At 37.8% G+C, this 72089-nt stretch overlaps 1 protein-coding gene across 1 annotated transcript; it reads left to right on the top strand.

The window, feature by feature from the left end:
- The first annotated feature begins 14799 nt into the window (after nucleotides 1-14799).
- Nucleotides 14800-48502, top strand: LOC149797117 (placenta-specific gene 8 protein-like). The gene is made up of 6 exons (XM_089961791.1): nucleotides 14800-14913; nucleotides 34525-34550; nucleotides 38571-38701; nucleotides 39787-39898; nucleotides 43174-43349; nucleotides 46095-48502. Exons 2-6 carry the CDS (start codon nucleotides 34532-34534, stop codon nucleotides 46194-46196), a joined length of 540 nt encoding a protein of 179 aa, XP_089817917.1. The 5' UTR covers nucleotides 14800-14913; nucleotides 34525-34531; the 3' UTR covers nucleotides 46197-48502.
- Nucleotides 48503-72089: the final 23587 nt, after the last annotated feature.

The following is a 72089-nucleotide window of genomic DNA, read 5'->3' on the forward strand; positions in this document are numbered from 1 at the left end:
TCCTTGGGGATCTGGTCTTGACACCGTGGCTCTTTTTCTTCTTGGAGCTTCGTTTGACTTTTTTCTTGGGGAGAACTTTGGGAGCATTAGGATCCCATCTTAAGAGAGAGCGAATGATGACCCCTCCTAGAGTACCACTCCCTCCAGGTTTCAAAATGATTTGTTTTTTGGTTTGAGTGTCGATGCGGGGATCGGCCACTTGGGTCAAAGCGACTTTGTTTCGATCAAAAAAGCGTTTGGTTTGATGAGGAATCTGAATGATCCCTTGGAGTAACGGACGTGCCGTCACCGTGAACCATCGTAAGACTTCTTTGAGACTAGCTTCTAAGACACGAGCCCGTATCTGTGGATTTTTTTCTCGACTGATGCCATACAAGGCACGAATCAATTTGACGGGAAGATGCGACTGAAGGGACGTCATGTTCAAACTGTGTGTGAGACAGATCAAAAGTGTCTGAGGTTTTTATAGATTTTTTTTGTGGAGTGAAGTTAAGTCAAGGACGGAGGCGTGTACAGGACAGGCCCTCCGTCTTGGCCCCAGTGGTGAAACAAGTGGGTACGAAATCGCAAATCGTCGAGGGTCGTAGGTTTCAAATCGACGAGTAAATAGGCGTGTGGAGTTTGAGTGGCATCGTCGTACGCCTGAGTCAGCCAAGGCGTCCCTAACTGTTTGGCTAAGACTTGCACTTGCGATTTATCTCGAGGGCTTTTAAACAAGACCACGTAATGCGCATTGAGACTGATGGTGCGATGGGCTTTACTTTGTTGAAAAAAATTTTGAGTGATGCAAACGACACTGGCATTACGGTGATGCCCTTTGCGCGTGAACCACAGTTTAATTTCTTCTTCGTCTTCTCCTAACATGTCAAAAATGACCAAATGGGTTTGACGGGAGTCAGAGACGATGCCGTCGTCTTCTTTAGGAATGCCTTCCACAAACACGATGGAATCGCCTTGACTTTCTCGCAAGAGGCTGTACGCCGATTGCCACTCTTTGTAACACCACACGATGCGTTGAGGTGGCCGATCGATCAAATGATGTTTATGTTCGATCAAGCGTTTGACGAATTCGGTTTTGCCTGAACCGCTAGGTCCAGCAATGAGCATGTTAAAGGGATGGCGAAGATACAAAGCCTCCAAACTGGCACTATCTAAGCGTTCGTCGATGACTTTGACAGTAGAGGAAGAGGGAGCAGAGACGGCAGAGGTAGCCATAGTGTTAGGAATGTCACTTGTGACACGAAAACAGACAAGACAAGAGTTTAGATACTTTTTTTTCAGGACACGATTATTGAATGTTTTAGACATGAACACGAAAGACAAAAATACATAAAAGCCAAAGGCTTAAGTACAACGATAAAAGGCAAATGGTAACCATCAACGTGGAATAGAAACAAGTGTCTGTACAACATGTTTTGGGTAATGTTCTGACCAGTTCTATAGGGGGTAAGGTCACACAAGTGTCCTCCCGAAAGGGTCTTTCAGGCATGTCCACGACAGTTCTGTCCTGGGTGACGGGTTCTTCTGGTACCGTCACTAACACTGGTTGAAAAGTGACTTATTTCCTTGAACAACTCTCGTGCATACTGGGCCACTTCTTGGGTCCAAGCCTCAAAACCCCATTATTTCCAAGCACGGACATCTGTCCAATGGGGGTGTAAGTCACAAGCTACACACACATCGTCATACACGTCTTCGGTAGCTAAAAGTTGACGAATCTTTTTTCCCGTAGAGGTCGAGAAGTATCCAGATGAAAACGCAAGGCTTTGAGCAAAAGGAGTCTTTCGTGACCATTTAAGGCCATTGGAGTGGTAAGTACTGTTCGTAAAGAGTCCACAAGGAATCGGCTGGTAAACGAAATTCCAGAAAACAAGTCACTAAGATACACACCACTTGTCGTCCCAAATTGAATGGATACAGTTCTTCTAATATGGTAATGGTAATGATCCACGGTTTGAATATGGTCATTGAGTTCCTTCCACGGAATCTGTTCAATTACATGTGACATAAGCCATGGCATGGATTCCTGATTTTATAGTCTCTTTGTTTCGGAATCAATAAAGGTACTTTCTAACTAGACATCTTCGTTCTCCAGTAGGTAATAAAAATCTTGCATTCTGTAACCTACACTTCAGAGTTTGTCTAGATGTTTCGTCTTCCGCTAAGCAGATTCCACGTAACATATGTTGGTAATCTTTTAAGTCGTCTTCCTCAATACGTTGCTCTAGGTGAATCTCGAAGTAACTAAAATTACGAACGTTTAGTTCATTCACTAACTGAAAGTGATCAACAAGGTCTGACCACTGAAACAATTTCTGACGAATCAGTCCTCTTATACCATTCAGGTACCAGTGGTTAAAGATCTGGTGACGTAACGGATGCAACTGTTCTTTACGTTTGACTTATATTTTGACCAGGTCTTGGTAAATGTGTTTTCTCAACTCCACAAGCAAAGCACGAATGTTCTCTTGTAAAGTATCCATGAATAGGTCAGTCCGTACAATTCACAATCTTCTCCTAGAGCAAAAGTAATCCACATAGTGAGAAATTTCTGACCACTGCCATTCCGGGTAACGTCCAATAATCTCACTGAACTCTTTTGATGGAAACGGTCTAGAGTGATATAATAGGACGAATGCACACTTGACCCAGAGAAATCTAACACAATGGTTGACTTTTTTCACTTTCCTCTTGTGAATTTCTCGGCACAAAAGTTCTACAGTCACCCATTGAGATTTCACTCTGGCAAACCCCTGCCAAACTCCCTTGTAAATCTTCTCTTGCAGTTCCTTAGGTAATGATTCAATATCGTTTTTGAAACGAAGTTTAAATACTGGTCTCGGTGATGTCCAACATTTCACTCCTAGCCAATCTGGTTTCTTCTTCGTCAACGACATGGTAAGTTACTTCAATGTCTCGGTCCCACTAAGGGTAAGTAATGACAATTCGGTGACCATCGAACATGTTCTACGTACGCCGAATCTTGCGGTTCCCAGTGGTGAAGTGACACACCGCAACTGAAGCATTTGACTTTATCCCCTTCCCCCAAGTAGAACAATCCGGCCTTGGCTAATTCTTCGGGGGTCGGGCCTCCCAGATACTTAGGCCATTTTCCTTTGAACGATTGAAGACGATTTTCAAAGTCGCAGTATTCCGACAAACGCACAGGAAACGAATATACGTCTTTCACAGGTTCGTTTCGATGAGGGTTGGGTGACATGGACAGGAGTTTGCTCAGGGCTGGATGACATCCGTAGGGGGGTAGACGTGAAAGTGAACATCCACCTTTAAAACGAAACCCAGTAAAGTGTCCAAGAGGACGAGCGGCATCGCTTTCGCATCCCTTAGGTTTGACACGCACATCATCACTTTCCATGATAGGGGTAGTGAGAACAAAGTTCCCACGATGCTTTACGGCATCGCTAAGGTCACAGCGTACAGCATCGTTCCCATCGCAAGGCTCACAATCGCATTCCACTTCAGAAGCCCCACACTTGAAGTGTGCCTGTCTGAGCTTGTTTTGTGTTTCTCTGAAAGTATTCATCTTGTTCGCTTGGTCTTGGTAGTCACAATGGACTATCGATCTTGCCTAAGGTTCCTTTTTATATACAGACCAATACCGACGTGTCCATACGGTAAGGTGAAATGATTGGGAAGTCGCACTCGCTTCTGGTACACGATTTGATAGACTTTTTCCAGGAATCGACTGACGATGTGGTGAGTGGGTAAACGTACAATCTTGTTGAGTTGATAGGTGGTCACTTTAAAGTGTTCATCCTTTCTAGATTGCAAGGCTTCTTTCAATACCCCAAAGTTGACCACACGACTGGTACGATAATTCAGAGTCAATCCTCTCACTTTACACTTCGTGTGCACTTCTCCTTGTGGGTCCCGGTATTCGTAGCCGTAATTTTTTGGACCGCCACTGACGAAACTTAGAATCTTGTCGTCGGGATTCTCGTCTGTCCAGGCTCCTAAACGGTCTCCTTCGATGTCAGGGTGCTGTTGACTCGGGTGATGGATGTAAATGCAACTGTCCGTGTCAAAGTACAGGACGCGTTCCCCTAACAGTTCTAAAGCTTCGTACAATTTTAAGCGTGCATGAGCTGTCACGTAAGCCGCAATGATGACATTTCCAAAAGGGTCGTCTTGTACAAAGTCCAGATCTTCTTCGTAATTGACCAAGATCAAATCCTCGCGAACGACGTCCACGTGTTTCATGAATTTGGTTTTGTCGTGAATCATCTGAAAGTAGCGGGAAGGTTCTGTCAAATACTCCGTCTTGGGTAAATACGGTCGTTGTGCCATTTTACCCCACAAGCGATTTAACATCACTTTGGCAAACGATCGCCTGCCTTCGTTTTTCTCGATGTGATCTAAAGAGATGCCTTCTTGTTCCCGGTATTTCTCTTTGAATGTCTTTTGGTCTTCGGGAGTGTGACACCAGGAAGGATAGCCACTGGCTTCTTGTTTCAGTTTCAAAAAGGCATCCACGTAGTCTGCGAAAATGCCTTTCTGCGTGGGGTCACCCTTGTGGTATTGTTGTGCCTTGGGAAAGTGACAAATTTCGTACACTTCTAACAGTTGATATCCCATGTACAGAGCTTTGAACAATTCTACGCTGACCCACGTCCCCGTCAAGGCGCGTTCTTACTGGGTGTGCTGGCAAGGTTGGTCTTGGTTGCACGTTTCGGCACAAGTACGGCACAAAGGAAACATCAGTTTGCCTTCACAATGGTGAGGTAACACGGGATGGTACAAGTCCGTGGGAGGCAAAACTTTGCACTTGATCAAGCCTTCGTATTGTCAAATGTTTTTCAGGTCGATGTGTTCCGTCAACAATTGTGGGTGTCCTGCAGGAAAGCGACAATATTTGCACACGTAGGGATACAGCGAACACACGTCCAAGTATTTGATTTCTTCTCCTTTCTCTTCGTCGGCTTGGTACAGCAAACAGGTGGCATTGGTCCTTCCTCCGTACAAACTATCCCTCGGGTTCAGGGGGTCAATGAACTGGTAACTTTCCACGAGGCGTTTAAACTCGGTATCGGTTTTCAACGGTGACCGTACTCGTGTTCCCACATTTCCACCACTTGGTATCCTTCCTGTTCTAACTTTAGGCGCCGCTGACAAGTGTCCTGGTACAAGTCTTCCATGGTTCGTTGTAAAAACTGATTTTTAGTGCCACGGTCAGGATAACAGACGGGACATCCGTGAAATAATCAACCGTTAAACTCGTACACGATCTTGGGGTTTTCTAAGTCCCAGCCATCGACCGAATGCGTTCCGATGGTCTTTTCGCCCCCTCCGTTGCGGGCATGCTGAATCCACTTGTCTTCCTTGTCGCACAAGTAATGTAACCAGCGTAGGACTTTGCCCGAGTATTGACGTTTGACATAGTTGTTTGTTTGAGGACTGATGACAGCTACGGTGTTTTCAGGCATGAATCTTTGCCGGTACACTAAGGAACACGCTTTGGCAATGGTGCAGGCTTCTTTCAAAGGATCGACCCCTCCGTGTTCCATGAACAGTTCTCGAAATTTTCCACAGCAACGTCGTTAAATTTCCACGTCGGAACGACAATACTTTAACATTTCTTCCTGAAAGTCGAAAGGGTCGGAGGCGTGAGCCTGGTACCAAGCGTTGAAAGCTTCTCGTTGTTCGGTACGCATGTTGTCGGGGTCGTAATAGTGAGCCTCAGGCAAATGGGGTAGAACAGCATGTTGATTGGCTTCCGTATTGAAAAAGTGAGGAAAATAACCTTTAGCCATTTCTGTCATTCCAAACGTTTTAGGCATTCGACTCAAAGGCATGGCCAAGTAACTCATCGAATCTTTAAACTGCACTTGTCCCACTTGCATGAAAATGATTTTGGCTCCTTTCAAAGTGACTTTAGGACGTTCGGTGCCTTGTTCCGTATATATCTCAAAAGAAACTGTCCATCGTAACCGGAGAAATTGTGAGCCATCAATGTCGCATGACGATGACAATCTCCGTAACGTCTGATATCCTCTTGGCTCCACGTCTTGTCGATGGGGTCTAAGACCCACTGGGCGAGATCGACTAACATGTTCGGCCCTCGAAAGATTTTTTCACGCCCTCCAGGAATCTTGCTGCAGTAAGGGCAATGACTGAAGATAGGTTCCTGAATGCACTTCTCGCACGCTCTATGAGCCACGCAGAAATTAGGAATGTGAATACCGGTCTCTTGCATGCATTCGAAATCGAAAAAGATGAAATTGCCTTTCTTCTTGTGACCGTCCTCTTTCTCTGGTGTGGGTTGGTATTTTTGCACGTAGCATTCGTGTTCCAAGTCCACGATGTGGTGACAAATGTGACATTTTTTCTTTCCTGAACATACGTGTGCCTTGGCATTATTGGTACGTATGCCTTGTCCACACGTAGGTCACAATCTCAGGAGTTGACAAGCACATTTCTGCTGTGAACCTTGCGTCTTCAGATGTTGCTGGTAACAGGCAGGGCTGACAAACGTGCGCAGGCAAGCAGGACAATGCACTGGTTTTTGCCCTTCGCTCAGACAGGGTGGAGAGGCCAAACATCCTGAGCATTTCGATCCACAATGCTTGTGTTGCTCTCGATTGTTATAGCCATGGTCACATTTCTAACAGTAATAACTGTATCCCAGGAATGCAGTGATACTGGTAATGTTATCGAAATGGTCATCGTGATAATAGACATGAATGTATTTTCCATCCTTAAAGTCTTTCCCTCGAAACAACAGAGGTCCGCGCACTTCTTGAGGGTGCACTTTCAAGGTGTAGAATGGAGCTAGGACATCTTGCAAGTTTTGCATTTCAGGAATGCCGCAGGGTGTGTCTTTGGACAGGCCGGCTTGTTGCAACAGGAGTTCTGCTTCACTTCGTTGTTTGGCTCGGTTCGATTTTCGAATGTTCTCCCAGTCTCTTTTCCATTCTGCCGTGTCGTTCTTGTCGGCATAGGTTCGTCCCACCACGATGGCTCGGGCTAAATACATCTGGTCTCGAGAATTGTGAATTTGGACGAAACTCTTTTTGGTGCTGCGAAGGTCGTTCACCAATAACACCTTATTGCGTTGTCCGGCCCCTTGAGGAGGAGAGAGTGGGTCATGTCGAGTGTGGCTTTTCCATCGGTGATGTCAAACTGGTCATTGGATTGTTGCATGTGTTGAATCTTGTCCATGACTTTGGAAGCGGTCAATTCTGCAGGGCTGATAAACTCGATCCAAACAGGGGATTTCAAACCGTCGTGTTGTATGGAGAGTTTCAAGCGATCGTCTTCTTTGGGTTGATATTGTCGCTTGAGTGTGGTGAGCAAAGAATCCCACACCTCAGTGATGAACCCTTCTGCTTTCTCTAACGGTACTTCGGACTTGAAATCTTTAAACTTCACCGTGTATTTGTAAGCCGTGGTTCTAAATTTTCTAGAGGAGCGCTTTTCGGTCTCTAAATGGAATAGTATTTTTCAGGGTTGACTAAGGGTGGCGAACTTTGTTTAGAGGGTTTGGATTCTGGTTCACTCATGTCCTCTTCAAAATCACTGGCATGAATTTGTGCCAAGACTTCAGCCCTGGTACGAGGCGATAGATCACGTTTCTGCCTCTTACTTTCTTCTTCTTTCTTCTCAAATGAATTGGATCGTTTCATCTTGAGTGCAAAACGTCAAATGACTCAAGTTTAAACACCACAGACTAATTTATAGTCATGGCAGACAAGCGTATATAAAAGGGTGTGTGTCTTGTCCTTTCACTATTCATTTCACTCTCAAACCGAGCACAATGATGGAAGAGACTAGCCAAATCGAACGTTTCATCAGAGCTTTGGGAGGGGTCATTAGAAAATTCTCTTCAGACCAGCCGACGGACTACTCTCCTTCCTTTCGAGATAAAAGTCAAGATACTTGCTATATCTGTCAAAAGAAAGGGCATTGGTCTGCAGAGTGTCCAGACCGTCAAAAAAGAAAAACAAGGACTAGAAAAGACAAAAGTCAAGATACCTGTTATTATTGTAAAGAAAAAGGACATTGGTCTCCAGATTGCCCAAAAAAGAAACAAGAGGAGTCAGAAGAAGAGAGGGATTCTTCAGATGAAGAAGAAGAGGAAGATAGCAGACAGGTGAAGAAAAAGAAACAGGAGAAGAAAAGAAGAAGGGAAGAAAGTGAGGAGGAAGAGGAGGAGGAAAAGAATGTGACGGTGAAGAAATTTAAAAAACAGAGAGAGTAAACAAAGAAACAGAAGAAGTGAATGTACTTTTTAAAGTGCTCTGTTGTGAATTGTGAATTGGATTGTAACTATTGATAAAAGAATACATTAATTATATAAGGTAAGTGTCTTTGAGTTTTGATTTTAAATAAGAAGCTACACTCACGCACTCATATACACGTACTATAGGGGTAAAATGGTTTGTTTTTTTTTTTTTAATTATTGGCAATTGAAAGTCTATCTCTTTTCGAGAGACGTGGGTGGCCCTGAAAAGGGCCTTTTATCTTGGTGTAGAGGTGAGTTTAAGCAATCAACTTTAAGTATCTTAAGCCTTTGCCACGGCCGAGGCCTACTTCTGATGATGATGATTTGGTTGAAATCACTAAGGGTGGTACGGTAGGCTTAGTCACAGGGTTGGCGTGTTTAGCATGGGAAGGTCGTATTCTCTTCGGTCGTGATAAAGAAGTCTGATACATTTGTTTCAGACTTCTTAACTCCGCTAAAATGTCCAACAGTACCGTGACGATTTGACTTTCACCCTCTTGTTTCTTTGCTGCTTCTTCTTCTTGTTTTTTTTTCTTACCTCTTCTTCTTGTTGCTGTTGCTGTAGGAGAAAAGCTTGTTCTGCTTAATTTTGCCGCTGTATAAATTTCTCCAATTCTTCTTTCTGTCTCTGTCTAAAATTCTCCACGTGCGGTAATGAAGGTGACGAAGGTTCCGGAACAAATTCTTGCGAGGTAAGAAAATCCACAAAATCCCAATTTACCTGTTCTGAAAGTAAGTCCGGGTTCCCTTGGGTGGTCTCCACTGCTGGTGCACTCCAATGGATCGTTTTCTGAGTTTCCGTCATGTTGAATCACTGTCGAATGGATTGACACCGCACAGGCGCTAGCGAATCTATATAGACCACGTGACGTCACAGACTGTTCTCTTCGGATTGGATGCGGACTGCCTGAATTTTGTAACGCGTGTTTGGATTGGTCATTGAACTCAATCCGTTTCAATCCTTCCTCTACCTATAAATAAGCGCAGTTCACTGCATTGATTCACCTGTTCTCGTTGCCTCAAGATGTGGACCACAGTCGAATCATCCACCCTTGTTTCTTCAATGATGTTTTGGATGGACATGCTAATGTATGTCCGATCCAAGTGGACAGTTGTCCACAAGTCAGACACCAGTCTGTGGATACGAAGAGTCTATGTGGAAAGACAAGGATGCCTCAAGAGGACTCTGATTTATGGCCCTGCAGTAAGGCGCAGCTTGAGGACAAGAAGATGCCGCAGATGCCCTTTATGTTAAGGGCATATTAACATAAACCCAAAGGCCCTTTTCAGGGCCACTCATAGGTCTCGAAAAGAGATTGACTTTCAATTGCCTACCCTTTTTTATTTTTTTTATTTTTTAAAACAAAAAAAAATAGAGACCCCTCAGGTCGGGACCGTATTAAAATAGGGTCCCGACCCTGTTCCATTTCCCCTAGTCCCTAGACAGGCCCAAACTCTATTCCCATGTTCAATTCCCCTTGTCCCTAGAATTGCTTTTTTTCTCCCATGTTAAATTTCCTTTGTCCCTAGACTGACCCAAAATAGATTCCCATGTGAATTTCCCTTGTCCCTATACAGGCCCACGAATTTTCTCCATGTTAAATTTACATAGTCCCTATACAGGCCCAGGGGTGTTTTTAATGATAAGTCCCATTGTCCCTATATCGCCCCCCTTCACTACTATACAACTGTAGGACCATTTTTATTGCCCAATTGCCTCGATTATAATTTTATAGTTTTGTGTACGCATATACACGATATTATTTAAGATGTATGAAGACAGTTTGAAACCAGTTACCTAAGCTGATAAACATCAAACTCAGAACTCCTTTTCCAGCGAAATGGTTGTTTCCGAATATGACTGATATATATATAGTTTCCGTCTTTATATATTTTACAAAGTAAATAGAATCTCCGTGGTTTTGAATAAACCGGTAGGAGGTAAGTCAGTATTATATCAGCATTGTGTCCATAGTTTAGGTTTGTAATTGAATCTGACAATATTTCAGCGCCTTCAGGTTTTTGACAATGACTAAGATTTTTTTAAAAATATGTTCATAACATCAACGCAAAACAACTTGCTCCCTGGATTGATGACAATAACTTTCTTTCCGTGCATTTGTAAAAGCGACAGTCCTTCTTGTGGGGTAAAATTATATTTTATATTATGACCGTTTGAGTAGGACTGTCATTTTTGTCCACCGCGGAAAAGAATGTCTCGAGAACTGGTTGGAACATCATAATGTTTTTTGACGGAATAAGTTAGAATAATTGTGTAACTGGCATTTTGTTATTCAGCAGATCTCTCTGTACTACACAAACGGTTGAAAATGAGTTGTGTTGCTGATCCAAAAGTTGCCTTTGTAGGCTCGTTATTCAAGTATTAATGATCTCCATCTAATATACACTGAAATAGATTGAAATCCATTGAAGTACGTACAAACATAGAAGCCGTATCAACACAATATCAGACTACTTGCAACCAAGTTTGCACTATTAAAATATAATGGGTTTTTTTCTAGATTCAATATACTAAAACCCCACGCTTTCATATATCCGAATGGTACAGTCACTTATTATCATAGAAAAGCTATAGTTTTGGATTAGATTATTTTCATTTTATGGAAACTAAACTGAAAATGCCGGTGTAGTTTCTGATTTTTTTTTAAACCGATAAAGTTAATTTCCTTCATCAGGAGAACAACATAAAACCACAAAGCTAGATAGTGAACTTTTGTGTTCTTGCCAGTTTTCCCGAAAACTAAACAAAAACTACCTTAATATCTTCGAAAACCCGCAACTGTTAGAATTTCATCCCTCAAATGCAGTGAAAACTGCACGGAAACAAGAAGGATTCCAGAATATTTAAACTACATGGAAATTATCAACAGCTATTTTCGAATGTAAATTTGGCACAATAAATAATATATCAAAACTTCAAATGGAATTTTTGAGCAGTTTCAAGGAAGAAGAAAGTTAATGGTCTAAACTAATAGTAAGTAAGGTATGCACATTAAGGACCCTCTGGAAGCAGTTCGCAAATTTCAGAGTAGTTACCGTGCATGGATTCTGGAATGGTCCATAGTTTGCAAAGTTTCTGCATAGTTTCCGTTAAGTGTCTATTCTAAGGAAACTTCATTTTCTGGAAAGGGATTTCACGGGAGAGCTTAGCAAGAAATAGATCGATCATCATATATAAATTTCTTCATGGCAGAGACCAGACATGCTATCACATAATAAATGCTTCTACCAGCTATATTTAGATGGTATTTTCTTTGAGAAATGGCTGGATCAATACAAAATATTTATCTCAAATATTGGTTGAATTGCCAAAAAGGAGACCAGTGTGCAATATCTTACTTTTGTAAGATAACGATTCACCACAAATATCAGGTGTAAGGCAAACGCGGAAGCTACCCAAAAGGTACGGCTGGGCACATTTACATTCTTTCAGGAATCTATGGTTTTACAATAAGTAACACTAAAGAGTGAAAACCAAAATGTTTTGTCAAATTCAACAGAAAGTTATTTCCCTATATAAAAAATGAAATTTCAAAAGTACTTACATTATTGGATTTAAATTCTATATAGTCCTGAAGTTTTATCACAAGCCCAAATGTATATAGTTCCAAATGAATTCGAGTGGTGTTCCCCAAAAAAATCCGATAGTGAATTTGTTCATATTCCAGTAGTCTCAAAAGCGCCCAATGTGTCAATGACCTTGAATGTGGTGATGTGTTAAAAAACGTTTAATGCATCAAACTAATGTAACACAAAATGCAATTGTCTGAATTCATTATAATTACAAATTAATATTCCAGTCCAAGAATATTATAAAGCACTTTGCAACTGCAGTGAAGAATTTAATAAATAAGCCCAATTGGACATAGCAATAAGATAGATTTGGCTTTGGAGACGAAGCCAACAATAAATAATTTGTAAAGTAAACACTATTGATATAAAAAGCTAAGACACAATAATAGAAACATGATGTATGTCCATTAATAATTATTTCAATATTCAATATATAGTGATAAAGACATATAAGCTATGCATTATGTTGTTTACAAAATAACAGTCACCGGTCAGGTACCCTATTAACTTGAATTCGGACATATGTCAGCTATCGAATACAGATATACATAATATATAATCATACAAAATCAACAACAAATACAAATTAAGCATACATAATACATTCCAACATAAAATATCTTCATAAGTATATTGGTTTCCCAAACATTCTTGCCAGGCAAACATTTTACTGTTCTCAAGACTTAGGAATAGGTACCCAAAATGCCTTAGCACTAAAAAGTGTAATTGATTTCAGAAACAAAATTATCGTAAAACACGTTTTATATTTTCTAAATTTCATTCTGGACAAAATTAAAGTCGATTCTAAAAATATCTCCACAAATCTGGGATTGTCCAAAAATATATCTTATATATCAAACTGAGGAGCGATTCAAAACCTCTCGTACCACATATATGAACACACACACACACACACACACACACACACACACACACACATATATATATATATATATATATATATATATATATATATATATATATATATATATATATATATATATATATATATATATATATACATAAAGTGTGTGTTAGATCATATTTATATACACCATAAATACTCTACTAATTAGTGTTACAATTACTTATGATCCATCGTAGTCACATGCATGGTACGTTCCCACTTGAACAAGCGGCCCCTTAACAGGAACAGTATAATCATGTGGCTACGTTCATAGAATAACACGCTTCATTAATATATTTATGTTAATGAAACATATATTGTAATCTCTAAATTGCTTATTACGAATCCCGTTGATGGACTCTTGCAAGTACTTGACCTAATGTATAACCTGTTCTGCAAATACATATGTATATTTATGACACGCTTTTGCATGGTGATCATATTACACAAAAAATATAAACACTAATCAATGCGTTCTCAACATTGTTCGGTACTCTCTATAAAATAATGAGTACACAAGAGATGCTATGTTAGTTTGTGTTGGTTTGTTTACTACAATGTATTTCCATTTTAAAAGACTTGAAGGATTTTCTTTCAAACTATAAACTTTGCAGCTATTTTTATAGCATCACGTTTGTTAAACAAATAAAGATTTGTCAAGCAAATGGTTTTTACTGAATCGAAATGTGCATTTGCTAAGAACTTATTGTTCTGATTTTATGGAACAAAATATAAATGAGTCTAGAAATGGTTGAACATAAAATAAAAATATTGGGATTATAATTCCATGATGTTAATAATGGAGATAAAAATTGCAGTATAAATCTTTTGTGGGCGTATAGCGTGTGCAACGTAAACAATAAAGAAAGACACGATTTCAGTATTTTTATGGAAATGACAAAGAACATTCATTATATAAAGTAGCAGCAAAGTCTGAATGTGTTTTTTTAGAATAACCCATTTTTTGGTACACGAAGAAAGAACAAAGTTCAGTGACTCATATTTTTTTTCCAATAAGAAACTTGAAAAAGTAATGGGTATATTACTGTGAGATATATCTTATGTCATGAGGATTTTGAATTTTTGCTGAAATAATAATTTAAATGTGTTTTTCATAGGTTTGCTATTGAATAGAATTAGTACCAGGATTTTGATGTGGGTCTTATATCATGTTTGGACCCTGTTGTTTGTATGATTATTGCATATTTGGGGTGATTTTGGTGCAGTTCTCTAATGAACAACCACAATGTAATTTGTCTGCATAGCTTCCCCATAATTCCGAAGAAAAAAGAAACAGTAATAGAAAAGGTTGCAAGCAACGTACCAGAGGTGTGGGGAATATATGGATCAGGTTGTAGAAGCAAAAGAGAATACTATAGTGATAAGCAAGATATTATTTGTTGGTGACCTCAGATTGGTTTACATGGCTAAAATACATTTAACCTATACAAAGGTACCCAAATAGGACCCATAAAGGAGATAATAACGTCAGGCTGATATGTCACAATTGATTATCTGTCGACACTGATCTTTATGCTCTTAGTACATTATCAAAATATCAAAGAAAAAGCATCGTAGAAACAACGGTATGTGCTCAAAGCATTACATGCCTCAATTAAAGTGATAAAGGAGGTGGCTTATGATACAATAATCACATGTTTTTTTATTATTACGGATTGCAAACGACAATTTACTCTTGTATTCTTATTTTATTTTTAATATTCCCAACAGAATTTGTCAAAATAATTCCATTTCTTCAGATCTTTTTCTTTGCATGTTCTTTAATCTTTAAACAAAACAAAATAAATATGGGTGCATGTTGTATTTTTTAACGGTTGTTGTTGTTGTTGTTACTATTCTTTGGTTTGATGTTTTTGGTAGATTTTTCTTTTTACCAAGTTAAAACCCGAAACAAGGCCGATAATTACACGTTTGATTACAAACATATAATTTAAAGTTATTGACTTGTGAACATAATCGTCAATGAATAGGCATGCAAGAGGACTTGGATTAACATGATACGTCATGTAGAGATCCGCGTATCAGGAAGTTATGTATGTATCTGATGGCAACGTAGAATTTACCTAGGCACGCATGCGCGTATCGCAGGATTGAATTGGTTTCGACATTGCCTACAGACTGCACGTTCAATACAGCTGAAGAGTAATTGGTAAGTACGTCTTAGCTCTTTATACTTTGATATCTCAATCTCCTGCATTACCCATATCTTTTCTTTCTTCAAGATTCACATATCATCCTTTTCACAAAGCAAATAAAGCAAACACTTAAAGGAATGGAACAAACAAAGAAAACTTGAAGAGTGCAAAGTGAATATGTTAATTAATTGGTCGATCGAATGACTCATTAAATATAGTAGTTTTACTGATTATTATCATTTAATATTAATTAATTCTGGGTTAATCTATCCCTCTCATCGTTTAAAAATAAACATTTTTTAAAGTAGCTATTAAGTATTACTTATATTTCAGTTCCACTTTATTATGTTACAAATGTGCTTTTAGTGTGTTTCTGAATTCTTTCACAATCTATACACATTATTCACACAACACAGGAAGTCAACTGTATCCTTTTTCACCATTACACTTCATTCACATCATCTTGGCAAGCGTAGCCATTAGTCAAATGCATCAAACTAAATTTCTAACTTTTATTGTGAACATATTGAGCGAACCCAGTTTAAGTCCACTTTTCATTTAACCACAATGATGTAAGCTTATCGGGTGTAACTGTCAGCGGTCACACATGAGCGACAAAAAAAATAAGTTAAAAAAATTATTGCAATTCATTGCTGAACACATTTCACAGAGCTGACACTAAATCCATGTCATTAAATGAAATTATGAACTTCCGTATATAAAGATGTGTATGACAATGTGACGGTGATTGGAAATTTACTGTGTACTTTACTTGAAGTAGTTCTTTATTATGCGACTATTTGAAGGCTTCACTCCGTCCTTCCGTCCACTAACTTCGCATTAGCCCTCCCCCCCCCCCCACTCCCGCTCCTTTTTTTCCATCAAGCGGAGAAAGACCATTTAGGTTTTTTAAAGAATCACCCGCGTTACCACAGCGTTGGAGAGCAAATGTCACAAGCGGCATCAAGGCAAATTATCATACAAAAGTTTGAGAGAAATTTGAATATTAAAGTCCTATGGTTAAGTTAAAGAAGAAATCTAACTCAATACTGATGTTTTTAGTTTTAAAAATGTCCCAATAATTGATCAAAACTTGAATTTATAAATTAACGCTGTAATTTCATTTTTGATTTGATCCACACAAGTCCGTAAGATGAGTAAAAATAAACCTCATACAATTTTAAGTCACGAGCACCTGCATTTTAAACAAATCGGTTTTGTACCGTTGCGTGTTGTCTATTGACACTCTCTCTTTTATATTCTCAGTTAGAAGTGCTCAGTAGGAGACGATCTCAATATAATTTATTCCGAAATATGATCAAGTGCATTGAGCTTCAGGCTAATAGATTCGGTATGTTGAATACTGATTTTTTACAGCTGTTTCTTATTCTGAAATAAACCTCTTTTGTTTGGCCAAAAAGCCGGATCATATGGAGATATCAGCAAGAGTTGTTTTGTCGTCCAAATACACACGGGCAGTTTGAGCTTAAAATCAGTACGTTGTTTGCACCATAAAACAACACCTGTCATACTACTATAAACTGATATGACATTTCAAAACAATGACAAATAATATATTAACAAATAAATTTCACAAAGAAATACGTATAATTGTTTTCCAAGATATTAGTAAGCACAGGCATACAAAACTGCATTCACATTCCTACTTACCTACCTAAACACATAAGTACATACGCACGCACGCACACACGAACACGTACATACATATATACATGCATGCATGCATGCATACATACATGCATACATACATACATACATACATACATACATACATACATACATACATACATACATACATACATACATACATACATTCAATGAAATGTGTGAGTAGTAAATGGGGATAGATTAGCGTCAATGGGAATTAGCATTACAGAGACCCCTGGGACAGATTAGCGTCAAGGGAAATTTAACATGGAGAAAAATCGTGGGTCAGATTAGCGTCAAGGGAAATTAACATGGAGAAAAATCGTGGGACGGTTTAGCGTCAAAGGAATTTAAACAGGGTGGGACTTTATAGCGTCAAGGGAAATTGAACATGGGATTTTTTTTTTTAAATTTTTTTAAAAAAGGGGTAGGCAATGGAAAGGCTATCTCTTTTCGAGAAATATGGCTGGCCCTGAAAAGGGCCTTTGGGTTTTCTTCTTCTTCTTCTGCTTCTAATTTCTTCTTTTTCTCCACCAAGTTCTTATTTTATCTCCTACACTCTTTCTCTTCTTCTCTTTCTTTTTTTCTCCTGCTCTTCTTTCTTCTTCTCTTCCTCCTCTTCTTTCTTCCTCTTCTCATTTTCTTCTTCTTTTTCAATCTTTTCGTTCCATTTGCTTATTCTTATTCTTTCCTCTTCATCCTCCTTCTCCTCCTTTATCTCTTTCATGACACCACTAATCTTGTCCTTTACCTTTTTTAAGTTATTAATTTCCATCTTTACACGATGGGGACTATAGGAATAATGGTCTTCAACGAGTCTTATTAACATCTGTTCCATCATTCCTAAGTTGGCTAAAACGTCTTGCAATGTTTGTATTTTGTCCATTTGGTTAGAAGCCATCTTCTTTGTAGAATGGTTTGAACGACGAATACTGTGGGTTCTTATAGTGAAAGCGCGGACGTGAAGGAAAACATCCCCTAAAACATAAAATTGATCTTACCTAGATCATGACCAAAGAAACAGCAACGCGCGGACGTGAAGGAAAACATCCCCCTACTTTTCTCATTTCATATAATAAAACCCAAACTATACTCTCCACATACGCTAAGAAACAATAAACAAAATCCATAATCTACTATCCACACAATCGTACGTGAGCGCTTACAAAACCCAAACTATACTCTCCACATACGCTAAGAAACAATAAACAAAATCCATAATCTACTATCCACACAATCGTACGTGAGCGCTTACAAAACCCAAACTATACTCTCCACATAACGCTAAGAAACAATAAACAAAATCCATAATCTACTATTCACACAATCGTACGTGAGCGCTTACAAAACCCAAACTATACTCTCCACATACGCTAAGAAACAATAAACAAAATCCATAATCTACTATCCACACAATCGTACGTGAGCGCTTACAAAACCCTAACTATACTCTTCACATACGCTAACAAACAATAAAGAAACCCATAATCTACTATTCACACAAACATACCTTAGCTCTTACAAGCACCAACACACAAACACATACCCTCACACTATCTTAAAAAAGAGTTAGTGTTTATATTCACACTACTCTACCTACACATTGGCAAATTGATGGTTATTTCTTTTCTAGAGTATTGGGTAGCCCTGAAAAGGGCTGTTTTTTTGGAACTTCATGGACACCTGGTTAATGGTGGCACCTTCCAGGCCTGGCGCCGCATACACATCTTATCCCCCAGTTACTTTTTACCTTTTGGGGGGAGAGAGCAGAGGCAGGATATGTGGTTTCAGAATCCCAATTTTCGGTTTCTGGGATTCTGAAATTTCTTCTTCTTCTCTCCTTATCCTCCTCCTCCTCCTCCTCTTCTTTGTATCTTCTCTCCTCCTCTTTGTATCTTCTTTCTTCTTCTTCTTCATCTTTATATCTCCTCTCCTCCTCTTCTTTGTTTCTTCTTTCCTCCTCCTCTCTTATTCTTCCCTCCTCCACAATGGCTTCCTTGGCCAGTTCATTTAATATGCGCCTGGCATATTCCAGATGCACATGAAATACCAACAGTTTCTCCAGTCTCGTGTTCATTTTTGGAGTTGATCAATCAACAAGGGTAGTTGGACTGCCGAACGAGTTTCAATTTATAGTGAAAGCGCGGACGTGAAGGAAAAAATCCCCCTAAAAACATAAAATTGATCTTACCTACATCATGACCAAAAACAACAACGCGCCGACCTAAAAGAAACACTCACTCACTTTTTTATGCTACCCATCACTATTTTAAAATTTTTTATAAATCACTTCAATAGACTATTTACATACGCAAAGCAATCCAATCTAACTCCTAATCTACACCTCAAACACCAAAAAAAAAGACATCATTTTAATCTACTATCCATACCAACTTACTTAACCACTTACAAACACAAACACACAAACACATTTTTTTAAAAAAGAGTTAGTGTTTATTTTCACACTACTCTACCTACACACATTGGCAAATCGATCGTTATTTCTTTACTAGAGTTTTGGGGTAGCCCTGAAAAGGGCTGTTTTTTTTTTGTTTGCTATAGCATTTTTTTAGTTTCTAAGAATGCGATGTCCTCTGAGGATAGACTTTCTGACGATAGGTCTGCTTCTTCGGAAAGAGAAGAAGAACTCTTTGGTGTCGATACGACAATCGACAAAGCCTCTGTCAGCTTCAATTTGCTGCTGATGTTGTTGTTGTTGCTGTTGTTGCTGCTGTCTCTGAAGTCTGTACTTCTCTGTCCATTCTTCTTTTTCCCTGTTCATTTCTTCTCTGAAGAGCTCGTCTATCAGGTCTTCGGTGATTTTTAACATTCTCACATTCTCTATTTCTTCTGGCTTCGGTATCAGACTGTGTCTGACCCTATGCAAATTCACGTAGGCTTCGTTGAGCTTAGCTAGTTTGGAGCACATCTTCGTAGGAGGATGAGTCGACAATGGATGGTTAGACTGGAAACAACCCCGGTTCTTAAAGTCAAAGCGCGGACGTGAAGGAAAACATCCCCCACACGGTTTTTGAGTCGCAACGTTTAGTGAGTGTCATGAGAGGGATAGTAAGAAATGAAAGAGCATCAATCCAACATTCTTATAGCTAAACAAAAGACAAAGGCATTTTTTTCAAAACACAACATTTTTTATTCAAAAATCACTTAACACTAAACAACAACTCTAAATTTTTAACAATAATCCAACAATATAACATCAAACAATTTTTTCAAAACACAACATTTTTTATTCAAAAATCACTTAACACTAAACAACAACAACTCTAACATTTTTTTAACAATAATCCAACACTAAAAGTTTCTCCACTAGGTAAAGAGGGATAACAGTCTTCCATGGTTTCTAGTAATCTAGGATGACTTCTCTCAAACTGTTGATTTCTATGGTATTATCGAATTCTGCATACAGGATGACGTTCACCGTTTCATCAGGGTCTCGGTCTTTAAACTGAATTTCCACACGAATCTGGCCGGATTTTATAGGGTGGAAATGTCCCTCGTCGCTGCCTTGGTCTGGAGTGAAATCGAAAGCCCACAAAGCGTAGCCTCCTGCATAATCCTCGTACGTAATACTGTGACTGGTATTGGTTCCTAACTGTCCGGTGGCTTCGTACAGGGACAAGTACGATCTCAAGTAATTCTTCTTGGTAAAGTCAGGTTCGAAAGGTCGGGTACACAAGGTCTTGCCATCGCGACTGACTTCGATTTTGGACACGCCAAAGTGTTGAAAGTAGAAAGGATTTTTTTCGGCAGCTCCGTTGAAGGCTGTATTCTCGACGATACCAACGATCAAACGTTTGGGTAACTGTCCTTGGAACAGATGATCTTCGATCATGGATCGCTGTCCCTTGGGAATGGTGAAGGTTTTCACTTCCACGCGTCGTATGGGATACTTGGCGGTCGTTCTGCTCAACGTCTGACTGATGTCGTTTCCCACTTTAGGTAACACTTCCACACGGCGTACGTAGAGTCTGGCTTCTAGGATTTTGGTTTTGTAACCGTCACTATCAGCCATCAAATGGAAAGCGGCACTGCTACGATTCAGTCTCAGGCGGACATCCACCCCGTTCAGCAAATACTTTTCTTGCAACCACATGTCCAAATGCAAACGATCCATCAGTTCTAAACTTGTGTCGGCTCCCGTGATTCTCTTTCTTCGTTCTACAAATCCATCATTGTTGTCTTTCTTTTCATCAGTTTCCAATATTTCAAACTTGGTAGGTTCGTCAGCTTCCCATACCACACAGGCATTGAGATGAGTGTTCTTGGCATCTATTCCGTACGTCAAGAGATTTTCCAGGTAGGCACGATAAGGGTAAGTATCCATGCTGCTACTGACCAGTTTGTTATTCAAGTACAAGTCCACTCCACTGAACAAGGAATGCATGAAATTGTTGACGGGAGCTACTGCTTCATCGTCTATAGGACCTCCAGTCTAATCTAGAATTTTGACTTTCAGGTACAAGTAACTGCTATTCAGATCGATGTAATCTTCGGGCTGTCCTTTGATTTCAAACTCGATGGGAGCGGAATCGGTCAGTGAGGAGACGGGGTGAAATTCCACCCATTGGGATTCTTGCATCGTCATCATCGTGGGGGGCATGGCAAATAGATCCAGTTCCGTCTTGGAACAAGCGCAAGATTCTCGGTGCATCATTTTTTTTTGGTCTCTTTTCTCAGTAATCGAAAACGTCTAAGTCTCGAACGGTTCTTCTTTTCTTGGCCTTTCTCGCTTGAAGTCTGGTGAAAGGGTGTTTTCTTCGTCGTCTCTTTCTGCCTTGTCCTTGCTGAATGCCTGACTCGGTAGCGTGCAGGGCATTTATAGGTGTCTCTCGGTGACCCAAAATGTCTTTGCCCGTTTGCAGCAAGACATTTTTGCCTGCCCTCATGAAGGCTTCTTTAGGGTTTTGTTTGTCGATGATGACATTTTGGAGAAATTCTTTGCCTTGCGTCAGTGCCGCATCTTTCAAGGCGTGCAATCCGCGTGTCACCATCGGTTTCAACACTGGGGCCACCGAACGAAAGGCCGATTTTAACATGTCTCCTAAGCCGTGTCCTCGCTGTCGAGCAACCCCTCGGTACACTGGATACATGACTTACGAGTCGTGAGAGAACCGTTTTCGAAAATGGAGTTTCGCCGTGACTTTTCCTTTGGTGAATGGAATATTTTGTCCCAGATCTCCTTTTATAGCAATGTTGACCGTGTCCAAATACGACTTGCTGACAGGCAAATAGTGAGGATGGACAAATTCGCGGTGGACGTGGTAAGTGTTTCCACCTTCCTCGTCAGCGTTCGTGACAGAATCTACTTTGAAAGGAATGACACGCAGTAACGGTACGGAGGTGTGTCCCACCACGTTGTATTCCACCACATCGGAATACACGAACATCAAATTCAGTCCTTGGTTCAGTTCTACCGGGGCACGAAATAACTTGCTAAAAGACTCGTTGTCGTAAACGATGGGTAATTCGTTTTTCTTGAGCATGGCCTTTCTCATGTCCATGTCTCCGCCCAACATGTCAAACAATTCAGGACAAAATAAAATGGACACGATTTTACTTCGTTCAAATTTCATCAAGAAGCGACGAGCTGCTTTGTGGTACTCCATGGTGACACTTTTGTTGACATGCTCCAAATCTTTCAGAAACACGACATTAAACCTGGAGGCTATGGTGCTGACCAAATGTTGACCATTAAAATAATAGCCTGGGGGAATGAACAAGTGATAGGTGGTGTACTTTTGTGTACGGGTTTTCTTGTCATATTTGACATTGCTATCCATCCACTGTTGCATTTGCTCGTCATGAACTTCCACATCAAAAAAATTTTGATTGGGAAGGACATTGAGGACTTGGGTCGGGTGAATCATTTCTACTAAAGCCACTTCCCAATGGGCTTCGTGATCTAACTGGATGGCTTGAGGTAATTTGGCCGTGTAACAGCACAACGTGTTCTTGGGAAACACCTCCATGGAACTGTCACTGGGTAAAGTTAAGTAAAATTGGTTTTGGTGACTCATAATTCCAGAGTTATGTGGCTATCCGAGGGGATATTACTGGACGTCAGAGGCGTGTCTCCGTCTAAAATGGGGTTCTGATTGTGGTTGAAGTGGTGACTGGCACTGGCACTGGACACAAGGTTCCCGGGGTTCCCGTTCGAGGAGAATTTCAGGGAGGGATTAGGAAGCAGGTAACCGATGCAGCTGCTCAATAAAATGGTCCACAATTGTTTGTCTCCTTGTTGCAAACTCAAATTGGCAATGGCTGCCCCGATGACACAATACACCACGAAGATTTGGCAGAAAAAGACGATTTGCGTTTTAGGCACACGTTCTCCACACCACACCCACAAGGGTTGTTTTTGTAAATCTTGCACAGAAGAACTAGGTGAAGAAGGAGTGGTCGACGTAGCTGCGTCTGCTGTGTGAAAGGGCATGATGGTCACTTCTTTTTATAGTCGATGACTTGCGAAGCGTCGATCCAAGAATCAAAACTGGGTGGATATCCTTTCCAACGTACTTTGACTTCTTTGACACGTCGTTTGCCCACTTTACGGGTTCTGCGTTCGAGAATGCTTTCGATGTCGTACACGTCGTCTTCTTTTTTGGTCACACGTTGTAACTCGGGCGAATAAAACGTTCCTTTGAGCACTTCTCCGTTCATGTCTTCCAATTTATAGACGGCAGGATGACGGCCATGCACTCGTCCAGTGACGCGAAACAATTCGGTCGTCCAGTTAGGTAAGTAACCTTTGTCGAAAGTGCATTTGGTTTTGCCAATGCGTACCCAATCTCCTACGGCCAACATTCCACTTTTCTCGGGAACAGCCCTCGTCGGGGACGTACCAAACAGACGCTCAAACACCAACACTTCGTTGTCGGGAGTCACGTCTTGCGGGGCACGTCCGATGCTTCGATGGTAAGATTGGTTGTACGCTTGCACCAGGTGCGGTAAGATGTCGATGTACTTCAGAGTGTGGTGATGCGTAAAATATTTCCACATGCGTTCTTTCAAAGTGCGTTGAAAACGTTCAACGATGCTGGCTTTGGTTTCGGGATTCTCGGTGGTAAAAAAATGAATGTCACGTTTCTTTAATTCTTGTTGGAAAGCTTGGTTCAGAAATTCGGTGCCTTTGTCCGTTTGCCATCGAAGAGGGTGACGACCGCTTTGTTTCAACACCCGTTGCAGGGCTCGCACTAACTCGCTGCTGGATTTGTAAGTCAAGGGCACGACCCAGGCAAATTTGGAAAAGACGTCGATGACACAAAACAAATATTTGTAGCCTCGATTGTAGCTGGCCAAATGAGAGACATCGGCTAAATCGGCTTGCCATTGATGATCGATGCCTTCCACTCGGGTGCGACTTCTGGCAAACTTGCGTCGAATGGGTTTGTGTAAAGTGTAGGTAGCTTGTTCTTGTAACCATCGTTGCACTTGAGGTAAACGGAGACTTTTCAGTTGCGTTTTGGCAGCACGATACAATTTTTGAACTCCTGCGTAACCTGCAGGATGGGAGGGATCGTAGTAAATGCTGGCTAAGACTTTTTCCATTTTTTTGTGTTGGATGGTGTGTTAATAAGACACCCACTCTTGGAGGATGCTACTCTTTTTCTCTTGGGGTATTTTCTTGGATTGCAATGCTTTGTGTGTGCGGCCAGCAATAGGCGTCGAAGAGGAGAAGGATGTCTGAGCGGGGGATATCGGTTCTTGTTTCACTTCTGTCTTCACTTCTGTCTTCACTTTCTTTTTCTCTTGTGAGGAAGAAGGGGTGGCCATCATCTTTTTAATCCATCCAATTCTGGAGGTAGGTGGTGTTGTTAACTTGCGTACTTTTTCTGGTGGAGTTTGAAACCCTTCCTCTTCTTCTCCTTTTTCTGTCTTGGTCACGGGTACTGGTGGTACTGGTACTGGTACTGGTACTGGTGATGGTGCTGAACTTTTCATCAAGGTCTTAAAATCTTTCAGAGTGGGTAGAGCTGTTTCGTCTAAAGCTTTCTGGTGAAGGAGTTGCAGTCGTTGCAAGAGTTGACCGTACTTTTGCGATTTTTCTGTTTCGGACAAATCTTGGCGATCCATCAAGGACTGCAATTCGTGTTGTAACTGGGACATCTCGCTCAAATTGGGATTGGGAGGTAAATGCGGGGTGTGTTGTTCTTGCCACCGATGGTATTCCATCCATCGTTTGTAAGGCACCAAAGCTAGTTTTCGTCCTTCCATGGGGTTGTCAGGGGTCGATTCTGAGATCTTGGAACTTCCGAGGCCTTTTTATCTTGCTCCCACCAGTCCTCCCAACATGGTTCCCAAGACTCCTTTCAGTATGGGTAAAATACCTCCACGTTGCACTAACATCTTCTTTTTTTGACGAATGGGAATTTTCTTTTGAACCATTTGGCGAAGAACGTGACGATGTTTGCCTAAGCATTGTTTCTGGTGTTTGGACAAAGGGATCGTGCCTTTCAAAACGTTCAAACAACATTCGCACACGGTATCGATGACCTCTTTGGAGGCTGTTTGAATGAGTTTTTTTCGTAGGGGTGGAGAAGCTTTGGACAGGACAGATAACATGTCCCCATGTTTGGCTAAACGTGGTGGCAGTCCTTTCCTTTTCTTTCCTTGGGGTTTTCTGGAGGGTGACATCTTTGAGTCTTCAGGAACACCAAAAAAAAAACACTGATACCCGACTTGGTCACAGGCCTTTTTTATACTGGAACGCGTCGCCACTGATTGTCTTGACGTCGTATCAGTTTGAGGACAGGCATGACACGTCGTGCAGGGGTACGTAACGGGCTAAATCGAGCCAGTTCTTGCTTGGACAAATCCAGTAAACCTTGTACAATGCCCGATTTTTCTTGAACTTTGATTTTGGGAGAAGGTACTTTGTGAGCAGCAGCCACTACCACTAAATTGGAGGGTCCTGCCACTGGGGAAGTTCTTTTGGGGGTCATCAACGGAGAAGTTCTTGGTGTGATCAACGTCTCCAAGTACTCTTCAGTTCCTGGTGTCATCAACGGAGAAGTGGACAAACGTGAGGATGCAGGAGACGCAGTCACTGCCGTGGCAGATCGTGGTTTGCGAGTGTAAGGTTGCGTCCTGGCCGAAGTGCCTCTCTTGCGACTAGTTTTCTTCTGTGGACTTTTCTTTTTCTGGGGACTTTTTCGCTGTTTCTTTCTCTGGGGGCTTCTTTTCTTTTCCCGGGGTGGTGGTGGTGTCTGGTCAGAGGAGGGTCCTGCCAATGGAGAAGTTCTCCTTGGGGACCTAGTCTTTTTCTGCTTGGGGCTTCGTTGGACTTTTGTCTTGGGGATAACTTTGGGGGCATTAGGATCCCATCTTAAGAGTGAGCGAATGATGACCCCTCCTAGAGTACCGCTCCCTCCAGGTTTCAAAATGATTTGTTTTTTGGTTTGAGTGTCGATGCGGGGATCGGCCAGTTGGACCAAAGCGACTTTGTTTCGATCGAAAAAGCGTTTGGTTTGATGAGGAATCTGAATGATCCCTTGGAGTAATTGACGTGCCGTCACCGTGAACCATCGTAAGACTTCTTTGAGACTAGCTTCTAAGACACGAGCTCGTGTTTGTGGATCTTTTTCTCGACTGATGCCATACAAGGCACGAATCAATTTGACGGGAAGATTCGACTGAAGGGACGTCATGTTCGCACTGAGAGTGAGACAGACGAAAAAGGGTCTGAGGTTTTTATAGATTTTTTTATGGGGAGTGAAATGAAGTCGAGGACGGAGACCTGTACAGGACAGGCCCTCCGTCTTGGCACCAGTGGTGAAACAAGTGGGTACGAAATCGCAAATCCTCGGGAGTCGTAGGTTTCAAATCGACGAGTAAATAGGCGTGTGGAGTTTGAGTGGCATCGTCGTACGCCTGAGTCAGCCAAGGCGTTCCTAACTGTTTGGCTAAGACTTGCACTTGCGATTTATCTCGAGGGCTTTTAAACAAGACCACGTAATGCGCATTGAGACTGATGGTGCGATGGGCTTTACTTTGTTGAAACAAATTTTGGGTGATGTAAACGACACTGGCATTACGGTGATGCCCTTTGCGCGTGAACCACAGTTTAATTTCTTCTTCGTCTTCTCCTAACATGTCGTCGAAAATGACCAAATGGGTTTGACGGGAGTCAGAGACGATGCCGTCGTCTTCTTTAGGAATGCCTTCCACAAACACGATGGAATCGCCTTGACCTTCTCGCAAGATGCTGTACGCCGATTGCCACTCTTTGTAACACCACACGATCCGTTGAGGGGGTCGGTCGATCAAATGATGTTTATGTTCGATCAAACGTTTGACGAATTCGGTTTTGCCAGAACCGCTAGGTCCAGCAATGAGCATGTTAAAGGGATGGCGAAGATACAAAGCCTCCCAACTGGCACGATCTAAGTGTTCGTCGATGACTTTGACAGTAGAGGAAGAGGGAGCAGAGACAGTAGAGGTAGCCATGGTGTGAGGAATGTCACTTGTGACACGAAAAACAGACAAGACAAGAGTTTATATACTTTTTTTCAGAACACGTTTATTGAATGTTTTTTTTGCAAACATGAATACGAAAGACAAAAATACATAAAAGCCAAAGGCTTAAGTACAAGAATAAAAGGCACATGATAACCATGAACGTGGAATAAAAAACAAGTGTCTGTACAACAACCACATGTTTTGGGTAAAGTTCTAACCAGTTCTATAGTAGGGGGTAAGGTCACACAAGTGCCCTCCCGAAAGGGTCTTTCAGGCCTGTCCACGACAGTCCTGTCCTGGGTGACGGGTTCTTCTGGCACCGTCACTAACACGGGTTGAAAAGTAACTTTTTTCCTTGAATAACTCTCGTGCATACTGGGTCACCTCTTGTGTCCAAGCCTCAAAACCCTGGTCTCGGTGATGTCCAACATTTGACTCCTAACCAATCTGGTTTCTTCTTCGTCAACGACATGGTAAGTTACTTCAATGAACAATGAACTATCGATCTTGCCTAGGGTTCCTTTTTATATACAGACCAATACCGACGTGACCGTACCGCAACGTAAAGTGATTAGGAAGTCTCACTCGCTTCTGGTACACGACTTGATAGACTTTTTCTAGGGGCCGACTGACGATGTGGTGAGTGAGTAAACGTACAATCTTGTTCGGTTGATAAGTGGTCACTTTAAAGTTTCCATCCTCTCCTGATTGCAAGGCTTCTTTCAATACCCCAAAGTTGACCACTCGACTGGTACGATGATTCAGAGTCAGTCCTTTCACTTTGCACGTCGTGTGCACTTCTCCCGGTATTCGTAGCCGTAATTTTTGGGACCACCACTGACGAAACTTAGAATCTTGTCGTCGGGATGCTCGTCTGTCCAGGCTCCTAAACGGTCTCCTTCGATGTCAGGGTGCTGTTGAATCGGGTGATGGATGTAAATGCAACTGTCCGTGTCAAAGTACAGGACGCGTTCTTCTAACAGTTCTAAAGTTTCGTACAATTTTAAGCCGCAATGATGACATTTCCAAAAGGGTCGTCTTGTACAAAGTCCAGATCTTCTTCGTAATTGACCAAGATCAAATCCTCTCGAACGACGTCCACGTGTTTCATGTATTTGGTTTTGTCGTGAATCATCTCGAAGTAGCGGGAAGGTTCTGTCAAATATTCCGTCTTGGGTAAACACGGTCGTTGTGCCATTTTACCCCACAAGCAATTTAACATCACTTTGGCAAACGATCGCCTGCCTTCGTTTTTTTCGATGTGGTCTAAAGAGATGCCTTCTTGTTCGTAGTATTTCTCTTTGAATTGTATTTGGTCTTCGGGAGTGTGACACCAGGAAGGATAGCCGCTGGCTTCTTGTTTCAGTTTCAAAAAGGCATCCACGTAGTCGGCGAAAATGCCTTTCTGAGTAGGGTCACCCTTGTGGTACTGTTGTGTCTTGGGAAAGTGGCAAATTTCGTACACTTCTAACAGTTGGTATCCCATGTCCAGAGCTTTGAACAATTCCACGCTGACCCAGGTTCCCGTCAAGGCACGTTCTTCCTGGCTGTGATGGCAAGGTTGGTCCTGGTTGCACGTTTCGGCACAAGTACGGCACAATGGAAACATCAGTTTGCCTTGACAATGGTGAGGTAAGACGGGATGGTATAGGTTCGTGGGATGCAAAACTTTACACTTGATCAAGCCTTCGTATTGTAGAATGTTTTTCAGGTCGATGTGTTCCGTCAACAATTGCGGGTGCCCTACAGGAAAGCGACAATATTTGCACACGTAGGGATACAGCGAACACACGTCCAAGTGTTTGATTTCTTCTCCTTTCTCTTCGTCGGCTTGGTACAGCAAACAGGTGGCATTGGTCCTTCCTCCGTACAAACTATCCCTCGGGTTCAGCGGGTCCATGAACTGGTAACTTTCCACGAGGCGTTTAAACTCAGGATCGGTTTTCAAACGGTGATCGTACTCGTGTTCCCACATTTCCACCACTTGGTATCCTTGCTGTTCTAACTTTAGGTGTCGCTGACAAGTGTCCTGGTACAAGTCTTCCATGGTTCGTTGCAAAAACTGATTTTAATGTCACGGTCAGGGTAACAGACGGGACATCCGTGAAATAAGCAACCGTTAAACTCTTACACGATCTTGGGGTTTTCTAAGTCCCAGCCATCTACCGAATACGTTCCGATGGTCTTTTCGCCTCCTCCGTTGCGGGCATGCGGAATCCATTTGTCTTCCTTGTCGCACAGTAATGTAACCAACGTAGGGCTTTGACCGAGCATTGACGCTTGACCTAGTGGGTCGTTTGAGGACTGATGAGAGCCACGGTGTTTTCAGGCATGAATCGTTGGCGGTACACTAAGGAACACGCTTTGGCAATGGTGCAAGCTTCTTTCAAAGGATCGACCCCTCCGTGTTCCATGAACAGTTCTCGAAATTGTCCACAGCAACGTCGTAAAATGTCCACGTTGGAACGACAATACTTTAACATTTCTTCCTGAAAGTCGAAGGGGTCAGAGGCATGAGCCTGGTACCAAGCGTAGAAAGCTTCTCGTTGTTCGGTACGCATGTTATCGGGGTCGTAATAGTGAGCCTCAGGTAAATGGGGTAGAACGGCATGTTGATTGGCTTCCGTACTGAAAAAGTGTGGAAAGTACCCTTTAGCCATTTCTGTCATTCCAAACGTTTTAGGCATTCGACTCAAAGGCATGGCCAAGTAATTCATCGAATCTTTAAACTGCACTTGTCCCACTTGCATGAAAATGATTTTGGCTCCGTTCAAAGTGACTTTAGGACGTTCGGTGCCTTGTTCCGTATAGTATCTGAGAAGAAACTGTCCATCGTATCCGGAGAAATTGTGAGCCATCACTGTGGCATGACGATGACAATCTCCGTAACGTTCGATGTCCTCTTGGCTCCACGTCTTGTCGATGGGGTCTAAGACCCATTGGCAAAATCGGCTAACGTGTTTGGTCCCCGAAAGATTTTTTCACGCCCTCCGGGAATCTTGCTGCAGTGAGGGCAATGACTGAAGATAGGTTCTTGAATGCACTTCTCGCACGCTCGATGAGCCACGCAGAAATTAGGAATGTGAATGCCGGTCTCTTGCATGCATTCGAAATCGAAAAAGATGAAATTGCCTTTCTTCTTGTGACCGTCCTCTTTCTCTGGTGGGGGTTGGTATTTTTGCACGTAGCATTGGTGTTCCAAGTCCACGATGCGGTGACAAATGTGACATTTTTTCTTTCCTGAACATACGTGTGCCTTGGTACTATTGGTACGTATGCCTTGTCTACACGTAGGGCACAATCTCAAGAGTTGACAAGCACATTTCTGCTGTGAACCTTGCGTCTTCAGATGTTGTTGGTAACAGGTAGGACTGACAAACGTGCGCAAACAAGTCGAACAAGGCACTGGTCCTTCGCTCAGACAGGGTGGAGAGGCCAAACATCCTGGGCATTTCATTCCACAATGCTTGTGTTGCTCTCGATTGTTATAACCATAGTCACATTTCTTACAATAATAACCGTATCCCAGGAATCCAGTGATACTGGTAATGGTATCGAAATGGTCATCGTGATGATAGACATGAATGTATTTTCCGTCCTTAAAATCTTGGCCTCGAAACAACAGAGTTCCACGCATTTCTTGAGGGTGCACTTTCAAGGTTTAGCGTGGAGCTAGGGCATCTTGCAATTTTTGCATCTCAGGAATGCCACAGGGTGTGTCTTTGGACAGTCCGGCTTGTTGTAACAGGAGTTCTGCTTCATTTCGTTGTTTGGCTCGGTCGGATTGTTGAATAGTTTTCCAGGTTCTTTTCCATTCTACCGTGTCGTTCTTGTTGGCATAGGTTCGTCCGACCACGATGGCACGGGCTAAACACATCTGGTCTTGAGGGTTGTTAATTCGGACGAGACTCTTTTTGGTGTTGCGAAGGTCGTCCACCAATAACATCTTTTTGCATCCAGTTCCTTGAGGAGGAGACACGTGGGCCATTTTCAGTGTGGCTTTACCATCGGTGATGTCAAACTGGTCATTAGATTGTTGCACCTGTTGTATCTTGTCCATGACTTTGGAAGGGGTCAGTTCTGCGGGTCTGCTAAACTCGATCCAAACAGGGGATTTCAAACCGTCGTGATCTATGGATAGTGTCAAGCGATCGTCTTCTTTGGCTTGACATTGTCGCTTGAGTGCGGTGAGCAAAGAATCCCACATCTCGGTGGTAAACCCTTCTGCTTTCTCCAAGGGTACGTCGGCCTTGAAATCTTTAAACTTCACCGTGTAGGTGTAAGCCGTGGTTCTAAATTTTCTAGAGGAGCGCTTTTCCGTCTCTCGAATGGAATAGTACTTTTCAGGGTTGACTAAGGGTGGTGAACTTGGTTTAGAGGGTTCGGATTCTGGTTCACTCATGTCCTCTTCAAAATCACTGGCATGAATTTGTGCCAAGATTTCAGCCCTGGTACGAGGCGATAGATCACGTTTCTGCCTCTTACTTTCTTCTTCTTCTTCTTTCTTCTCGAATGAATGGGATCGTTTCATCTTGAGTGCAAAACGTCAAATGACTCAAGTTTAAACACCATAGACTAATTTATAGTCATGGCAAACCAGCGTATATAAAAAGGGTGTATGTCTTGTCCTTTCACTATTCATTTCACTCTCAAGCCGAGCACAACGATGGAAGAGACTACCCAGATGGAACGTTTCGTCAGAGCTTTGGGAGGGGTCATTAGAAAATTCTCTTCAGACCAGCCGACGGACTACTCTCCTTCCTTTCGAGATAAAAGGCAAGATACTTGCTATATCTGTCAGAAGAAAGGGCATTGGTCTTCAGAGTGTCCAGACCGTCAAAAAAGAAAAAAAACAGGGGCTAAAAAAGACAAAAGTCAAGATACCTGTTATTATTGTAAAGAAAAAGGACATTGGTCTCCAGATTGCCCAAAAAAGAAACAAGAGGAGTCAGAAGAAAAGAAGGATTCTTCAGAAGAAGAGAGGGATTCTTCGGAAGAAGAGAGGGATTCTTCGAAAGAAGAGAGGGATTCTTCAGAGGAAGAAAGAAGACAATTCTATTTAAAAGAAGCAAAGAAACAGGAGAAGAAAAGAAGAAGGGAAGAAAATGAGGAAAAAACGGTGAAGAAATTCAAAAAACAGAGAGACTAAACAAGGAGAAAGAAGAAGTCAATGAACTTTTAATTAAAGTGTTGTGCTGTGAATTGGATTGTAAAAAATGGATAAAAGAATACATGAATGATATAAGGTAAGTGTCTTTGAGTTTTGATTTTAAAATAAGAAGCTACACTCATGCACTCATACACAGACACGTACTATAAGGGTAAAATGGGTGGGGTTTATTTTTGAGTTATTGGCAAATTGAAATTGTATTTCTTTTCGAGAAATGTGGGTGGCCCTGAAAAGGGCCTTTTTATTATGGTGTAGGGGTGAGTTTAACCAATCAACTTTAACTGCCTTAAGCCTTTGCCACGGCCAAGGCCTACTTCTGATGATTGGGTTGAAATCACTAAGGGTGGTAGGACAGGCTTAGTCACAGGGTTGGCGTGTTTAGCTCGGGAAGGTCGTATTCTCTTCGGTCGTAATAAAGAAGTCTGATACATTTGTTTCAGACTTCTTAACTCCGCTAAAATGTCCAACAGTACCGTAGCCGTTTGATTTTCACCCTCTTGTTTCTTTGCTGCTACTTCTTCTTGCTGTTGTTGCTGTTGTTTTTTTCTTACCTCTTCTTGTTGCTGTTGCTGTTGCTGTAGGAGAAAAGCTTGTTCCGCTTCCATTTGTCGTTGCATAAATTTCTCCAATTCTTCTTTCTGTCTCTGTCTAAAATTCTCCACTTGCGGTAATGAAGAAGGTAACGAAGGTTCCGGAACAAATTCTTGCGAGGTAAGAAAATCCACAAAATCCCAATGTACCTCTTCTGAAAGTAAGTCCGGGTTCCCTTGGGCAGTCTCCCCTGCTGGTGCACCCCAATGGATCGTTTTCTGAGTTTCCGTCATGTTGAATCACTGTCGCATAGATTGACTGCACACAAGCGCTAACGAATCTATATAGACCACGTGACGTCACAGACTGCTCTCTTCGGATTGGATGCGAGCTGACTGAATTTTGTAACGCGTGTTCGGATTGGTGAATGAATTCAATCCGTTTCAATCCTTCCTGTACCTATAAATAAGCGCAGTTCACTGCATTGATTCACCTATTCTCGTCGCTTCAAGATGTGGACCACAGTTGAGTCATCCACCCTTGTGTCTTCCATGATGTTTAGGACGGACATGCTCATGTATGTCAGGTCCAAGTGGACTGTTGTTGATAGGACAGATACTAGTCAATGGATGAGGAGAGTTTACATAGAAAGACAAGGATGTCTCAAGAGGGTACTTGTGTATGGACCGGCAGTTAGAAGGAGTTTAAGAAGAAGAAGAAGAAGATGTGACAGATGCCATCTATGTTAATATTAATATTAACATAAACCCAAAGGCCCTTTTCAGGGCCAGCCATATTTCTCGAAAAGAGATAGCCTTTCTATTGCCTACCCCTTTTTTAAAAAAATTTTTAAAAAAAAAATCCCATGTTCAATTTCCCTTGACGCTATAAAGTCCCACCCTGTTTAAATTCCTTTGACGCTAAACCGTCCCACGATTTTTCTCCATGTTAATTTCCCTTGACGCTAATCTGACCCACGATTTTTCTCCATGTTAAATTTCCCTTGACGCTAATCTGTCCCAGGGGTCTCTGTAATGCTAATTCCCATTGACGCTAATCTATCCCCATTTACTACTTGTGTGGTATTTAAAGACATTTTTGCAAAATAAAAATACATATGTGTGTTAAATCGTTTTCACACTTATATAGATTTTTTAAGGAACCTTTGCGCTTCTTTGAAGATGAATGTGTCACAACGTGAAAATATGTTTGACCTCATTTAAGTTTCGATTACAAATGTGAGAAGCCTTTCATATTATAGGCAAAGTAAATCTTGTTAATATTAATGTACTGTAGGAAGCTTGTGATTTTGATACTTTATTCTCTATCGCATATCCTCAATTGAGCATTTTGAAAGAAAGAATAACGAGCAGATATCATATATGCATATTGGTCGCTTGAAGGAAGAGTTCCATGCATAATACACTGTTCTGCATTATCCTCAACTAACGAATGACAAGGATAAATACCTCTGGGGTTCATTGTCACATATGATATGATAAATTAAGTTATGAACTTGTATTTGTCATTCGTTCACCTACCGTTGTTGCGACCATTTCCCTCACAGCCTGATTCATTCCTTATTAATATCTTATTCTCACTTTACGCCACTGACTTCGTTTCATTACATTTAAATACGTGGTTCTTCTATTGGCAGAAAATTAGAAATCGTGGTAATTTGCCAACGATTATCTTAGAATTTATCTAATGACACGAAATACGCATAACAACTAATGCATTTTGTTAAACTACGTATGGTACACTCTTTAAATTGCAGGGTGAAAATGTCAAAAGTCGAGCCAAGTAAGTATTATTATGCTTGCATTTCATCACGTCATTCCTAGTCTCCGTTATCGTAATTGTGCGGGGTGGGGGGGGTGGGCGGTGTCTTCGTGTGTGTTGCATTTGTCAAACATTTAAATATTGTAAATTTGTTTCACACTTTCAGGTTAAGTTGGCACAGGTACGTTCGTTCTGCGTGCTCTAGCGAGCACTGTTGCCGCATACTGTTGCCTTCAAACTGTTCTCCTATATTATTGTTGCATGTGGTAAATTGCTATAGTCTTCGGTTCTGTACTATGCCCATTGGACAAGAGTGCATAGGAGAACATTTCAATAGGGAGTGTGCGTTAATAGAATGTTAAAAAATTTTATTCAGTCTGAACATAGAAATCTAGGTAATCAATGACTTGTGCCTTAAAATATACTTTATTTCGTGACCACGATAATTCTTTTCAAAGACTTAAATTGTCTGATTGACAGACACTTTTTGTAAGTTCTGCTGTGCAAAAATGCACGCGTGTACGGGGCGTTATCGCGGCTGCCCCTGCGTATATCAGTGCACATTTTGCAAACAGTATCAACTAATTTATACTGATTACTGTAGCACGGTGTTGGCAAATCAGTATGGTTATCCTTTGCATATTTTACTTTGAAACGTTTTATTGTATGTCGAAGAGCATAACGCATATAACCTTTCTGGAACAGATTGAAAGACAACCTTTTTAAATGCGATGCTGAAATTGTGTACTATCATACACTACTTTGTGCCAAACTGTCAGGTTCGATGTTGCGCATCCATATGTAATGATCTGATTTATTAAATTATAGCATTCTATTTTATATCTGTATAATAGTGTCCCTTAGATCTTTTTTCCTTAACCTATTTTCACATCAACAAATAAGCTCGTTACCCAAAGGGCAAAACCCTGCAAAATTTTGTTTTTGCTTAGAATTTTCTCTGGATTTCCGTACGAAATATCAAAATTATCTGTTACCTCTTGAACAGTATTATTGCTGTCTTTCATCACATAAACGTCCACAGAATCAACTATTTCTTTCGAAAGTCGCCTCCAGGGCAAACCAGGGCAAACCTTTCCGTACTGTCGCCCTACGATCGCTAAAACTTTCTATAATTTTCTGGACTCCATGCAAACACCACATACTTTAAGTCCATAAATAGAGTACAGTCCAACGATCATGTGTGTAAAGGATTTTTCAGTTTTGCATCAAACTACTTATCAGCACTGTTCGCATATGAAATTCTGGATACAACAATAATGCAACCGATTCTGGTCAATCTTAAGGCACGAATAAATAATTATATTATATCGTCTTCCACCTGACCTCAGGTCACAATTAGCATTTTTCAAACAAAACTAATACTTAATGAAACATTTCATTCCAGAGACTTCTAAATGTTTGCAAGATAAAATCTTAATTATACTTAGAAGGTATGTTTCTAAAATTATAATATAAAATGTAATAAACAAGTGGTACACCCTGCAATGCATAGGGAATTTCCATAGGTCTGCACTCAGATTGAGACAAACATGTTGTTTGCGAAACCCAAATCAATGGTTCAGGTTTCAGGTCAGGTAGAAATTGAAATTCGTGTTTGAACATTACCAAAATACATCTATCCATATCATATAATGAAAGAAATTAAAAGCAAATGCAGGTACCAAATACACAATGCAAATTATATATATATATATATATATATATATATATATATATATATATATATATATATATATATATATATATATATATTGAGAGAGAGACAGAGAGAGAGTTCCGATATAATAACCCGATCTAAATCTTGGAGAATCGAGTAGATATAATGTTGTTCTGTCCTAGCGACATCTATTGGATTTGATGAGTTATCTCCGTTAATATATAGTGCCAAAATAACCAATTGTGCAATTGACCAAAAAGGAATACTTTTTTAAATTAAACATCGAGGGAAGTGATTACAGGTCTATTGAGTGAAAATTGCTTATTTATCAGTACATTCAAGCTGTGCGCTCCGTTTTCTCGATCATGTAGGAAATGAGTTCAGATTTGAACAAATTAATTTTTGAATGCTTGTGGTGGCTTGCCACGGTGAAATTCACAGACTCGAATCACATAAATATTTGCTCGACACGCGAGGGTGTAGATTGGGTTGTAAAATCGAACCTTGGCTAGCGAAGATGAACTCAACTTTGGGACGTTTTCGAGTACGGACTTGATACTTATAACAAACTTTAATTTGCACGCCCTCATTGTAAAGAAACAGCTAGTTTTTATTCTAACACAAGGTCATGCATTTAGTAACATACATGATTCACGGGTTTTATAACGTGTGTTCTAGTGTAATCAACCATTTATTTTTCAAATATGAAACCTATAGATTTGAGTCTGCCTGGTATTTTGAGTTTAAAATAGACTATGCGAGAAAAACAACACGGAAAACGTTAATCATTCAAAGAAACGACTAACATACACCATACGATCGCGATGATCGTATCATCTGAATCTATTTTGACAACCTCCAGTGTTACATAAAACTTCAACTTCGTGACAAATATGTCTGGTCGTCATGATAAAGAGAAAAGAACCTTTCATAAATGGATCGGGTGCAGGTGGTGTGCAAGTGTGGATTTCACCAAAAGAAAGGAAGTAAATAATAATGATAAATCACTTCCCAAAAAATAAAATGATAAGTCATAGAGTACAAGTCTTCAATTCGTTACTGCGACAAGGCTGTAGAACCTTTCATGAAATAAAAATGACTATCTGAATACCTGGAAAAGCCGTATTTGACGAGCATCGAATAACCAACGTCTTAGCATGGTTTTCTTTCATTATTTCTTACCTTTCCAGAATGGGAAACACAACACAGTTCTGTTTCTATTATATACACGACTTTTGATTTTAATATTGGAATGACATTAATGTGCATATATTTTTTTATATGTCTGTATTTGTTATTTATAATGCTATGGATGAAAGCTATTCTTGAGATACGCTTGTGCAAAAAATGAACAAAACATTCAACATATACCACGAATCCAAATAATGGTATTTATATTGTGAATATTTAAATTGAATGCTTAATAAATATCCCTTTGCTAATATTCACACAACAGTTAGCACTAATCAGCTCAATGAGGTGCATTTTATCAACTATTGATGTGACAAGCTCTAGTCCCCATGCAGTGAACATACTTCAATTTATCTGATAAAAAACGAGCACTATCTTAAAAAGAACTCGATATTTTTTACTAACATTGTACAATCAGTTCATAAAGTTATGATAGTTGATGAAGGGTTCATATGCACGGGCATCAAAATAGGAAATAAATAAATACCAAAATTAGACATATAAATATAATAAATGCTTATAGTCAAACCATGAGGTAAGTTGTTATGTATTATGAATATGATCCTTTGATTTTCTGCCTGATTTTAACTTTCTTTTCGATGTTAGGCAGTAGTAAACTCATATCCTTCTTCAATGTTTGATAATACATATTGAAAAATATGTCCTGCCATAAATTATCATAGCTTGTCACGTAACCTTTTTGCTCCAAATTTAAAATGGAAAGCAACAGATATTGCATACTATGCGAAAGAGCAATGGCTGGTTCAATCATATTCATGGGCGTGTACTATTCCTTTTCAGCGGATAGACAAGATCGTACATTAATTTTATTCACTATTATGTATTCACGTTTTTACTTTTGATTTGCTTTGAAAAAGATCAGTTTATGTAATATTTGTCGAGGAAAGTGAATGTTACAAGGTTTTGAATCTGAGAGTCATATATTTTTTGCCTATGTTCATGTCAAAATTACAGAAACATTCAAAATAATACATTGATCTGGTCATATAGTTTCGAGTCTTAGCATGAATTTTAATGACATATCATGGGACTGCAATCCATGCAAATCCAAATTCAAACTATAATATTTCCCACTAAACCTTTGACCTCTCAATCAAATCGACATCATTCTGTTCGAGTGCTTATTGTTAAATGTATGTGTTTATCATTAGCTTCGAGCAACCCAAAATCACCAGAGGTGGTTACAACCAACCAGCCAATGCATTATGGTCCACCCGGACATTACCCCAATGTTCAATATGTCCAACAGCCCGGATATCAGCAGATGCAGATGCCTCAGCCGGTATGTATCGATTGATATAGTACCTTAGATGGCATATACATTAATAACCCTAATTCTGATTCAAAATATTCTACACAGAGTTCAGTTTTATGCTGAATATAGCACGCAGATAACATTGTTATATTAAGTCTTTGCTATATTACATGCACACTAGGTTTAATTAGAATGCATTTAATAACGGGCATCATTACATGACATATGATTCATTTTCTGCTTACCGCTCTGGTGGCCTAATGGTTAGAGCGTCCGCCTCAGAAACGGGAGGTCGTGAGTTCGATCCACGGCCGAATCATACCAAAGACTTACAAAAATGGTACTAACAGCTGCCTCGCTTGGCGCTCAGCATTACGAGATTAGTGCTAGGACTAGTCAGTCTGGTGTCAGGTTAATGTGACTGGGTGTGACATCATGCTACATGTCTGCGGCATGATGCCACAGTGCTAGGCATAACTATAAAAACTGCCACACTGCAGACATCGTAGCGATATGACGGAACAATTGTTACAGCTCGTTAAAAATCAAAATCACACACACACACACACACATTTCTGCTTGACGGAGATTCTCTTGTTAAAGTAATGCAACTATATTTCTTTCTAAAAATATTAGTTTGAAACCTAATGTGAGGTTCTAAGAGAGAAGCACTAAAATGAATAATGTGATTTACCGTGACGGAGACTTCCTTTCTCTCTCTTGCTGTCTGAATCCATTCCAGTTTGCATTTTATTAGCTTACTGGTTTCCATCCGAATCTATACGATTGTTTCTTATTTCTGTTTAAGATTTTTTTCTTTTTCGTATTTTTTGTCCTTAACGTAATTCCTTTACTAAATACATCAATTGGAACGGAAAGAACCAGTCAGCTATGAGCATTAGGAAACATCTAGCTACGCTTCAAAAGAAAATAAAAACATTCGATTGTTTATGTGATCTTTAATTTAATACACCAACAGTAAATCGAACATGATGAAAACGCGCTAAAAATATACAATGCCTATACCATTCACTCGTTTTGTTGTGTCACTTGCTTTTGAACAGATTTACATTTATACAATTTCATAATTGCTTCTCTATCTTTCCCTGAAGAGCCATCATATCACCAACACCACAGTTGTGGTCAATCAGCAACCGCTACAACGCCGGAGCCAAAGAGACTGGAGCACAGGAGTCTGTGGATGTCTAGAAGATGCCACTTCATGTGAACTCTCTCTTTATATATATATATATATATATTTCGCCCACCCCCTCTCTCTCCCTCTCTCTGTCCGTGAGATATATAAAACCTCCGAAAATGTAGCTTCTGGATATTAGGTGATTTCCTCTCTACATCTTTTTTTTTTTGGTCCAATTTATAAGCGGAATTGAATCTAATCTTGGTTATCCGTATTCATAGGAATTATTTCATATATATTTATCGGCAGGATATATCGACAATTCTAATGAAGTTATAGGCGTTCCGATTCCAATAACATATTAAAATAGATATTTTGTTTAACTTAAATACCTCGTTGAACAGTTTCATCAAGAATAAGTAATATTTACTCAACTAATTGGTGGGCGAATACTTTTGGTGATAAGCAATATATGTGCGTCTCTGTCTTTAACGTCCATTCTCCTATTTAAGGTCTACTCTTATTTTCCAGCGTTCACCCTTATATCAATAATGGAAGAAAGTTTCCTTTCGCAAATATGATAAATGCAGCCTAAATCTGTTTTTGCCTTACAGCCTGAACTGAATATAAAACCTCCTTTCCGACTCAGAATTAGCCTGTATGATATTTCCCAACATACTCTAACTGCAAATTGGTTTCAGTTCGTATACCTTGCACCCAAAACAGCATTGCCGTTTCTGCATACACAATTTATTTCTCTTTTCTCATAGATAATTAACATTATACGGAAAAGTTATTGTATTCATCCAATAGAACTAGTTACCATTACTACTAATTGATCGAGGACATCGTTCGTTTTTGCTGAAATGACAATTAAGCCCAGTTGGGATTATTAATCACTAACTGGTGTAATGTCAGGCAGATGCACGCTTAAAGTCTATCGATAGATAATCGTATTCTTGCCAGGCTGCTCAAACTTCAAAATACAACCTATTCATAGTTTGTAAAAACATTCACATATTACTTACACGAACAGATAAAATAAAATTCACTTCATATCTTAACTACAATGTTGCTAAGGAACAAATGAGCGGCATAAAGTATCGCACAAAACAAGTAATACTATTTTCTTACCATACATGATTCCTATATTATTTAAGACAAATAAATTTAAACGATTATGTTCAGAATCACATCAAAGAAACGCTTTGTGTGAATTTAAGAAACAATACATTTTTCCTTCGAGGGTTGCCCTTTTTCTTTAAGCGGAACCTTATAACCCTAGTTACTTGTCTCTCAAAGACAATCAACTACGCTTCTCTTTTACAAACTTTACGATGGGTCTCGCCCAACCCCCGATACAAGACATCAGTGTAAAAGTGCTGTATGATTCAATGACATCCGCAGAATTCGAACCGTTAAATAGTAAACAGAAAGTGTCTCTCTTATTCATATATTTTGTCTGCGTTACATAACTGTAAAATATTAATTTTTTATTGTAAACATTCCCAAATCAAAGAGACATTTACGTGTAGTTCTGCATATACGTTTTCTATAAAAACAAAACTCAGATAGACGGTAAAAGCAATTATCATGTATTTAGCTTCCTTTGTAATATTACTACTACTGCTACTACTACTATTACTACTACTACTACTACTACTACTACTACTAATAATAATAATAATAATAATAATAATAATAATAATAATAATAAAATTAATAATAATAATATTAATACCAGCAATTTTATGTTTTGTGATATAAGCAGTAAGAGGTCAATTAGTCATAGTAATATGAAAATAGGGAAGAAATAAAGGAAAACACAAATTAAAGCCAATAAATAATCAGCTATTTTTTACTTACAATATATTAATGATTTTATCGTGTACTGGTAATTAATAATTAATCAGCATTTTTTTACTTACAATTTATTAATGATTTTATCGTGTACTGGTAATTAATAATTAATCAGCTATTTTTTTACTTACAATATATTAATGATTTTATCGTGTACTGGTAATTAATAATTAATCAGCTATATTTTTACTTACAATATATTAATGATTGTATCGTGTACTGGTAATTAATAATTAATCAGCTGGTTTTTTTTACTTAAAATATATTCATGATTTTATCGTGTACTGGTAATTAATAATTAATCAGCTATTTTTTTACTTACAATATATTAATGATTTCATCGTGTACCGGTAAAAAGAATTATGTTTCTGTCATAATATGAGTAATAAATAAGTTATTTACGTTTAGAAAAAAACAACAAACATTGTATAGTCTTAGCATATCTCCAGATGAAAGTCATAGTTATAATGCTGAAACTTGAATTTTGTCTCCTTTCAAATATGTGGCAATGATTTAATATAGTATTGTGGATTAAACAGAGCATTATATCACAGTTTTGCTGTCGTAAAGAATGCAATCGAGCCTTTCCAAATATACCACCATAAACTGGTAAATGAGTGGTTGATCAGATTTGAAACAATTATCAAACTTATAATGTGCAATGATACCAGACATTTCATGACATTTTTACATACTTTTCCAATCATATCAAATTTCAATAAACCAAGGAAGTAATATATAATAATCGCATTAGAACAGTCCTTTGCATCTTTCTCAATTTGCATCAATACAGAAATGTATTTAGAAAGAAATATATGTAACGTCAAAATCACCTTTTAAACTTAGGATATTATTTATTTCACAATTGCTATGAAACTATATATCTTTTAATATTATCAATCACTTCAGTTACTGCAAGCTGCCGTGCCTATAAGTTATCTTTTTTGCCCTACATAGTATTTGTGTCACTTGATTTGGAATGATCCCCAGCCACCAGTCGTCTTCATCCATCTTAAATTCACTCTGAACTTCCACTTGCCAATAAATACAACATGCCTAGGACATAATATAATCAAATTCACAGGAATGATTCTAATTGCTCTTTCGCTAGCTGGCACAGCTGAGAAATATTTATTACAAACCACAACTGATCCGTGAAAAACATACAATGATTGGTGCCTGATCTACGATATGAACACCTATCTACCTTTTTACCAGCAACCACCTATGGATACAAATAAAATACATAATAGCAAGAACAATACATACAACAGGACAAACTTGCATGAAAACACACACACACACATATATATATATATATATATATATATATATATATATATATATATATATATATATATATACGTGTGTATGTGTGTGTTAAGAAAATATTTACATTTAAATAATGAAATAAAAGCCTTACTCTGTGTTACACGTTTGTTAGAAAATACTTTATCTTCATTTACATATTGTTATAAATGAATCCAATATTCATGTCAAGGTCTACTAGCATGGTGTTGCACCCCCTGTTATTCCTGCTACCTGTCTACGCACCTTGGCGAGTCATGTTGTCTTCCGATGTGTTTCGGTCCAATGGAGTGCGTTCCCACAGGTGGATACCCCGTACCCTGGCTCGTTGCTCTGAGGGTTAAAGTACGCGAAGCTAATAAAATCCAGGTAAGAACGATGGGGGATGGGGTACGGAACACTGATGCAATTATAGTCATATGTGACAGACAGGGGAGCAGAAAACACACCGCAAAACAAAGACAACAGTATCTTCAAGAAATATTAAAACCCTTTGCTTATACCAAATAACATATGGAAAGGCGGTCACTGTTACTATCACAAGAGTTGCCTATTAATGTCTATATATTTGACAATGTATTTAACTTTTCAACTACATACACACAAAAATAGAGAAGCCTGACCTGAAATTTTCGTCCTTACGCTAAGGACTTTATCAGCAGACTGATATGCTCTCTACTGATAGTCAACATCGCTTTTTGCAATGTGAGCGATCTTAACAAATTATCCCAGATATGCGACAGGTTGTAATGGCCACCGTCCCCGTTCAGCGTCGGTTTGCGCACACTGATGTAAATCGATTCCTTGACCAATGTTCGAACCAGGCTTATTTTCGATATAGAATTTTTACGGCCTTCCACGTTAAAGTATGGTCAGGGCACACATTGCGGATGCGCCGTGAATCCTCCGACTAGCTTGAACCTGGTCTTCGATGTTCATTAAATCTCGCTTTCAGTGTTATTTCCCTTTCCCCAAGATAGTCCTGATGGCACTGACTTTATTATGTGCTTCACCCTAATGTGATAGATAGGTCCACGAATATCGCTCTTATCAGACTTGTCCTTGAGGTGAACTAAAATCTGTCTTTGGGTACGGTTATTTTGAAACATACATTAACATTGAGTAGTTGGAACGTGCTCTTCAAGGATTTGGAAGTCCCTTTTACATATGGAAGGACGATGATGCCTTTTGAAACAATTCTTCCTGCTGGTCTGATTTCCACGGCATTGTCGTTCATAATAGCGTTGAACATGTTGAAAACCTTCTTAATTGCCCATTCTGGATAGTGATACTTCTTGAGGGCAGAATTGACATGGGGTCTAGTTCTTGTTTTAAATATGTTGGATCAGATGTCACAACTTTGGCTCTGTGATGTAATGTTCTCACCATCTCACGTTTCGGATCTAATGGATAGTACTAATCACAAGCAGGGTACTGGTCGGTGTGTAAGTCTACGATAAACCATGATTTTCAATGTACCGTCGATGTTTCTGACGATGTTTATGCCCCAAAAGGATAATCCGCCATTTGGTTCCTTATCGATGGTGAATTTAATATTTGGATCAATGATATTAATGTGATATGTGAATTCCGTCCCATATTATACCTTCTGCATAAAGTGTGTCGTCCTAATATCTGTACCACCAAAACGGGGGATGGGGAGCAGTGGTTAGGGCTAACGACTCAAAGTGTTCCATATATAAATTACACAGTAGGAGAAACTGGTGAAGCCATAGCAGCTCCGTGTATTTGAAGGTATAAACTTCCACCATACACAAAGTATGTGCACTTCAAACACAACTCCAAGTGTCTTGTTACTTGTTGTGGTGACAGTGGTGTCCTCTGTGCAAGTAATCTGTCATTAAAAACTGACAACACCTTATCAGCCGGTACACTAGTAAATAAAGCATTCTCATCGTATGAGACCAATACGTCGCCCTCTGACTTAATCTTGTCCTTAATGAGACTGGCAAAATGTAGATATTGATTACAGAGAATCATAGCTCCTAAATATGATTTACAAAAGAGGTTGTGGTTTAAGAATGAGAGAAAGAGAAAACAGTCTTCAAAACATATTAAATTGTTCCTTTCTTAAGACGAAATCGATTTTACAAAACAAAAATGTGCAGTAAGTTATAGAGTTAGTTAATATGTGCAAGTAGATACCAGACATATCGAAACAATAAACTTGCAGTCCGCATCTTGCAATACAGATGTTATCAAACGATATAATATTGTCTAACTGATTGACTGCATGGTCGGTGGGTTTCTTTCAGATTTTTATACCATCAACTCTTTAATTTCTTCACCAGACTCATATTTTGTTCATATGCGGCTCTTCCCGACAATCCCGGTTCATTACTTATATTTCTAAATATTGCACGATATAATCAAGCTGAAAAGAACTAACCATTTTCGACTGCTCAAGGTGTTATGCAGGCGTCTATAACGCAAATGAAAGTTATATAAGCAGTTTAGATAATACTGTGAATAATGTCCTCATTATTTTGTCAACTGCTTGGACTTTAATATAATATATGTCTGCTGGATTTTATTTGTGTAGAAACATTAAGAAGGATTGTCGTTTTGTTCACGTCACGTTGATACATTTCTATGATTTTGATCTGTGTTTTATTTTATTATCAATTTACAGAATTGCAACATATATAGAATCAATATTAAATGTTCGTGATTGCATGTTGAACGACAAATCGATTACAAAAATATATTCTTTCACTCTTATTGCAATCCAGAGATTTCTTCGTTTTGAAAAATGTTTGTTGATCCGCTATTTCATTTTTTCCTCTCATCCAAACAGAATGCTATCAAGTTTTAATGTCAAAATGTATATGTTATATACAATTCTCTCTCTCTCTGTCTCTCTGAGCCTGACGTCGTTATATCAGATAAATTTAGAGCACGGCCTAAGTGTGTGTTAATAGCAATTACAAAATAGATAATACGAACTTTAGGTATGTTCATAATTTATTTCATCAAGCTTTTATATATATATATATATATATATATATATATATATATATATATATATATATATATATATATATATATATATATATATATATATATATATATATATATATATACATCTGATAGGGTAATATCATGAGCGACTGCTGTACTGTCTGCTGTTGTCCTCTATGTGTGATGTGTCAGCTGAAGCGAGAGTACGATTTCGTCCAGCAGCACCCGGAATGATGACTGAAGTGTTCCTAAAAGGATCCCGGTGTGTTTGTCCTAGCAAGCAATTGTTAAATGCTAAATTATTGCCATTGTTTGTGAAAAGAAAGCACATTCAAATGAAAAATGTCTCCTCTGATATAAATTTCTGAGGACTGTTTAATCTATTCCTTCTGTTTATGCGAGTACCTAAATGCCCCCATATATTCTTTGGCTACCTGCTCGCGTTTATTTGTGAACTTGGTATTTTTGAGACAGTTTTGAATAGCATTTCTATAATTCCTTCTGCCATTAAAATCACCTCTACTTTACACATCTCAGTTTATCTTGTTTAGTAATTTTTCTTTATAAAAGTAAACCTATTATCCCGAAAATTAGAATTGAATGTAAGCCAGTGGAATTAGAAAAGTGTCAGGTAGAAAATATTATAGGAGAACAACAACACACAGAGATGCGAGGTCTTATTGATTTTTAAATTTCTGGAAATATATGCATATGTCATTAACCTATGAACAATTCGCAAAACAGTGTCGAAGGAAACGTAGTGTTGATGACTGGCCCTTTTGGGTAAAATTTGTCATTATGTCTCAAAATGTTTGTCGTGTTATCTTATGGTCTGTTAATACTATGTCGGATTGTTTCATTAGCTTGTATTCATGTTTTGCTGCTTTCTATTTTATTTTTAGTTTTTGGAGTGCTGCTAATTTATCGTTAATGCTTCCATTTATTATGAAGGGTCTTCATCAAGCCGATGTGAGATGTGAACAAATAAAATAACTACCATAATTTGTCCCAGTTAGAACTATTGCGGCTGCCTAAGAAACGTAATTTATAAAGACCATGTCAGACAATTAAATCCTGGATCTGTAAAAGGGATGATATGAACTTTTACACTATATATAAATTTCAACGTGTTCTGTGGTGACTAGTCAGTCATCTTGTCAAAGTGTCATATACTATATAATGAATTATACGTGCTTCAATCCTCATAGAACTAATTTAATTCTCCAATAAAACATTTCTTGGCCGATTTTTATTATTTCTTCAGTGAAGTGTATGCTTGCAGTTCCATCAAAATTAGTTTTGTTGTCATTCTCCTTGCATACCTATTAAGCCAGGACAACACTTGTGTAGTAAATAATGTCAATAATAAACATCAGAATTTGTTTTGTGTTTCTTCGTCTATCAAATATTTCCTTTCTTAGATTCTCTAATTAAAACCGCATATTGAGGTTCTGGAATATTTGTCCATGAATTTGAGCGTTAGATTCCATGTCGAATAATAGAGAAATGTAATTCTGCAATGGCACGTATTACGGTTGAAAGCGTATACTCAGTCTCAGAATCGTAGTTTGCAAGTTCAGTGCCATTTCTGTATGGTCGCCTGTCACGGGACTCATTGAGTTATTGTAATATGGTTTTTATTTTTAACGTTTTAAAATAAAGATGACTTCTACATTTGTTTACTGTTTTAAATTATTCATTTTAAAAATGTCATTTTATGTCCAGTGATATACGTAGTTATCATTTCAGGCAGACAGCGTCATGAACAAGTTTTGTAATTTGCAGGAACCAGTCTGTGATTAAAGTTAATAAGATTGTACCACACTTTTAATTTCCATAATTTATACAGCGTATTGTTTGATGCAACTGAACTGCAATTTTGTTTCACTAACAAAGAGCTTGATTTTATATCATCTAAGTCTGAAATACAATGGTGAACAAGAAGAAGATGTACAAATCGTGTGTGACGAAGAACGTAAGAGGGACACATTCAAAGTATCTATCAACATCCATGAGACTAATAATAAAGACATGAAGACATTAAAAATCTTTATCGTCCTTTGTACAATTAAGGATGCAAGCAAGCAAAAAATATTTTGTAAGTAACACGTGATTATGATTCACTGAATCGTTGTAGCACATGTGAAAAATAATAATATGACTGCATTAAAAACACACACTTTAAAACAGAATAAAATTTTTAATTGGACAGGACTTGTATTATGTGAGAAGATATGAATCTAAACTTTCTATAAAGTTTAATCATAACATAAAATTTAAAATAGCATTTGATTCTGTCTGAGGAATGTCCATTTACTTAAAATTTACTTAAAATGTATAGTGGATATACAATAGCATTTGGATATATGTAAGGTGTTGAATGCTGAATTATAATTAATCGTGGATATGTGTTTTTTAATACACCAAACTATTATGAAATATTAAAAAAAAATCATACTTTGATTTCTTGTAATTGCATTTATAGTTGTTGTTAATGCTTGATTTGATATTCTGATATTTAAATAAATAATGTGCCTTCATTTCAGTTTTTCTTTTGAATCATGCATTGCGTTTTCCTGAAATCGTATGAAATCACTGAATAAATACTTTTTTTAAATCCAAGGAGGAGGGCCAAAAGGGATATATCTGGCAAAGAGAAATGATAAATTTGGCAAACAAAATGATACAATTCCATCTGCTCGAAAAATATGCAACTTAACTTTATATTCATGGATCGTGAATTCATGGGTTGTGAATTATATATATATATATATATATATATATATATATATATATATATATATATATATATATATATATATATATATATATATCGACCAAATAATTTCGGGTCGATTATTTGCTATACGCAGGTGTTACTCAATTTATCTATTACTGCCATACCAGTCACAGACTGTAACCTCTTCATCAAACAGTCTAAATAATTAAAATAAATGTACAACCTGTGGATTTTATGTACCAAAGTATTGAAGCATGCTGAATTTCGATGATATAGCCTCGATATAAATAGTATTAATGTGCATGTCAAATTCCAGTCATAGACGAAGGCGTTTCGACCTTCTTCCGATTTCTTTATCTGTATTTTGGTAATTCTGACACAATGTCAGCTATTAAGCTGCAGTGTTGCGTGTGCCATTCAATATATATACGCTGCAGACTTAAGTTGAAGCAATATTGACGGATTAAACGCACGCAAAGGGGATTTTGACGACTGAGAGGTTATGTCTCTTAGAGAAGTGAATCATTTCAACATTAACACTTTTTCGGCCACGGGCATGCACACTGTATATAACACAGTTATCAATAAAGGTTGATGTTGAATTTTGGTAGGAAATGAAGGGTCATCGTAGTCGTTCTGAAGATGTTATTGTGTATGTATCTTTCTGATTTTAAAAGACAAACAAGATTAACATTAACCATTATATTTTTACTTCCTCTCGGAAACATTCTCTTACTTTGAATTTCAATTGTTATTGCTAGATGATGTGATTGAGTTATATAACGCAAAATCGTAATATTTTCTATTGACCTTGCATAAACTTCATAGTCTTGAATTGATTTAAAGTCTAGACATAAGGCATTCAATTGGCCAATTTTAGCTTGACTTACATTCCACCCGGTCATATTTCTAGATTCTAATTTTAAATATAAGTCAATGTTTAAGTTTTGTGAGCCCGGATTTTACTTAAAGATAGTTGCTGCTGCAATGGACATTTTGGACATAGCTGACTTCATTAAACTGAAGATGGTTTTATTCAACCGACAGTTTTATTATGTCATCCGTCATTTCATATTCGTATGATGATCTACGTGTAAATTCATCTTTAATAAGGTAGCATTTGCAAGCATCAATAATAGTATGGTACATTTGTGTAAGTCTGAAGAAGCATAAAGAGAACCCGTTTGGTATTTTACGCGTTGGTGTCGCTTTCTTTAAATACTTAAATTTGTATATGGTATGCAGCAGCATAAAAAAGTCACAATTTTGTCTTGAACATAATTTGTTTATTTGGATTGCTAAACAACTGTCCGCTGTTTAAACGTAAGCCACATAGGTTGTTCTGAATCTATCGTAACGTCAGTTTAACTATTTTTAATTTGATGTAGACTACTCGTGTCTTTTACGAGTGGATTCATTTGGAAGACATGACTTTTGTTGAATACATGTTTTAAACCAGTAATAATGTCTCTTGGATCTATATGACGTTTATTCGCACATCGACATAAACGTACACATACAATGCAATGAGTTTCGACGAATCTTTCACGCTAATTTAAATCCTTTCGAGCATTCACCGAAACACCAGAACTATAGACGAGTTCAGGTGAAGCGGGGCTATAGGTAAACAGTAGAACAATTGCTCATGCATACGAACGTACTGAATAGTCATATGTAGTTGTAAAGAAAACTGGGGGGGGGGGGTTTACAAACTTGCAATAATTTCTTCCAACAAAATGTTACTAAATCTCTGCTAACATTTCTTTTTATTTTCTAAATCATATTATGTGCCGTACGTGTACACTATCAGTAACCAAAACTGCAATGTAATGTTTTGTAATGTGCACCCAAGTCAATTCTAGTCAACCCCTGTATTATCCAGTAATGACACAGCAAATATCAAATCGAAGAAGAAAGAATGAAAACCACTCCAACTAAGCACGCACGTAGACACACACACACACACACACACACACACACACATATATATATATATATATATATATATATATATATATATATATATATATATATATATATATATATATATATATATATTGTAAAAGAAAGATGAGCAAACCAACACAGTCTTCAACATTTGAATATCAATATTGATTACTAGTTACAAGTTTCAAAATGTGTGTACAATGAAAGGGAAGTAAACATAAATTAATAAAGCCGTTTTCGAGATATATGCACGATTACCCCGGGTATTTCGTAGGAGAATTCCTATCTTATGTCATCCTGAACTCACTTATATAAACCCAAACTGCATTCGTAGCGTTCCATTTACATTCGGGAGTACTCCTTCAAATCTAGCTCGACCAGTTGCTCCTTTATATTAACAGACATAGCAGGGGATGAAAACAGTATTTTAGACCGAATATTTTGATTCAGTGAACAAAATCGTCCCTTGCAGCCGACGAAACTTTTTATTGGATCTGATGAATAGATTTGATCCGTTGTAATGATGAGAGAAGAACGGAAACGAGTGTTTGATAGTGATTGTATTACCTACTACACGAGCATCAAGGGATTTCAATTACAATCTACCTTCTTCCTTCGAGACTGGTCTCTACGTATAAGACGTGAGGATCTGCATAGGACGAAACCAGGCAAATTGACGTGTTGGTGACAGTAGGAAATATGTGTTAATTCAGCTGCATGGGACGTAACAAAGAAAGTGTTCAGAATTGAAGTTACACAATATAACATATAAGACAATCCAAATCCAATGAATGATTCAATTATTATGACGGGAACCATGTCATAATTTAATATAGAGATGAAGGACATTTGAACAATAAATATAATTAGACAGGATATTCAGCACTGAATATTTAAGATTTCCCGTTGTTTTGAGCAGGTTAAAATTCGGATTACGGCATATATGTGATTAAAATAGAACAGCTACAATCTTTCCTTTGATCAATAGCATAAAGCCGTTAGAAATTGAGGACGTAATGGTCTGCGTGTGCTACATTCATATACGTGGGCAACAACTGCTACGTTTTGTTAATAACTGAGATCAGATGTCTTAAGTAGTCCAACATATCATATAATGCTTGGTGCTTGATTGAACTCCTTCACAGGTTAGATAAGGGAAGTCGCGGGTGGAACCCAAAGATTTATAAAAATGGTACTAGCAGCTGCCTCGCTTGGCGCTTCACATTAAGAGGCTAGTGTTAGGACTGGTCGGCATGGTGACAAGATAATGTTACTGAGTAGGACATGATGCTACATGTCTGTGGTCTGCGACATGATGGCCCAACGCTAGACATTGATATAAACTGCCACGCTGCAGACACAGGTATCTAGATGACTAAAATTGCAAAAGCTACGTTAAAAGTCAAACACACACATGTACACATATTAATAATCCTGTAATTTTGATTGAATGTATCTGTATCCATACAAGATACTTATATACTTACATGTATATGCATACGTCCAAAAAAAACATGCATAACAAGATAATCATCTAAAGCATACATACAAAGATACATTACATGCAAAACAAACATGTTTGCAGACATACATGGATATATATATATATATATATATATATATATATATATATATATATATATATATATATATATATATATATATATATATATATATATATTCTGATAAACGAGAAAAGCCCTATTGAAATGTACTCATGTTATCGGGCCTTGGAGCTAAACCGGTCGTGTTGTATTCCAATGTGTTTTGGTCCAGTTTTAAACGTTACCATGCATGGCTCGTCAGGAGGCCCTTCGCTCTGTTGGTAAAGGCAATGACGTCAATAAAATCCAGGTAAGAGTCAGTGTCATAAAGGAGGGAGGAGGGAGGAGGAGGGAGAAAGAGAGATAGAGAGAGTGGAAGAATGTTGGAGAATGAACAGATACAATAGCAGCTATATACGACAGATAGAGGATGATCAAACAGTGACAATGGCTCACATACGTATAATAACTGACTGTATAGACATTCGCCCATATTATTAAAATTAATTATGGAAAGTCGGCATTGTTACGTTATAATATCCACTTTATGGAGTCTGTTTAAGAGTTGCCTTCTAAATTTAATATATTGTTTACAGTGAAGTAGGGCCTCTAAACCTTATTTTCATAAGAGAGAAAGGATACAATCTTTAAACGAATTAATTTGTATCTTTCAAAAGAAAACCTTATTTTACAAACAATGAACAATAAATAATAACGGGCAAAAGGATATACGCAAATGAAATAGCAGATATAATGTAGCCACACCCTTTCATCCTCTTCCCCCACAACGCATAGCTGATATCCCACTGGCTAATATTTCCTAACTCATTTATTTTACGGCCAAAGGTTTCTTTCATTTTTTTAAATCTTTAGCTTTTCTGGTTCACCCAAGTCACGTTTGTTATGCCGCTCTTCCGATGCATTCCGTTTTCGTTGTTTCTTCGTTTCGTTTTTAATGCTCATCATATCTCAACCTAAATGAGAGCAATTTGTTGCGACTGCTTATGTACTAAAATGTGCTTGCAAATGCTAATGCAGATATTGGAAGAGGCAGCGATTCCGTAATTGTTAAATACATCAATATTTGTTTTACTGTAAGATGTATAAGATGACCTGCTGAATAGGATAGAGTGGTTGAGAGGTCTAGGATAAATGTCTCACCTATTTATACAATTATCTGACAGTAAGCCAATATTCATTTTATGTAACTTAAAGCAAAACTCATACATAGTGGATTCATTACAGAATTGAAAAAATATTAACTGAGTTTTATAAAGAGAGTAAAGCTAAAGCGAATTCCATAAATTTCTAAATGTGCTTTGTATAAGTATAAATATCCATAATTTATTAAATTATATATTATTATGTTCCTCTTAGAATTCAAAAATAAGTGTAAACTTTAAATCTTTTAAGACAAAGCATACAAAAAGTCAAATATGTTGTCTTTATTAGACGCTCTGATGCATGGTATCGACACAACATTTTGGGTAAATACTGTAATTCAATGAGCAGCCCATCCCTTGAAGCTGCGTTTCAAACATTAAAGTACGGTTTACAAAGTTTAATGATTCCTTTATGTCGGTTGCAATGATGAAGGGAAAACTACAGTGTGATAATGATCGTGATATCTTCGTTTCAGTCATTAAAAGACTTATACCACAACCGATATTTTGTAGTTCGCGTGGCACTGCTTTCGGCAAACCTAATAATGGCTCACATATATCGGACACAGTCTGAAACAAAATGCATTAATTTGGTTGCATCGGACTGAGTGCAGGCCATGTAATGATTTAATGATTTTAGTTTAAACAAATAATCAGATATGAAATGGACACAATTCGCCCTATACTAAATGCCAGCTTTGCCTTTAGAAGCGTTTTCTAGTGAAGAGGTGTCACACATTAAAGAGGCAAACGAACAGGATAATGTGTTAGTTATGTGACACATCTGGAAAAGATTTGCACAATGAATTAAACGCTTTTTCAAGACAAGAAATGTATCTTCTTGTGGTACGCGATTGTCTGTTTGCACTGGAAGTTCATAACTATGACTATGGAAATTAATATTATACCGAAAACATTATCTGCTCTCCTACTCCCCTTTCTATCTTGCTACGGCACATTTTCAATCATATACCTGTTCCCTTTTCTTTAAATATATTAAACAATTCATCTCGTCATCTCCTGTTAGGCTCATATTCAAAGAAAACTGATATGATTGTCCTAGCTTTTAGTAAATTTTTAAAATAACATATGAAAAGAATATTTTGCATTGAATCAGACTCGGAAATCGAACAATACCAAATTCAGTCCGCATTGTCCTGCAAGTTGTGTAGGCCATGCCTATTTGTTGCATTGTCTTTTCTGATGTTTAGTCCTGACTACATATTATCAGTTACGATGATCAATCCAAGAAATGAATGGTTTATATACAATATGTACAAAGGGCTCCAATTTGGCCATTTAAAAATTATACCACAATTAAATATTATTAACGCCAGTCTCCAATTAGTCACCGTCATCTGCACATGTCCGCATTATCTAGGTTCTAATATCATGAATTATGATTACCGTCTTGTTGATATTAAAGAAGCTGCCTTGAAATTTGGACAAGAAATATGCAGGTTTGCACAATACAAATGCACTTTCATTGATCATTAGACCCCATCAACCACCCCCTTCTCGCACACACACACACACACACACACACACACATATCGACTACATCAGAGGTGGGCAAAATACAGCCCTCGGGCCGCATAGGGTGTGGCTTGGCCGGCCCACGCTCTTAGTAGTTTGCCCATGCCTGGGCTGCATGCTTTACAACATTCTTGATGATAAAAAAAAAACATAGTAAACTCGTTTGGTCACAAAGGCTAACCATATGGTAGCAGTCTAATAACCAACCTCGTTAGACGTACTATGTGCTTGCAATAAATATACTAATGTGATTTTGACACAAATAAAAAACGTCTGTGGCTGTATATGTGTGCCTTGCGAGCATTCAGATGAAGACGACAATTTTACTCAGCACGTTCCATACGAATCTACACAGATACATTTTATTGTATCCCACCCAAACCCTTTTAGTTGCATTGAACTATGCAAATTATGTAGACATGCTCTACAATCACAACTAATTTTTATATCATGCATAAACAGAGGCTAAGTCTCACCATAAAATGTTTATCAATATATTGTCCCTGATTGTACTCATTGTCATTGTCTAGAAAGGATATCTCCAAACTGGCCCATGCAAAACTTGATAATCCTGTAAATGTTCAATCTCCGACATTTTGATAATATCAATTGCTGCTGAACATAATTTAAGTTGAAATTACTTACGTGATGAGTACATCAGACAAGGACACAGACAAAGTCTGGGTGATTCAGTTACGTAACCTTAGCGATTATTTAAGTTAAAGAACCGTCCTATGCAAATGTCAAATCACTATAACTCTGTCCCAGCTTAAGACGTTTCACCTAGACAGACCCAGTTCCATTTAGATAACACGAATGATTAAAGTCCAAAGCTTAATTTGGATAATGTCAGCGACACTGGATAGGAAACTGGTACTGAAAATGACATTGCAATTGAAACTTAATCTTTTCCAATACCAAGTGTTTCCATCGTGACCCAACACCTACAAATATATCATAGTGTCAAAATGCTGATAATAACTGGTATCTTATTATTTACTATTTGTCGCCGATACCTTTGCAGCATTATCTATGGTTCCCTGTTTAATTTCTTTAAGAGTCGGATTATGCCTTAAATGATGTAATGTATCCCATTCGCTAATTACGCAATCTAAATGTACTAAATCGATGCGCCGTACCATCTAGCGCTACCATTTTCACATGTCATTTTTTTCATGATTCTTTCATATGGAGACATATTGGCTTTTAAGATACGATTGGCGGGCTCAGTAACAATAGTTATTCGCTTATATTGTAACAATAGTTGCTACAGACGCTAAAAATGCATGGTACGTCAGGATCGAAAGGTCACAAAGTCTGCAAGTAAAATGTCATTGTTACATATCCAATTCCTGTAAGATTTTCAGGAAAATTGCTTTATGTTATTTACTACGCGGAGAAACATGTCATATTAGTAGATGCAGTACAGATCCTACGTAATGATACAATAACTGTATCGGCAGCACCGATTCTCAACGTTTTACCGCATACATGGCATTTGTCAAATCGAATAATGGTTCAGAAGTTAACCTCGTCTTTTTTCACCAATTCTGTGCCCATGTAAGCAGGCCAATTAAAATTAGCAATTCGTTTGACCGGGATTTGTATTTGCACGGTATTATTTTCAATAAACAATACCACACATTAAAGTATGGGTTATTCCCTTATCTGTGTTTCACAAATATCAAAATATTCATCTTCAATAAAGGAATGAGTATAAGCTTGGCAAGACTGTTCATTTGATTATGTAGCAAATTGTGACTTTTTGTGTTACACTATCTTGACAGTATTTTATAGTATTCCGTTATTCAAACGGTGTTTGTGTTTGGATTCAATGGTTATTGACGTGGTTGTCTCCTTATCCATTTCTTCTCATGAAATTCGTAATGTAAACATACCTTGCAGACTTTGACATGTTTGTGTATTGCAGGAATGGCTTGATTGACTTTATTCTGAGAGTATTAAAGACGCGATTTTTTGTGGCAACACGTACAATTTTCTACTTTCGTTCGTTTGTTGTGATTTGGTAGGTATATCTGATATTACGTTTATAAGTTCAATCAGCGTTTATTCAGATTGACGTGATTTGCTGTAAGAATGGAAGATTCATTCCACTTAATTTGTATGAAATCAAGCAAATTTTTTGTAAGACGGAATGCATAGCTTCATCACGTCAACGAGACTTTGAAGTTTTTATACTAACCGCCCCGGTGGCCTAGTAGTTAGAGCGTCCGCCTAGGATGCGTGAGGTCGTGGGTTCGATCCCTGGCCGAGTCATATCAAAGACTTACAAAACTGGTACTAACAGCTGCCTCGTTTGGTGCTCAGCATTAAGAGGTTAGTGTTAGGACTGGTTGTTCTGGTGTCAGGTTAATGTGACTGGGTGGGACATCATGCTACATGTCTGCCACATGATGCCCCAGTGCTAGGCATCACTATAAACTGCCACACTACAGACATCGTTGCGATATGACTGAAAAATTGTTAAAGCTACGTTACAAGTCAAAATCCAACACACACACACACACACACACACGCACACACACTTACCTATTAAAAGCATGTTCTGTTTGTATTTCCTCAGTGCCAAATTAGTTTGACGTTTGACCACTCCCTGACTGTGCAGTATTAGGATATCAGTGTATGATCTTTGTTCAATTTTATATTCCTGCTTTGAGCGCGTGAACGGCGTTTGGGGGTGGCAAGTGGGGCCACTGCCCCAGGCCCCGCTCTTGAGGGGCCCCGCGCTTCAGGCCTAAGGTCGTCCTTATGAGTTTGTCAAGCTATATTCTCCGGTAAATTGGAAACGCTGATACAGGCCGTACGTAATGCACGCAAAGTTGCGAAGTCAACTTAGTCAACTTGGTAACGCAATAAACAGTTGATCTAGTCTATATATAATCAATGTTTGCAGTAGCATACCAATCGAGATACCGATAATCTGGCCCTGGCGCGGTCATGGTCGGCCCTAGGCCCCGCGTACTCATAACGCCGCCTCTGTTTGTGCGTAAAGTGTCTTGCTGAATAGCTGATAGAAATGAACATTTAAAGTTTTGAAATTTGATGTATATATTACTTGCTTTGTATTTCCATTATCATCACTTGTGCTACAGTGTGAAAAAAAATAAAAGATTGTACGTCAAGTTTAATTTTGGGCAGGAGATTGGTGATTAGGGAGGTAAGTATTGTATCTCAATGAACTTATTGACAGCGTTATGGTTCCCGTAGGTTGGAAATGTTTATCTCCCCAGAAAGATATTCAGGATGTCGCTGGACCGGTGGTGACTGGAAAGGATATTACAACGTTATGTCGTAATTCTAAAGGTATTCCTGATCCACAACAGTGCCTTCAGATGTTCCAAGACTTAATCGAAATGACGTTCACTTCATAACTGGCCCAAAAAGTTCTTTTCATGAATATTTCGTATTTTCAAGTTGAGTATTTGGTTAGCAAACAAAAGCAATATCCACTTGGCAAGTTATGAGAAACTCACTAAAAGTATCTCATCGTTTAGGGAAAAGATTCGTACGTAAGAAAGATTAATTTTGAAATAATATTCAACTATTCGAAAACCTTGTTGGTTCTTATATATATATATATATATATATATATATATATATATATATATATATATATATATATATATATATATATATATATATATATATATATATATATAAACAAAACCAACACTTATCTTCTCTTTCACAACTTTAATCTTTACAATGTAAAATCAAAAATAGCAATTAAGATACCATTCCTTTTGTTATTGAATAATAACAAAAGAATTAAGAAATATACTTGTTTCTAATTTAGTGTAGTAAAGTATAGTATTTTGCTTTGACACGGAAATATGAAAACGTTTATCTGAAAACTCATCAAGTTGCCTAGTAAAAACTATTTATAAAGCAGCATTTTTTTAACACATTTAGCAATTCCATTCATCATGCCGTACGATACATTGATGGAACGAAATACGATAACAATTACAAGCTTCTGATAATATACTTATCACTTGAGTAGAGACACCAATGTGGAGGCAAAATGTTTAGTGTACCTTATTTTCGTTTGTAATGTTAAAAAAGGGAATACCTTGTGCAAAAGAGATTGATGCTTCGCGTTTCACGACAGTAAAGATTTGACAACGTAAGGAACAGCAACCTCGTATCAACGTATTAACAGTTACGTGACGTGACGGGTTTGTTATGCCGCCAGTGTGGTAGTTGGTTGGGGTGGTGTACTCCTAGCATTCTATTTAAAATATTATAGAAGTCCCCCCATGCTCGATTTTAGTTGGACGTTGAATTAGTGGAAGATAGATGTAAAGCTCCGAGACCCCAGTGAGCAATGCAGAGTTAAATGGTTGAACATACAAAAACGTGAAATTCAACGAATAACAATTTAATAATAATTCAATAGTCAAATGATTCAAATTTCCCATGTACTCTCCTTCCGCTCGACCCTGTGATAGCCTATTGCATCATTTGATTAGTAGTATGAGACAGATTTTCACCAGTCCTTGTATTCTACTTATCTGTGTATTCTTCACTCCTATTCCTTTTCCACCCGATATTCTCCAAATTCCTTATCCTCGACTTCTCTATACTCCTCCTCCATCTCCACCTCTCCCCATTGACTCCTTTTCCCCTCCTCGTCGACTCTCTCCACCAACTAGAGAAGTCGACTCCGACTGCTCTGCTAGTCCCACTTCCGTCTCCCTTCTTAGAGACTCAGGACTCAACTGAACCGGAAGTTCTGTCCCCCAAAAAGTATCCTGTGAAAACACAAGGACGGTACCATGTTTTCCTTAGCCCTCTCATCTCACACTACACCCAGCCTTCGTCAGATAACGGCTATTAAATTTCTTCGGTCACGTATTAATTGACATCGAAATACTCACACGTTATTGTATGGTAAAAAAACGTTGTAATAAAAGCCCGGTAACAATTACTTATCATACATACGTCAATAAATTGCATCACATCAGTACATATTCCTAATAACATTATACTAAACAAGATCACAGCAATCAGATGTATTTCCTTACATTCCAACTCATAGAAAGTACACACATATTTAAATATCCATGCTCTGATATATGCATATAGCCAGGTTAACTACTCTTACACACTTCAACCATTTTCCAAATTCACAATTCAAGAATGTGTAAATTTGAACATATCACATGAATAAATGCACTAGTTTACTACGAATGAGCGTATTAGAAAATGACAAAATTAATTCTGATCTCAAGCTAACAATCTACATAATTCTCTACATGCTACTCAAGTGCGCTTGTAAATGAACACTACAAAAACGTAATTATACGTACTAAACGTTCTTAATAATTAAGTATACATAATATACATAATGACATTTAAAATCTGTAATATTCTGTAAAAATCGAACAAATAGCTTACTGATCTTGACGAAGCTTTGTTTTTCCTTTGAATCTCCTCTTTAAGTGTTACCGCCAAATTAGGAATGGCTTCCTTGGAGTAACTTTATATTGTTCAGCAATCTTCCTAGGCGAGACTCAATTTTTGCTTGCTAGTTAGAAGTTAAAATTCAAATCGAAATTGCTTTCATACACTCCATCTTAATTCCAATTGGGTGTCGCTTTGACCAAATCAAATCAAACGTAGCAGACAATGTCCTTCCGGCTGTCTGTCCACGTCGGGACGGACTTAGAACACGCCCCGTTTCCCCCTAGCGGGTTCCTCTGATCATAGGACTAAGCTGTAACACATAGGTGGGAAGTCGCTCGATCTAACGCGGATCTTCTCTCTGGTCCCGGTAACCTTGCGTAATAGATTAACCCTAGCCTGCCCAATGTTTAGGCATGAAAACATGGCTTGTAATAATACCTTAGCTTATACACGACTTACGAACTGGGACTGAGCACACACCCTCCTCGCTTGAGAATAAAATCAGGATTTTATTTCCCCAAAACTGCTCCAAATGCAAATGTACTCTACTACACGCAATAAAAGAAACAAAATCATAACGACGCTACACGCTGACTACAGACACGAATATACACACAACATATGGTTATGTAAAGAGCGATCTATGCCATTTCTGCGCCTATGTTCTCGGTTCCTTTCACGTATCTGGTCTGCATCTGGAACTGCTATAAGAACAGCAACCATCGCATGAAGCGTCCATAAGAAATTTTCGCTTGCGCGAGACAGGCGAGGGGTTGGTGCTTGGTCTCCAATATGCACTTCCGCCCGTATAAGTACCGCTCGAACCGTGATATCCCGAACACGATTCCGAGGCATTCCCTCTCCAATTCAGAGTAGTTCCTCTCAGCAGCAGACAGTTTGCGACTGCCTTTCGCGACGGGAAAAGAGTCCCCTAGTGCTCAGGATTATAGGAAAGTTTTGTATAATATTCTTCATCATTTAATTGTCTTTCTACTTCTTTAATATAATCCTCCTTATTCATTATTACTATGGTGCTAGACTTATCCGCTTTTTAATAATAATACTTTCATCTTGCGATAAGCTACGTAAAGAATTTAGTTCTTCTTTAGATATGTTTGTAAAATGTTTTCTTTTAGGACTGCTTTTTAAAATTTCTTGTTTTGTTGCTTCAATATAAAAATCGAGATAAATATCTCTTCCACTAGAAGGTGTAAATGTTGATTCTTTTTTATTGTAAAATGACTTATTTTGTAGATGAAAACTATTTTCATATTGTGAAGATGTTCATGATTGTGAGAAAAATTCTTTTAATTTTAACGATCTTGTGCATTTGAAAAATGCTTCTGCTAAATTAATATCATCATGCACTTTGGTTCTTGTACAATATGATAATCCCTTACCTAGAAGAATGTAATCACTATTAGTTAGAATTCGTTTAGAAAGGTTTAACACAGTTTCTTTTCCTCTTTCGATTTCTTTTTTTTCTTTTCTTTTCTTTCCTCCATCTGTTCTTGTTTTGTATTCTAATGAATCTTCTATTCTTTCTTCTGTTTGTGTAGTTTTCAACAGATCCTTGAGGGCTTCCATTAGACTTTGTATTGCTGATATCACGGTTCTGTTGGATTCTTGTGTAGTTTTCTTCGCCCCATTTTTTACTGCATCTGCATAGGTCACCTTTTGTGTGCCTGGGGCTGTTAAGTTTTTTGCTTGATCATTTTTGCAATTGTTTCGAATGGATCTATTATTTTTTCAATGTGATTTGGTTGATAGGTAATTCTTTCTCTTGGTGATGCTTGTTCCATTTCCTTTTCATGTCTTGGTTGTTGGTTATTCCGTGTGTGATTTTTAGTTACTACACGTTCCTTTTTTACATTGATGAAGTCAATTTCATCTGGCGATTTATTTGGTTGCTGATCTTCTCTTTTTGATTTTCCTCTAGTTATTTTCGATGCCGATGTTTCTCTTTGTCCAGGAAAATTGTTTTTCTCTCTCTGTAAATTCTGTAACTTTTTAAGTTGATTTGATAATAGTTCGTCCTTTTTGGATTCAGTTTTTGTAAAAAGTTCTTCATCAAAAATGACCGTATTTCCTTTTATCAAAGTTTTTCGTTCATCCCTATGTTCTTCTAGTTCCTTGCCTATCTTGATCACTCTCCTCTGATGTTCTTCTTTTTGTCTCTCACATATTTCCAAAGATACCTTTTCCAAAAGGGAGTCAATAGATTCTTGGAACTTCTTTGATGCTGTATCATTCCCAGTTTGAACTTTTAATTTCAAACGCAATCCCTTTGGCACAAGATTGTCTTCCAGACAATTTTCAAGAAAGCGGGAGTGTAATCCATTTATCATCTGTTTCTCCGCTAATTTTTCCATTGACGTTTTTAAATAAGTCGTTATATTGCTAATTCGTGGATCATATGTTGATGCCATGTTGATACACATTCTACGTGTTGGTGTTGTTTATTATATATATATATATATATATATATATATATATATATATATATATATATATATATATATATATATATATATATATATATATATATATATATATATATATATATATATATATATATATATATATATATATATATGTCTATGTATGTATGTATGTGTGTGTGACTGTGAAGGTGTGTGCCTTTTGATAGTGTTTATGAATGCTAGCAACACAATCTTCGTGTGATATTTCTAATGCAATGACAGTATCATTACGAAACATGTATTGTAATATAGAAACATTTATGAGAGGTATTTCAAACAGTTAGGAAAATTTTGTTATAGCATGTTTGTTTCTGTTAACCTCTCAATAACTTTAACGCGGAGCTAAGAACAAAATCATTTTATAAAATTGCAGTTGTAGCATGCCTGATGCTTGCAGATATATGCATATCACGTAAGACAGGTAAAATACAATAAGGGAAATAAATGTCAGAGAAGTGCAACAAACAAATCAGCTACTGGACAAACATCATATTGTAAAATCTGATATTCTCCGACTGACATTAAGGTTAAGTTGGATAAGGTTTACGCATGTGATTCCCTATTATACTCAGACCTTTTGAGGTGATTTAAGCCTTTAAAGATGACCTCGCATCACTGGTAGATGGCCCACGTTTGGAAATTCAAAAATAAAGGCTTTTCTCCGCTTGCACTATCCTCACATCAACAACGTTACGTTGACCAACTCATATTGATTTGTTTTCGCTAAGTGAAATGAAATAATCAGAATCGGTATCGCACTACGCATAGATACATACTCCTTGTCGGCTTCTTAACCGACACTTTAATCATGCACAAAAGAATGTTCCATGCAGACGTTGCATGCATGTATTTCGCACCCAAATATATTCATCAACCACCACTTTTACTGAGCGGAAGTAGTGTTACACCGCAGCGGACTAGGTTACAGAGGATGTAATAAGGGGAGGGGTGATATTTTTGGAAGAACATTAGTTCTTAAACCTAAAACAGGTCTTTTCACATCGCTGGTAGTCGTGCCATCAGGTAAGACAGATCAGAACAGACCTAATTATGTTCAAGAAGCACGCTCAAGTATAAATATACGATTTTTTTTATTCGTAGCCGCCTTTTTATAAAGGCGGGTAGTCTGGTCTCAGTAGTTTTATATGGGAAAACAAGTTCAAGAATGAAACAAATAACATAGGTTGTGTCCGGAACCGCCTTTTTCACATACTAATATCATGCAGTTTAGATAAATTCTTAAAAACAATTCAACGTTTAAGCCAGCCAGGTATTTATCACTGATATTGACTTTGCGATCATCAAACTGACTTTAATTTTTTTATTTCAAGCTAGATGGTCTCACTGTTGCTGAGAAAGAAAAAAATTCAAGACGAGAATATACTCTTTAGGGCAATGATTCTCTATGTAAGACGCTTCAGCCCCAGAACCAAGCCATGTGTTGATAAGCTAAATAAAACTTATTGCCTGGAGAAACGCATTCAATAATGAGACCAATCTTGCGAGATCATCCATCGGAATACTTCCAGCCCGTTCACTAAAACTACTCTTGAAAATCTTGCAATCTTAGCGGATTTTGTAATAACCTGTGCAAATTCAGCTTATATATCATACATTTTATTTGAAGATTTTTTTCTTGTCACGCAAATATCAATACTGCTGAGAGTCAATTGGACTTGTTGCCACTTATTATACCACAGCTTTTCTCTCTCCTAATTTAAAACAGCCTTCTCTGATTCATAGCACCTGATTACCATGAGCTATTATATCACACATTTTTAGTAATAAAGAGAAGCCAGATATTATTGGAAAATACGTTAGTTGATAGAGTAACTCATTCATTACCTGGGTTTTCAGCACACTGTATTGATCGGTAACGTATTCAACGTCTTGTCACATGCATAAGAAATTGATCATCATGAACGAGTCGCATATGGGCTAAAACAAAACGTACTGGGACCATAGAGACCAGGACGGCTGGTATTGTCCACAAAGAGGCTAGTGTGGCATACGAAATATTTTCATACTATTCGAAATATAGCCCATAACCCCCTTCATGGTTAATTTGATCATGCCTAATAGGCCTGTTACATCAGTCACTCCTTTAAAACTCTCCATCAATACTGCTCTCTAGTTAACGCATTAATTTCAAACTCGTCAAAATTAGGCAAATTATATTCTATTTTGTGTCGCACAACAAACGAACAAATGATAGAGCGTCGTTGATAGCTGGCCTCATAGAGCTATTATACTGCTGCAACGAACCGGATTTAACTCAGTGTGTAGGTAAACATGAGAAAATATAATACCCATTACACATATATCACAATAAAAATAACTTCCCTCGTGTTACGATAACATTAATTGTCTGTTGGAACTGTCATCTTTTTCCCCAAGATCCCACGATAGAGGGAATGTAGGTATACATGTATCATAACACGCAGTAGGTTGGCAGAAAGTCACTTTGAACAAATATTTATGTCCATCCTTGGCTAAAATCAACAAGAGATTATGAATAAGAAATCATTGCGTATGATTTAGTATCTTATTTCCACATACGCTTCCATTTTTTAAGGAAAAGTCCAAAGTTTGCTCCTCGTACTACACGTGGGATTGTCATTTAAATTGCAAGAGTTGTATTAAAGGAAATATCTGGCTTCTAGCTTTGAGTGACACGTTTTACATGCTTATGGAAAAGACTGCCCGCCAAATTCCAATTCAAGGAAAGAAGAACAATTTAGGAGATAACAGAGAATCAGCAGAAAATAAATCAACTGCATGCAAAACAACTTTGGTCAGTTCTTTTCGAGAAATCAAAATATAAGAAAATAAATATTTCTGTGTTCAGAAAAAATATTTGGATATAAAGGTTAGAAACATCTAATTTTTTTGCTTTTTGTTGTTTTGGTGCCATGAGTATGTTCTACTGAATTACTTAATCTCGAAAGAGCAAAGTCGCAAAAACATATTAACCTTTTTCTGGAGAAAGAAGCATACGGATTAAAGAACATATTTTAATACCTGAGCTCTCATCCAAGACATATATACTTTTTTAAGTTGATAATTTATATTTATATTTATAGGTTACTGTATTTGAATGGGAAACAATGAAATAAAATTTTCCTTCTTCGGATTAATACTGCACAACCGATGGGAGCGAAGTATTCATCCGAGTAAACGGGTTCATATTTTCCCAAAAGTGCAACAAAATTTGTATTATATGCTAATTTTTTTATCAAAGGCTTAATTATAAAACCACGCTACAAGAAATATTCTGCATTAGAGAATAAATAAATATACAATCGTACACCATAACAATATTAATGCGCACCTTCCAGAGACCTTTGAAGTTCTTAATGCTCTCGAAAGCAGTTTAAAAAAGAATTGTCGTTTTGGTCTATTTAAACTGAGCTTTAGAGCCATACTGCGAATGAATGCACACTGCAACAAGTTTCCAGATGGTTTATAATGTGTGGATTGTGGATCGTTTCTTCAATTAAATTTCGATGATCATGGACTGGACATAAGTATGATAATTCCATATAATTTGAGCACTGAGGTACTCGTCTTGATTCAGCTGAATGTGTGTTTCTGTTCTGTCCTCAAATGTATAGAATCATAATGTTTGGAAAATATGAACACTTTATTAACAAACAGATGCTATTGAATATGATGCTCAGTTCGTATTAGGTGTAATTAGGAGAATGTTATTGCAATTCGAACAATAATTGAAATTACAGTACAATTTGGCGGTGTGTAATCAAGTTTTAGAACCCATGATATAGTACATAAACTTCGCATTTGCAGAACTAAGAAAGAACATTTGCGGAAATTTAAGATGCAAATATATATATATATATATATATATATATATATATATATATATATATATATATATATATACCATCCATTTTAGAATTTAAAGAAAAAATGATCATGCCTTATCACTTGCATGCTATTTGTAGGAACCCAATCGATGTTATGATCTGGAAGGAATCTATCGCCAGCCATTGTATCATAAAAGTTGACTTTGGGTATTGCAAAGCAGCTGTCGTATAACAGTGCACTGATCCAGCTTACTGGTTTTGAGGCCCTTTTATTTGCCAAAACCATCAGTTGCATCTTTTTCTCGAATTTAGTACATTGACGTATACAATGGTACGTCTCTTATAAATATACGATAGCCCTTGGCCTCAGTGTTCTTTACTGTGCTATTTTTTGTATAACCTAGAAAGCACTGGTCACAGTCTGAACCATTCCATTTACGAAAAGATAAGAACATTTCTCCTAAATAACTGTTTAAATAATAAGAATAGCATTTTCACCATGCGTCTCTTAAGTTTGTTGTGGACATTGCTAACACCGCTCTCATTTGTTTGCTTCATTGAAAGTTTCATTAGTGACTATATCATTTCTCCTTTAAAGAAGACGTAACAGCTACATTAGTTCAACCACAAGAAACATCTACTAAACTTAAACCTTAACCTCTACTACACGAGTGTACACTATACTATTTTAGGCACACGATTCGTACACGTGCGTGCAATATCAATGTGTTCAGTGTAGTAAAATACTGCACGGTTCTTACAATGTAAAGTTAACAGAGACAAAAATGAGCATGTAATAATTGTTAATTTTCTTCGTTTTATTTTGTACTTTATTTGCGAATGAAAATGTGTATTGTTGTTGTTGTTGTTGTTGTAGGGTTAACGCCATTTTTCAGCATATGGCTATACATGGTGGCAAGTATTAATGGAAAATGTGTTAAAATAAGGAACTACAATGAAAGTGAAAATAACAAATATAGTTTTTCTTTATCTCTATTGTGCAATCCATTTTAAGGCATCTCTTCACCTATGTAAATAATGATAATAATAATAATAATAATAATAATAATGAATGCACATGACTATCCCGATGTACGCACAATTATGCTATACAGAACTTTCATGAATGAGATAAGTATAATTCAACTGAAATGTGCTAATCCAAAGTCAATGAACACTAAGTAATTCCAGTGAACAGTTTGAATAAATAAAGCAGTGTTTTCGTCAGCCTTTCTATTCATATCGGACTCGACATAAACAATACTGTATTTCAGGATGAGCGTAAGACTCCAAGAAACCACGATCAATCGGGACAAAACACGATCCATCTGATTAATGTGAAGCGTTTTCTTGACCAGATAAAAGAGATGGATTTGTTTTGCAATATGATATTAGTAAAATCGACCCTGATCTTCGCACAATTTAGCTGATCCAAGAAGTCAAGATCGGAGACAAATAAAAGAAGAGAGTTGGAGGAAGGGAAATAAAAGAAGGATAAATATAAAGTACTTCTTCCAAGGTAACAAACCAGCAATATATCAGCAACAATTGCAATAATAATCGATCATCTCCTAACTTGAGAGCTGTGGAAGTGATAGATTATTATTCTTATATTTCTGTGCCCGTCTATATCAGTCCTTCAAATTGAGAACTAGATTAGATATCAAAAATATAGAACGTTACATAGGGATGCGGTCAATAAAGAAGAGAGAATTCAAAAATGTTTGTAAAGATAACGATATACATTAGATGGTTACCTTCGCATAACATGTAAACAATAATGACTCTATGGAAATCAAAGTGTGATAGTCACCAACACATCCGAGAGCACGTTAATGTAGCTGACGATGCAACGAAAATGACGGAAGTGCATGATGCTTCAAAATACATCACAATTTGCAAATAAACTATAATCAATTATTTTAACCAACGACACTGAAACCAGTGTAGTAACAATTTTAGACACCACCATGGAGCTGCAGCACAAACAGTGAAGTGCACAAATAATGGCAAGCTTTTTCTTTAATTATATGTGTTTTCTGCGCTTATTTTATTCTTCTACGTTAACTGAAGCAATCTCTAATTTCTAGTTCTTATGGAGAATCGTGTCCACCTCGTCAATGCCTCAATATCACTTCCCTTGTGTTATACATTTCAAGAGTGAATATAATGAACCTTGTGTATTTTTGTTTTAATGTTACCATTAATATATTCGTATGGTTATAATCCTGCCTCCATACACTTTGTCTCGTATTTGTGATGCTATCCTTTAATAAACTAAAGAGTGAGTCCTTCAAGTTATATAAGTTTATTACGCGTTTGTTTAAATATTGTCAAACCGATTTATTTGGGATATGTAAAACATATCGTACAGTGGTTTTCTATACTATCCTGATTGCTGACATTGGATTTGATTTGTTCCTTCTTTGCTTTTATCTGGTTTTAGGACGGAAACCTGTTGATTTTGCATTTTGTAACTGGCTGATCAAATGATCTATGAGTTTTTAATAATTTTAAATGTTAGTATGAATTTATCGGAGGAAAGTGAGTTGAAGAATGTGGTTCACTTTGAGGTTTTGTCAGCTTTTTGGCGACTTGTCATGTGTTGTAACATTATTCGGCCGACCAAGGTATACCTAAAAACTATTTTGCCCAATTATACTGCGGGCAAAGACGTTCGCCATACTAAACTCCATGTACTAAATCGGAATACCAGACACAACAAATTTTCCTGTTTGAAGACACCTTCAGTCAGAGAACCAAAATAAAAGCTATGGATTTTTGCAAAATCAGCCTGATTGAACTTGTCATAGTTCTGTGATTTGAGAGTAAAATCAAAACTAAAGTCTATATTCAGAATGGAAGATTCATGATTGTTGGCTTGTTTATATAATTAATGTCATACTTTGTTTACCTATTTCTATATATGTAGGTCAGCATCATCAAAAATAATAAAATCATAAAACGATTAATTAAGTGCTTTTGCTATGTTCGCATTTATTATCATATGGCTGGTGTGTCGATAGAGATAGCTTCTCAAGCAATACTTGCCCATTACACATCGAGACTGCATCAATTTGCTACTAAGATCGTAATCGATCAAATTCTTGTGGCAATTAAACGTAATTATAATGATTACATTTCATTCATATTTCTTAATGCACGAAACATGTGCTCGTGCTGAAGAGGTAATGTATGCAAACTTTATTGCGAAATAAACTTGAAATGACACAAGTTAGTTCACAGAAGTGAAACAGAACAGAACCCCTTCATTCTCAAATGCAAACCTACCTCGTTTCCAAACAATGAAGAGATAGGAAGAGTTACCGAAACAAGCTGTAAACGGAGTCAGACAAACGTGCAGTAATATTGGCAAATAAAGAGATTAAACTATGTATGGTATGCACAGTAGAAGATACACACACAGGATCTGACAAATGATAGAAAGAAAACAGAAAATGGTATTAATGTACATTTTATTATTTAACAGAAGTTTAAAAGAAAATTCAAAGATGGGATGATCATATTTATTGTGCAAATCAACAGTTTCTTTAGCCTACTTTCATGCTGGAGATAGAGGGCAGAAATCAAGGGTGGCAGAACTCAACATCATTTTCTATCAGATAATATTATATTGGGAATAAAATTTTGTGTTGATGAGGTTGGAAAGGAACTGTGCTGAGAGTTTAATTGTTGGATACTGAAGATGAGATATAACAATGAAAATAATAATAATAATATATAGCAGCGGCTGATGTTGGAACATCATTTAGAGGTGGCGTACTCAAGTTGGCAAATGGTTGTGTCATGCATCACCTTGAATGAGCACAGGAGGCAAATCCCTAAAAAGATCCTGCATTTTAAGTCCTTGTTATCCAAATTTACAACCAAATAAATGTAAACAAAACTCACTGACCAGCATTAAGGTGACTTGAGGTCAAAATAACTTCTGTTTTGCGGGATCTCTAGACAAGCGTTATTGTAAACTGAAGGCTTTTTGAACGTGATAATAATACGCATACTTTTTATTTAATCTACTAATGACATCACATTCGTAAAACTCTACTTGCACACTTGCGCTTTTCCTCTAAGCTTAAATGGGTATTACGTGCCACGTGGTTCAAAACATGTCCGAAACCCAGATCTAATGCAATGACAAATTTGAAAATTTAACTTAGAACAATATACCGAAGCAGATTTCATAAATTCTGTACAAATGTTATAGAGCATTCAGTCAGTGATAAAACTGATTGGATGCCACTGATTCCTAAACCCATTCTTTGTTTGATAATTGACATGAATAGAGATGGTCAACGCATTTTATATTATTGGCACTATTAGTCTCCAAGACTATTATTTTCTAAGTTAGAGAAAGCCATCATTTGATTTCCTGTTATAACATGAAGACGTAATATGATAATGTGAAAGTATATGTAACGTTAAAGATTAACTTTCCAACGCGTTTCACGGAGAACAACATATTAGGATGAAGGACGAACATTAAAGCTAAGATCGTTTTCATGTTTGTTATTGGAAGGATCATTTGCTACATCTACAAACTGTTTATGAAAAATAGATATATACTATATTTAACCAGTGTGCACACGCGGGTTAATATTATGATCAATGTAAGAGATTTATTGATATCAACGATAGCTAGATACACATTGATGTGCAAGGTACACTTATCTCGGTTCCTAATAAATTAAAGTCAGGTAGAAAGAAGCATTATAGAGAGGCATTTACTGTTAACATGTTATGTCTTCAAGAAGATATATATTTCAGAAGGTAATTTTCTGTTTATAATCTTGCCGCTAATTATCTTTTGAAGCATACTCCCCTTTATTTCTATCGAGACATAACAACAAACTAAATCAGCACGTGCACAGAGATCACATCCTGCATAGATTGTCCTATATATGCCATGATAATGTTTCGCTCAGCCATTGGGCATGCTCTCCTAGGATGACGTTGGAAAGTTACGTCATGCTGAATGTTAATATATCTGGCACTAGCTTTCAAGCGAGATATGCTGTGCAAGTCAACTATCTTTTCTTCTTCGTGCATTGTAATATTAGTCGAACCAAGTTTATGTTACAAGCTAGCCAGGAAATTTAGTTTTCTAAAGGGAAATTTCCTGAAAATAAAATTTATAGAATCAAAATATAATCAGTAGGCAAACATGATTTACTTCTTTGTATTCGATAAATTAACCGTAGACGTACATTCATCTCTCTCTCTCTCTCTCATTGTCGACTAATGTATGACGAGAGAGGTAGATAGGGAAAAACAATCTAACACACACTATTTTCTGTATGATACTTTACCTTCAAACATAGGAATACCGTTGATTATATTAGCCATTAATGCGTGCTATATTACGAGCTTCAATATACGACTTATATGTATTTTCACTCAGGTTTTGGCTCCAACATACAGAAAGAACTTGAAAGCCAA

This window comes from Sinohyriopsis cumingii, chromosome 6 (assembly GCF_028554795.1).
Source record: "Sinohyriopsis cumingii isolate HCF-2022 chromosome 6, ASM2855479v2, whole genome shotgun sequence".
Lineage (NCBI taxonomy): Eukaryota > Metazoa > Mollusca > Bivalvia > Unionida > Unionidae > Sinohyriopsis > Sinohyriopsis cumingii.

Coding starts and splice junctions, on each gene's coding strand:
- LOC149797117 (XM_089961791.1), top strand. Junction 39,899..43,173: donor TCTAGAAGATGCCACTTCAT/GTGAACTCTCTC, acceptor ATTCATGTCAAG/GTCTACTAGCATGGTGTTGC. Junction 43,350..46,094: donor GCGAAGCTAATAAAATCCAG/GTAAGAACGATG, acceptor TACATCTGATAG/GGTAATATCATGAGCGACTG.